This window comes from Lutjanus erythropterus, unplaced genomic scaffold (assembly GCF_056507025.1).
Source record: "Lutjanus erythropterus isolate fLutEry1 unplaced genomic scaffold, fLutEry1.hap2 Scaffold_192, whole genome shotgun sequence".
Lineage (NCBI taxonomy): Eukaryota > Metazoa > Chordata > Actinopteri > Lutjaniformes > Lutjanidae > Lutjanus > Lutjanus erythropterus.
The window spans coordinates 12,372-84,460 of record NW_028146669.1 but is presented as its reverse complement, the minus strand read 5'-3'; the positions used below and the strand labels follow the sequence as shown (position 1 = coordinate 84,460).

The 72,089-nt window shown below is 40.9% G+C and overlaps 1 protein-coding gene and 1 pseudogene across 1 annotated transcript; both read right to left on the bottom strand.

The window, feature by feature from the left end:
- Window positions 1-23,672: 23,672 nt before the first annotated feature.
- LOC146303956 (uncharacterized) lies at window positions 23,673-26,994 on the bottom strand. The gene is made up of 3 exons (XM_084714318.1): window positions 25,565-26,994; window positions 24,478-24,861; window positions 23,673-24,120 (listed from the first exon to the last, which is right to left on the bottom strand). Exons 1-3 carry the CDS (start codon window positions 26,536-26,538, stop codon window positions 23,673-23,675), a joined length of 1,806 nt encoding a protein of 601 aa, XP_084570444.1. The 5' UTR covers window positions 26,539-26,994.
- A 28,087-nt stretch (window positions 26,995-55,081) lies between these two features.
- On the bottom strand, window positions 55,082-57,832 carry LOC146303955 (E3 SUMO-protein ligase ZBED1-like; annotated as a pseudogene).
- Between the last annotated feature and the right edge of the window lie 14,257 nt (window positions 57,833-72,089).

Here is a 72,089-nt window from a genome sequence, read left to right as displayed (position 1 = left end):
TTAGATTTAGTAATTTTCTGTTGTATTAATCATTTTTCTTTGTCTTCTTTTGAGTTACCATGCTGGTGGGGGGTGGTTCCTCCTGGACGGGCAAAAGGTGTGGCACAGGAGTGGAACTTGTTAAATCCTGTGGCCAGCTCATCAGGCCATACCATCTGCAGCCGTGTCAGAGGGGGTTTTTGGGTTTAGTTGGGTTTTTCTGTGTATTAGTTTTAGTAGATACCATTTTGTTTTCCCCTTTTTGTGTTAGTTGGTTTGGCCAAGCCGGTATATATGTTCCCTCACATTTCATTTTGTTAGGTCAGTTTGTTCAGTTAACACAGTTTTGTTGCTGTCATTTTTGAGTATAGTTGTATTTTGTTGACCTCTTTTATAGACCTAATTATTAAGTTCTTGATTTATATTGTTTGGTATTATTTTTTTGGGTAAATAAAAACCCTCTTTTCAGCAAATTTCTGTTTTCCTCATTGCCTCACTGCTTGGTCCCTGACACATGGACTTGTTCGTTCTGTGAGATTACAGACAAAATCCAGCATCATTGAACGACCAGTGACAAAACTTTGCTTAGTGCATAGAGAATAGATATGTTGATCTGTGCTTGTGTGTAACAACATAATTTGACTCCTTTTGTTATATGTGTGAATTGTTATTTCTGCTGGCCATTAACAATTAGGGGCCGGTGTGTAGGAGCCAAATATGTTGGTGAAATATTTCAAGGGTTCACTTGTAGTTCACTGTTTTGAACATGGGGTGTTGCTGTACCTTTGTAATGCTCAGGTGTAAAGGTAGCTGGGTTACTGTTGTTGTCAGGTGTTTGACCCGGAAGGGCAAAGGGTTTTTGACCGCTAAGGCGCAAAATGTTTGTCACGCCGTAGCTGAATGTTTGGTCTCAGAAGTTGTTGTTCCAAAGGGAGAACAGCTGTGTGTTCAAGGACAAGTAACCAATTAGTGCCTGACAATACATGAGAAGTAACTATGAGGAACAACAGTGACCAGTTCAGCATATAATTTTCCCACTATAGCATACACCACATTTGTGACCTGCAGTGAGATTAAATCTCTAATTGGATGGAACTTTCCTGAGGCTCCATTAAAAATAAAAGGTAAATGGTTGAGCAGCCACGGATCGTCACCTGACCTCTTCTTATCCAGTGCTGTATGCACCAAAAATTATTCAGCACACCTATATGATCCAAAATCACACACACAATAAAACCCTTTATGGGGGGGGGTTATGGAAGAAAAAAACTTTATCCTCTTAAAAAAACAAATAAATCCCTAAAATATAAATGCAAAGAAAAGAAATTATTACTAAAAAAAATTAGAATAAATGTGTAAAAATTTATAAAAGAAGGGAAAAAAGAAGGAAAAGAGGATAGAAAAGCATGTCCTACTGTGTCAGGGTAGCTGTTTGATGAGAAAGAGCAAAAGTCAAATAACTGGTTACTGATAGCTTGGCTTAGGGCTGCGCGGTATACACGGTATGACGGTAGAAACGGTATAAATTTGGCCATGGTAGAGATTTGTGCTATGCCGTCATACCGTCGATGATGTCATCGCACCTGCCTCTGTGTGAAAATGGCCGCAAGCACAGTAACGGCGGAGAAGGAGGGGCTGGTAAAAAAAAAAAAAACGGTGCTACATCCATGATTTGGATGTGGTTCGGGTTTAAAAAGTCGGATGTTGAGCAGAAAAATGTCATCTGCAAGATGTGTGTCCGGGTCCTGACCCACACTGCGTCCTATACGGACCCGGACCTATAACCAATAAATTATTAATAGATTTTATTTTTTCATGGGACACTTCTATTTTAACTGGCATACCTTTTCTAGTCTTTCCGCTGCTGGTTTAGCTGATCAGGAGACGCACAGACCAACTGCAGAGAAGCCACATGTGGAGGAGACTGTTGTTAATGACGGAGTTTATTACAACAGTCAAAACTAACGTGATGACATCGACACCAACCAGATGCACCTATAAAATTAAACAACCATATAAGGAGGCCTACGTAAAACAGGAGAGTCTGTGTTTCTCTGTGAGAAACTTTCAGACCTTCTCACAGCAGAGTGAACAGGTGAGGGAGGGGAGGAGGGCAGACTGATCACTAATCAATCACTGATACCGTCGTCATCTTGGACTGATTAAAAAATAAAAATGCCAAAGTTGGTGACAAACCAAACCTGGGTGTCCACACAAATAAAGTCTTTGTGTGAAACACTGCCATTGTGCTGTTTACAGACAGTCTGCTGTCTGTAGTTTGATAGAGACAGAGAGGGTCGTGTCTAGAAGGGAACCCTAGACCCGCGAAAGATCGTGCGAGTTTGAGACACTGATCACTGACCTGCTGTAATGGAAAAAATACTCACATTCTTTACTTTGGTATTTTTTTTACAGATTTTTACAGGTTTACAGAACCTTTTCACGGTTTTTGCCATTTGTCTTATAGAAAACCTCTCTTACTTGACGTACTGTTTACAATATCCACTTTTTTTGTAAGAATTTTTGTACTTCTGAGGCACTATCCTTACTTCTATTGTTCTTCTGCACAATAAATGCTCAAAAATTACATTATATCTTTGCTGTTGTTGTTGTTTTAGAAAAACCCATTCAAAAACACTTTTACACCGCAACATTTATACCGCGATATATACCGTTACCGTGAAGGGATTCAATTTATACCGTGATATGAATTTTGGGTCATACCGCCCAGCCCTAGCTTGGCTCCATCTGCTGGACAAAAAGAGTCACTGCACGGTCTATCAAGTGAACGGTCAAACAATTCAGCAGCACATGGAGAGTCAGTTTACAGCCTCTGCAAAGCCTCTAAAGCAATAGTAAAATAAAATATCATAATTATTTTCTAAAAGAGAGTCACAAAAGATGAAATTAGTCCAGAGAAGTTGAATTTTGGAGCCATATGGCTCACAGAATAAAGAAAAAATGTCTTTATAACTTCGGCTATTGTGCTGTTTCACCTCCTTTGTGGCAGTCCTTTCACCTTGCTGGGGGATGCAGCTTGCACTGGCTCAGGTCTTCACTTACACCAGACCATTCTGAAATACAGAGAAAAGGCCTGGTGTCAATGTAATAAACCCAAATAATATCGAAAGGAAGGCATTCAGACCAAAAATTAGAGCAAAACTGTCCTCAAAATCACTATTAACAATAATAAAAATAATAACAATATTGACGGTGAAATACACCTCAAGTAATGAAACAAACCTTAACTACCAACTCTCAGGAAAGGTCAGAAGGTCACATTGCTTCAAAAACTGCTCATTCTTACAAAAGAGGATGGACCCCTGAAGGAATTTAGGGTAAAAACATTTCACAATCAGCATTACTTCCAGCTGGGGCACAGGGGGGGAGAGGATTTAGCAACTGGTCAACCGTTTTAAATAAAACTCTAGGATTGTGTTGATGTTTGGAAATAAGGTCAGAAAAATAATATGTTCTTGCATTCTTGACCATTTTGTTAAAATGTAACAATAACCCCTTCATAGTAATGAGATGTACATGGAGCTTGGATTTTTTCCATCTGCGCTCAGCTTTCCTACATTCTCTTTTGCAGCTGCGAATGTCATCATTTATCCAGGGTTGTTTTCTTGCTGAGGACTTAGACCTAACTTTAAGAGGTGCAATGGCATTGAGAGTAGACAAGCAGATTGAATTGAAGCAGTTGGCCAGATCATTGGTATTGGGATGTTCAGACAGTTGTGAACTTTGATCACCAAACAGTGTGCGGAACTCTAAGATACTGCGCTCAAGAAATCGAGTGGGCAAGGTGCTGGGTGTAGCTGGTAACCCTAACCCACACTCAACAGCTGCCTTTATAATATCACAATGTTTGAATTCTGCTTCTGCTACAAACTGCTTATTTGGTCGAGCCATTCTGAAACAACAGAAACACACACACAAATGTTTTTATAAAGCAGTGTAACATTAATTTAGTGCAATGATGAACACTCAATAGCTACCTTTATGATATAATAATGTTTGAATTATGTACAACATTTGACTGTCTGTTGCTTAAGAATTTAAAAAACAATGACTGTTATGAATGAGAAAAGTCATAGCCAGCATGTCCTAATTGATCTAGATTTTTAAATGCTTAAACAGAGTCTCTACTCCGAATTTCTTATCAACTCATTTCTAAATTTACAGGTTCCCACACACATAAAAATACTCAGTTTCACTGCTCTAACAGAACTACTACTACATTCAAACTATGATTACCAGAAGTATTGTCAGTGGTTCCTTTGATGATAAACAAGACGTATCTCGGCTGGCCGTTCAGGACTCTCAGACTCTCTCAACGCAGCGTTGGCTCTAGACAAGAAAAATCTCATTATAAATGTTATAATGAGGCAAACAGAAAAAACATGAAGAACATCATTACAAATAGATTTGGAAAACAAGTACACATTTAACTGTAAACAAGTATTAACTCTATTAAAAACCAAGCCTATATAGCAGGGGTATTCAACTAAAATTCAAAGAGGTCCAGTTAAAGAAAATTTCCTAAAGCAAAAGTCCGGAACATCATAATGTCTAACTTGTGTTATGAGAGTGATATATACTGAAGTAGTGTAGTAGTGGTATCAACATATCAGGGGGGTGTCAAACTCTTTTTAGTTCAGGGGCCACATACAGACCAATTTGATCTCAAGTGGGCTGGACCGGTAAAATTAAAGCATAATCTATCAATTATTCTGGCGATTAATTGAGTAATCAGATAAGAAATATTGCGTGGTCTGCATTTTTTTTCTATTACATTACTTTTGCTTTATTTAAGGACAATGGTAATATACAAAAGAGAAGATAAGACAGGTCTATTAAATGAACAACTATAAATTACTAAAGTAAAAATACTCAGTAAAGTAACTTTACTTTTACTGTAGATTTGCTTTTACTGTTTTTACTTTACTTTCTACTCTTTTTCCAAGTACAAAGGTAAAAGTAAAGGTAGTAATGTCTGCAGAAACCACAAACAGAAGATGCAACTAACTCTTTTAACTAAAACAGTCACCAGAATGTTTTGTTCACATGTTAAAATCACATTTTTCTTCTGGAGCAGGACGCTCCCAGACCCCCAGGTGACTTGGGACTGGTTTTCCAACATGCCACCTTTTTCTCCTCTTATGAGTTTGCAGGTCTGTATTTAGTCATCCAAAAATACCAATATGAATACCATTAAAGTTACAACAACAGCAATAAAAATGTTGATTTTTCAAAAAAGGAAACAATAACATGCAAAATTTTTAAATTGTAATTCAGTAAAAACACTAATACCACAATGTAAAAATACCTAAGTAAAGAATCTGAGTATTTTTTTCCATCACAGCAGGTCAGTGATCAGTGTTTCAGTGAATAGTGTTTTATTTATGGCAGCCTGCCACATTAAAAACATCGACACCACGATATGATTTTCTATTTTTGGAGCTGCGCACCTTTCTCAGTCGTGTCTAGAAGCTCTAACTCTTTATTTGCACAATTCTCGCAAGATTTGTGTTCGTTATTTCTACTAAAATAATCAAACTCGCACAATCTTTCGCAGGTCTAGGGTTCCCTTCTAGACACGACCCTCTCTGTCTCTCTGTCAAACTAATGACAGCAGACTGTCTGTAAACAGCATGATGTTACACTCTGCAGTGTTTCACACAAAGACTTTATTTGTGTGGACACCCAGTTTTGATTTGTCACCAATTTTGGCATTTTTATTTTTTAATCAGTCCGAGATGACGACGGTATCAGTGATTGATTAGATCAATGTGCCCTCCTCCCCTCCCTCACCTGTTCACTCTGCTGTGAGAAGATCTCAAAGTTTCTCACAGAGGAACACAGACTCTCCCGTTTTAAGTATAGGCCTCCTTATACAGTTGTTTAATTTTATAAGTGCATCTGGTTGGTGTCGATGTCATTAACCATCACATAAGTTTTGACTGTTGTAATAAACTCAGTCATTAACAACAGTCTCCTCCACACGCGGCTTCTCTGCAGTTGGTCTGTGCCCTTCTGATCAGCTAAACCAGCGCCAGAAAGACTAGAATAGTTGCGCCAGTTAAAATAGAAGCGTCCCATCAAAATTTAAAATCTATTAAGAATTTATTGGTTATAGGTCCATGTCCATATAGGACGGCGTGTGGGTCAGGACTCGGACCGCGGTCCGCCTGTTAGGGACCCCTGCTATATAGGATACTTACAGATGGTCTGGGTCCATCTGAAGATTAGCAATGAATGTTGAGTAAAAAGCACATAGCTGCACTGCCTTTTCCTGTCCCTGGGAGGAGAGGAGAGGAGAGGAGAGGAGAGGAAACTTTAGCGCCATGTCTGGAAATCAGCAGTTTTCAGAGTCATGGTGTAACACTATAGTGTTCATGACTGACAGAAAAACACAGTCACATACCAGGTACAGGTCAGGTATATTTGTCGTAACCTCTCAGTGTGGCTTAGCTGTGCAAAGCACACTCAAGTGTTGCTGTCGGTACCGCACTGCTTCGTTGACATGTGTCCTACTTCACGTTTGGTCAAGACATATAGCTGCACTACCTGTTCCTGTCCCTCGGTCTATGTGGCTCTGGTTATGTGACGAGAGGAGAGGACACTATAAGACTGATGATGTAGACGGCCAACACAAACAACCCACAGTTATTTGTTGTCTGGAAATCAACAGTTTTCAGAGTCATGCTGTAACACTACAGTGTTTATGACTCACAGAAAAACACAGTCGCATACGAGGTACAGGTCAGGCAGTTGTCAGGTGTATTCATCGTAGCCTCTCAGTGTGGCTTAGCTGTGCAAAGCACTGTCAAATGTTGCTGGAGCCCTCCTTGATTTCTGTTTGTTGTTCATGAAGGACACAAGCACACAAACATAAAAAAAGGATATGACAGTTGGCATATACCATAACAGTCTGTGGTTTTGCGCATGTACATCACAGAAATCTCTGTTTAACACTTGAGTGTCAGAGCAAAACAGAAGGAGCAGTGACTGAACCTTTAAATGTTTTCACATTATAACTATTGGTCATACTAATGGTATGCACAATCTATGAACTGTAAAGTTGACTTACAGCATGTTTGACTCCAGCTCAAGATGACTGCTGATGTTGCTTGTTGCTTCATTGACGTGTGTCCAACTTCACATCTTGTCAGAGCCTTGTGAGAGGAAGAGAAAAATGTTACACCATTGATGCATATAAAAAAAGCACAATACAGACAGTGTACATTACATGCTTATATACCACTAATACACAATAAAAAAGAGACACATATCATGCATGGGAGTAGGCTGTTCTTATTTACCTGGCACAGATCGATGGTGGTGTGGTGGTCGGAGTGGTGTGTTCCTGTGAGTTTTGTCTCTCCATCTCTGGAACATGTTTGTTTCCTGTTAAGAACAAGTGCACAAACACAGATCAACACTCATTTACATGTTTACCTCTGCAAATGAAAATAATAAAAAAAAAAAATTTCAAGATGTTGTAAGTTATGTATGTTAATTATTTCATGTTTATAGATCAGTGGAAGAGAGAGATGACATTAACCAATGATGTACGTGGTCAGAATTTACTGTGTCCATAAGTATAACTATAAGTTATTGGCAGCATTCAAAGAATCAAAGAAAACAAACATAGTTACCCACCAGGTCCAGGTCGTGCTCCAGGTCAAATAATGGTGAAGCAGTGACCTCTTGGTGTGCCGACTCCCACTCCCAGGTACACGGATGCTTTAGGTTAGCGGTGAGGACAGCAGTGACGGGTTGCTGGACTCCATCTCCTCATGCACTGTGCTAAGACCAGGGGTGTATTCTCGGTTTAGTGAAAAATCTCAGTTACTTAATCTTGACATAAGTAAAACTCTGGATTAACAGTGGGCAATTTACAATGGAAAATAATTATTTTCTGGGTGGACCTTGTTCAGGTGGCTAAAATATGTTTTATAACTGACCCTGTCCACAGTAGTACACTGCTAGCTTCCCTAATGGTGCTCCTCTCTGCTTGTCCCAATTGGTGGTGTGCTGACTCAAATTCACTGTAGTTAATACACTGACTATAGATAAGGTCCTCACATAACCCCACTTCAAATAAGCTGAATGATCCCTTTAAAAACTATTAAAATTGTTTTAAAGGCACTTGGCTTTTTTGTTTACCAACAAATAGTATATCAACATGTTTTGTGAGAAAACTTCAACAAAGCATGACATTAGACTAACTTATGCAACTTCAAGAAAGCAGACTGACATAAAAGAAACATTTACACTTTTTAAGTCTGCCTTTATTTACTTCAACTGCAGTGGGATGAATTTATTACAGTAAAACAATTAAATTTATTAAAGGGATGCTTCAGCATCATGTTCACTGTAAATGCTGTAGTGTAAGTGCCATTCAGTGTGCCTGATGTACAATTCACATAGGCATCACTAACTATAGCCAGAAAATTTTGCACAAAACTTTGAGTGTGCTTTATGCTCACTGCCAACTAGTATTTCCACCATACTGCCAGCAGTAATAATAGCACTAAATGTATCATTGAAGTTGTGCATGTGTGCTGTTGTGCTGTACAAGGATTACCAACAAAGGTCCACACTTTCTTTGGTAACTTTGGGGCCTGTATAATAATAATAATAATAATTTTATTTATATAGCACTTTTCAAGCTTACGCACAAAGTGCTTTCCATATTAAAAGATTTACAGAATAAAAGGAAAAAGGCATAAAGATCATATTGAAACATTTAAAAACGCATTTAGAGCAGATAAATACAACATATTTTCTTAAAAACAATAAAACAATAAAACAATCATAGTAGGCCATTCTATAGAAGTGAGATTTAAGAAGTCGCTTGAAAGCCTCTGTGGAGTCTGCTGATCTCACATTAAGGGGAAGACTGTTCCAGAGCCGAGGGGCCAAAGCTGAAAAGGCACGGTCACCCTTAGTTTTAAGTCTGGTCTGAGGAACAGCCAGGAGATTTTGATCAGCTGATCTCAAGGGCCTGGCTGGACTGTACAAGGTTAAAAGCTCCTTAATATATTCTGGAGCAAGACCATGAATTGCCTTGTATGTAATTAGTACAATTTTAAAATGTATTCTAAACTTAACTGGTAACCAGTGCAGGGATGCTAAAATTGGGGTGATATGACAGGACTTTCTAGATGTAGTCAGTAATCTGGCTGCTGAGTTCTGGATGAGTTGTAGTTGTGAGACCAAGTGTGAGTTTAAACAGGTAAAAAGAGAGTTACAGTAGTCCAGACGTGACGATATAAAAGCATGTATGACTTTTTCTGTGTCATTAAAACTGAGCATGTGTCTAATCTTGGAGATGTTTCTTAGCTGGTAGAAACAAGACTGTGTGATCTTCCTGGTGTGCTGTTCAAAGGATAGTTGACTGTCAAAAGTTACTCCAAGGTTCTTTGCTACAGATTTTACATTGGTGGAGAGTGGACCTAGAGAGGACTGTATCTGTAATTTGTGACGTTCTGGGCCAAAGATCAAAACCTCTGTTTTATTGCTGTTGAACTGTAGAAAATTCATTGCCATCCAGTCTTTGACACTGGATAAGCAGGATTGGAGTATGCTGAGACTGTGTAGATCTTGAGGTTTAAATGAAAGATATAACTGCGTATCATCGGCATAAGAGTGGAAGGAGACGTTGTGTTGCCGAATGATATGTCCAAGGGGTAGCATATAGAGGGAGAATAAAACTGGTCCCAGAACTGATCCTTGCGGTAGTCCATAAGAGATGTCCGCTGTTGTTGACTTAAAATCCTGAATGGAGACGAAGAACTTCCTGTTTTCCAGATATGAGGAGAACCAATTCAGTGCAACACCAGAAATTCCTGCCCATGTACTCAGTCTTTCAATAAGAATTCTGTGCTCTATAGTGTCAAAGGCTGCACTTAAGTCCAGCAGCACTAGGACAGAGCAGTGACCTGAGTCTGCAGCCAGTAACAAATCATTTGTCACACGAAGAAGAGCTGTTTCTGTGCTATGTGCCTTTCGAAAGCCACTCTGGAATTTTTCAAAGATATTGTTGTTCCTAAGTCCCTCTAAAAGTTGTGTTAAGACCACTTTTTCCAATATCTTTGAGATAAAAGGTAATTTAGAAATTGGCCTAAAGTTTCTTAGGTCTGTTGGATCCACCGTGGGCCCTTTAAGAAGTGGCTGAACGCAAGCCGTCTTGAAGAGGTCTGGCACACATCCAGAGGAAAGCGAGCTGTTTATAATATTGAGCAAATGAGGTGCTAAAGTGTCCATAGATGTTTTCAAAAGTTTAGTGGGAAAAGGGTCAAGTGGGCAGGATGACATGCTCATATATGACACAGTGTTGAGGAGGTCCTGTAATGTTATGTGTTCAAAGCAGTTCATTAGATCTAAGTGAGGGCCAGGAATATCTACAAATGATGCAGGAGGAGTTAACTGCGCTCTAATAAGTTTTATTTTTTCTATGAAAAAGGTGAGGAACTTTTCACACTCTGCAGTGGATGAGGCAGTTGCAGCTGGTTGCTGGGGCTTGACAAGATTATTAATTGTGCTAAATAGAGTACGAGGTTTATGCTGATTAACAGAAATTAGCTGTGAAAAATAATGGCCTCGAGCCTCCTTCACCTTGTTATTATAATGTTGCAATAGATCTTTTAACGTTTGATAATGCACCTGTAATTTACTTGATTTCCACTGTCTTTCTGCTTTTCTGCATGTTCTTTTAAGGGACTGGATGTCTTCATTTATCCAAGGGGTTGCTTTTATTGTTGGTTTCAGTTGAGATTTTAGGGGTGCCACCATGTCCAAGGTGGATAGGCATAATTTCTGAAAAGTATTTGTAAGGTAATTTGTATCTGAGTGATATGTCAGAGAGTGCGCTGCCTTGTTAAAAAGGGTAATGAATGCTTCCGCTGTGTGCTCATTAATGACACGAAAAGACACCTTCCTTTTGGGATTTGTCTCCACAGTCTGGACCACAGTGTCAAACAAGATGCACATATGATCAGATACAGAAAGGTCTATGATGGAGAAATTATTTACAGTCAACCCCAGAGTAAACACTAAGTCTAATGTGTGGCCTTGGTTATGAGTTGGGCCTTTAACATGTTGAACCAGGTTGTAGGATTCTGTGATATTTAGAAACGCTTTAGAGCTGTGATTTGAAACATCATCAATATGGAAGTTAAAATCACCAACAATAATTAACTTGTCATAACTGACAACAATTGATGCTAGGAGTTCTGAGAATTCTGTTAAAAACGAAGGATTCATTTTGGGTGGGCGATATACAAGAAGGCAGAGCACAGGAGAGGCACAGTTTATTTTAAACATTAGAGCCTCAAAACTGGATAAGTCACCCACAGAAATAGGGCTACACATAAATTTACTGTTGAAGATTGCAGCCAGACCTCCACCACGACCATTCACCCTAGGAGAAGTAAATGATTTAAAATTTGGGGGGCACACCTCAATCAGCTGGCTATATTCACCAGGCCGAAGCCAGGTTTCTGTCAGAAATAGAAAATCTAAGCCACTGGAGGTGATATAGTCATTTAATATGAAAGTTTTGCCTGTTAGTGACCGTGCATTAAACAAAGCACATTTAGCAGGTTCTACATGACTGACTGGTTTGATGTAACTTAGATTTTGTAAATTTACACTGTTAGTTTTTAGCTGCTTAGGTCTGTGTCTGATTAGTGCTTTTATTTTGAAAGAGCTATGTATGGGACCTAAGGGTATAGCGCTATGTGAGGCATAAGAGGCGATGGGAAATAGCTGATTCGTAGGAGAAACTTGCGGTTCTGGACTGGCAGAGTGGTCATGTTTCGCTACAAGTCATTTGCGAGTATAGTTTAAAATAGTGTGGGATATGTTGTCTGTCAGGATGCGGGCACCCAGTCTACTGGGATGGAACCCATCACGACCATAAAAGGAGGGGCGGTTCCAGAAGAGGTTAAAATTATCAATGAATATAAGATTGCGCACCCTACATGCTGACTGCAGCCAGGTGTGGAGACTTAAAATTCTGCTAAAATGTTCAGTGCCTTTTCTCAGGGCGGGGATCGGCACAGAGATTGAGACTTTTCTCCCACAGTTTTGCAGTATGCTAAAAAGACGGTTAAAATCCCGTTTAAGTGATTCAGTTGAGCGATGGCGGATATCATTTACTCCAACGTGAATAACGACGTTTCGTGCAGAGGAGTGGTTATTCACGATGCCTGGGATCTTTACTGTTAGGTCTTCAACTTGAGCGCCAGAGAAAGAGAGAGTTTTAGTGTTTTTATTCTTTACCTGCCTAACTATCGAGTCGCCAATTATGAGTGAGGATGTGGGGCGGGGCGATAGCGGGGCTCGGCCTGAGGAAGCGGCGGGGCGTGTCAAGGTGCTCCGATTCTGAGGGGAAACGGTGGGGTAACGGGATACTTTTACGCGTCCACAGGCAGGATTGGACTTGGCTGTAGCTTGGACAGGCCCTGTTACCTTTCCATCCTTAAGCGGTGATCTCAGAGGATTTCCCACCGACTGCAAGTGACCAGATAGCGGCGGAAAATCCTGTTCGTTCAGGGCATCAAACCTGTTGCTCAGCTGGATATCCTGCGATGGGGGGGACTGGGAGAAGGATTTCTTGTGCCTTTTGGGATTGCGCACTCTTGTCCACTGCTCCTGCGGGTTCGGTGTGGAGCTGACGGGTGCTTTTGGCCTTGCACCTAGCTGGATCCACGGGTCAGCGGGCTGAGTCGGGGAGGCAGCACCTGCACACGGAACAGTGGAGTCCAGTTCTGCCACGGCTGCTGCTGCAGGTCCAATGGATACGAGGGTGTCCAAGAGCCTCTCATCCTCCTGGATTTGATACAAGGTGGATATTCTTCCTTCTAGCTCCTTGATTTTAAGGCTGAGGCGGCTGCAGCTCTCGCAGTCAGCGGAGACGGTGGTGAGTGGAGGCATGTCGGGTTGCCGCAGCTGCAGGGAAACAAGACAGCTTCGGCCAGTATGGATTGTTGGGGAAGTGACAGGCAACAATTTAAATAAGAGATCAAATGGCAGACAATGGAGAATTTATGAACCGGCACGTACACGCAAGGGCTCCTAACCGGAGCCCACAGCGACTGGGTAGTACACACCGAGGCCCACTGCGCCTCGGCACTGACAGCTGTCAATCAAGTTTCAACTGAATGAAACTTACCGACCAGGGCCCAACACCTGGGCCCGCTTTGGTCCTCTGCTCTTGCAGTGCTCTTTTTGTTTCGTCCCCTAGCGAGAGGAATGGAGCTCCCTTGGATTGTCCTCAGAATAGTAGTGGAATTGTCTATGCGTTTTGACGAGCCGGTGACTGGCAGCACGCCAAAGAGACAGGAGCGATGTAACCATAAAAGCCTGAGACCACATGTTGGCTCCCAAGAGAACAAAAGAACAGAGTCAACCCCGTCTTTTTGGATGACTCAGTAGAGTCAAACCCCAGCAGAACCCCCGCTGACCAGCAGCGGTCCCCAGGGAATCCACAGCTCCCATTGGGTGAAATCCGCCATGGCCAATGATGTCACGCAGGACTATAATAACGCGAAGCGCACCCGAAGGCAGTGCTTCCGACTGTGACCCCATAGTCAATGGAAGTGACCAGTAACTGCTCCTAAAGTTAGAAACTCGCCCCACGTGGCGACGCTTTAGCAAGAGTTACTACTGTGCAATTAGACGCATTAGGCCTACGGATTTCCCTCGCTGGTCGAGCTGATTTCCTCTCCTCTCCTCCACTCTGTGCGCCGAGGAACACAGAGCCGCCCGGTACGAGACCACGGATTGACCCTCTCGACCGGATGCCCGTGGATGCGAAGCCTGGCAGATAACAAAGACTGCCCGCTTCAAGAAGAAGGACAAGGACCCCTTCTTTCCGAGTGATTCCCCGCTACGAGCCGGAATCGACTCGCCTCGCCAGAGACTTGCCCCCTCGCCGAGGACCCGTTAGCCGCTGGGAGCCGCTAACCCCGTTACCTCTGCCACAACCAGGACGCACGAGGAACGACGACACATCACTCCACTTTCTGCAACAGTAAGAGGCTTTAGCTCTGGGCAGATAGTGTGTGTTTTCTTTATACCATTTGTAAGGGCTTGTTAATACGGACCGCCACGTCCGGGTTTATGCTGCAATTTTAATGTCGTAAGATATTGCCTGTGTTGCTGTGTTTGTTATTCTCCTTCCGCTCAATTGTGTCTGCTCGTGATACATAGTGATCCGACCTCATCGGACCGCTATCGTGTCGCCTCGCACTCGGGATTGGTCAGTACTTCCGCTGTGTTGGCTCAATGTCCAGATTCACGCTGCTCACCAGCTGAGCTGAGCGCGTCTCTGCGTAACACAGACGGGTTACTGCACCTCAATACCGCCTGCGTGACAACACCCTTGAGTGCTTTCCTTTCTCTCCCTCTTCCCTACTAACCTACACTTGGAGCCGAGTAACTTGAATCTCCCTCGCTCCCGATGCCCCTTCTTTATTGTGAGTCACGTGCGTTCTTGGCGAGCCACCATTACGGGCGTGGTCAGTGGCCCTCACGTGACGCAGCCTGCAGCGTCACCGCCGCCATCTTGCCACGTCACCCCCCCACCCCACTCTCTCACACACCTCGTTCACACACACGCGCGCGCACACACACACACACACACACACACACACACACACACACACACACACACACACTCGCTCAACCACCCACTTCTTGATGCTTGTTGATTGTGTAATGTTTTGTAGTTGCTAGGGTTTATACAGCAATGTTGATGTTGGTTATGAATTAATGTCAGCAGTGAGAATAAACCCTGTCATATTGCAGAGAGAAGTTGTCCTGGTTTTTCATTCTATATTGTGATAAAGCTGGTTGACAAGGTCAGTGCCTGAGCTCCACTCCTTCTTCTGAATACTCTGAGACTGAATTACGTCTGATCATTGGTCCAGGTTTTCCCGGTGGTGCCCCGTTATAAGATAATTAGAATATTATGCTTATGTAATAATTAATTAATTATTAATTAATTAATCATGTTTTTAATAATCCATAATTAATATTATTAATTATGAATTATTGCCAATGATCTTATGTAGCTCCTTCCCTGCACAACAGTGCGTGTGTCCATGCATGTGTGTGTGCGTGCATGCACTATTGTGCATGTTTGTATGTGTATGGGTGAGTGTGTGCGTGTCTGTGTGTCTTGCTTACACATTGGATGCATGTTCACTCATAGCTGCTGGCCATAGCAGCCATTGAATGTCTGGCTCTAAGGCTAATATCCATCACTGCCTACTGTCATTTTTATTGTCAGCCATTTTGTTCTTCTCTCACTTACACCCCTTCTCAGATTCAGACTTCAGTGTTCTCTCAACATACACAAATTGCACATCAGATTGTAGGAAAAGCTGTGCCGGTAGCAACATGTGACCACAGAAACAAAAGGACTTATAGTTTTGGCTCAGCAAGGTCAAAAAGGACAAGTTTTCCAACCAACTGCCCCATTCACTCCCATATTAACTCAGATTAAGACCTTCAGGAGAAAAGCAGATGACCCAAGTTCTTTAAATCGTTGGTGTGACCACATATTTGGCACCACAAGAATAAAATTTACATGGCTGTGTTCGCAGTCTTCTCTTCTCACTCAACATGTGTTTGGTTTGGCTGTGGGACTTAGTGTCTGTCACTCAGAGGCAGTAGTTCGAGAGGCAGATTTTCATCAAATGCATGTCTTGCCTACACAGTGGATACATGTCCACCCACAGTTGCTGGGCAGAAATTGTCAAAGCTGATTGTGATTGGTTTAACTGAATGTCTGGCTCTAAGTCTAATATACATGGCTGCCTACTACCATTGTTCTTCTGTCCCATTTAAGGCAGCTAAACACAGTCCACAGTCAAATAATGTACTCTGTTGTTACTTTGAGTTCAGATTTTACTTCACTCACCACTCAAGCGCAGCCTCCAAACGTATTTCTCTTTGCCTAGAAACAATATATTAGTCTCATCTTATGTATCTCACTTTATCTGTGTGTATGTCTGCTCAAACTATGCAGCACCAGTTATGACTGTTTTTATCCATAGGTTCGCAAGAAAGTACATTCATAATAAATATTCAAATTCTAGGCACTTCTACACACACTACATTAAGCAAAAGTTCACACATAACCAACAATCTTTACGTAATAAAGCTATCAGCTAATAATTGTCAAATAAAAACACAATCACATGAGACATAATTAAACATAAACACAACAATTAGCCTATATATACCTTAGCTGAATTAATGCTTAAGTATACTGAATATAAGATTCAGTCTTTCCCTCAAGATGCCCTTTGCTTTATTTATTTATTTTATTCAATATTTACTGTCACACTGTCTCTCCTCCTCTCTCTCACCTGTGGTTTGTGCTTTACTGAAGCTAGGGCTACATTCGTACATACAGAGGAACGGGGGGAGACAGGCGCTTGTTACTGCAGATATATTACTGCAGCTAACAGGCAGCACCAAGTTAGCTAGCTCAACTGTCATGACAAGAAATTTGCTCTTCGCTCACCGCCTGGTAGGGCGCAGAGGCGCCGAGCTGACGCGGAGGAGCTCAGGTATACGTCATCGAGAAGTGCGAGCTATTCACCGTTGCTAGGCAACACCAAACGCTACTTGTCACTCCGGAAAGAAAAGGATGAGGAGGAAAAAGCAGACTCCCCTTCTACTACTAACCACAGCTCTATGTAACAACATGATAGGATTTACTGTTGCTGAGCTAAAGGACAGTTTATATAGCTACGAAGCACTGATCCTGTCACTGTGTCTGCCTGGAATAGCGAACGTACACAAACAGCTAAACTAATGTTAGCATTGTATTTAGCTTAACGGTAGCTCGTAAACTCTGCCTAATCACAAGCCTGGTAGCCCGATCTGACTACTGACATTTCGCCAAGCAATACTCTTCCTGCCGAGATCGTGGTATCATGTATTATACAGTTCGGGGAACTCGGAAACACTGAGAATGACCTTTTCTTCCGTTTCCTCTCCCTCCTCTATTTGTATGTGTCACTTTTGGCTACGTCACATTCAGCTGTTATCTCATTGGTTGGCTTGGAAAGGTCAGCGGCAAACGAGTTCAAAGTTGAACTTTGGGCGCAGCGCTGAGCGGCACATCCCAGCGGTGCGCCATGCCAAGGGTAGCGGTGCCGCTAGGTCGGGCGCCACCGCTTTCTCCATAGGAAAATATGAGACAGCCAGCGCAAAGCGTTTTTACCGTTGATCATGTGTAGGGGTGTTTAAACCGCCGGATTTCGACGCACCTCCCTCTCCCGCCCCTCCCCCTGACCGCCTATCGTGCGAGGCTTCATTTCCTGTTCGTATTTATCGATTATCATGCCAATTTACTGTCAGTTTACATATTTCTGACTATTTAACTGCTGTTTTTAGACATTAAAGAGACAGGAACGGAGACACACAGCCACTCACCTCAACAGACGCGGGAGAAGTTAATGGTCCGACGACGTCACACAGCCAAGTCAAGTCGAGGTGCCTTCATGGACACTCGGAAATTCCACCGTTAGACACTGAAAACTTACAAAATGCCACTAAAATGTGTGTGGGTTTATTTTATTTTTTTTTTCGAATGTATTGCATTATGCACATTATACAGCTACATTATTAGTACCATTTGTATGATGTAGTTTATATGGCAAAGTTCAAATTTAATCTTGCAAATGTTTTGATATAACTGGTTTGAGAAATTGTCTGCCAATTCCCTTTCATACATCCTAATTTTAGTTTCCAATTCCTTTATCTTACTCATGTTCTTCCTTTTCTTTTTAGATGCATATGCTATAATTTTCCCTCGAATATAAGCTTTAGATGCTTCCCACTCTGTTGATCTCCTGTCTGAGCTGCCTGTATTTAATTCAAAAAAAGACTGTAATTCTTCTTTTAATAATAAGTTAAAAGCCTCATTAGATAATAGTGACGCATTCAATCTCCATCTACCTCTTCTCTCTGTGTCATTATTTATATCAATTCCCAGCTCTACAGCTGCATGGTCAGATAGAGCCATTGGATTAATTTTACAATATGCAACTTGCTTGGTTATATTGTTTGATATTAAAAACATATCAATTCTCGAGTATGATTTGTGACATTGAGAGAAAAAAAGTATATTCTCTTTTTCGTGGGTTTGTCAACTGCCAAATATCCACTAGAGTATTATCCTCACTCAACATGTGTATAGCTGCTCTATCTTTAGGTATCCAAGATGGGCCTGTAAAAGTACTTCGATCTATAAATGGATCCCAGACTTGATTAAAATCTCCTGCTAGAATTACATCACCCTCCATTTCTCCCAAAATTTTATTTACTTGATGAAAAAGTTTGGGTTACATTGGTGGTTGGTGCATAAATATTGCACAAAATAATATTTTTGCCATCTATATTAGCCTGTAAACAAATCATTCTACCCTCATTATCCTTTATCTGTCTAACCAATTTAAAGCCATATTTTTATGTATAAGTATAACCACCCCATTGCGTTTACTGGAAAATGAACTATGAAAAACATGTCCTACCCATCCAAATTTTGGTTTCAGAGCTTCCTCTGACTTAAAATGTGACTCTTGAATAAATGCAACATCGGCCTTATTGTGTTTAAGATAAGATATTTTCCCTCTTTTTGCAGGACTTCCACAACCTTTCATATTCCAGCTGATAATTGTAACATAATTTCTAGCCATTTAATATGACAATAAACAAAAACACAATGCCCTGAGAGAAAAAAAACAAACAAACAAGGTCCGTGGGGTCCTCCCAACTGCTCGTTGCTAATGACAGCCTGTGTAAGCCGACCCACCCGCATCACATTCTCTCATGATCTACCTGTCCCTTGATCCTCAGTCCAGTTGAAAATAAATATGTATCCCGTACATGTTTCAAGCGTTGTTGCAATTCTGGTTGATAAAGTGTTCAGCCTCCTCCACGCTTGTAAAATGATGGCTCTTGCCCTTCCATGTGAATCTCAGCGTGGCGGGGAAGGCCAGTGTGTATCTCACATTGCGTTGCTGTAGTGCCTTCTTCGTGGTCAGGAACTCCTTCCTCTTCTCCGCTAACTCCTTGGTTAGATCAAGAAATATCGACAGCCTTTGTCCATCCCATTTCACTCCTCATGTCTTGGCTGCAGCTCTCAATACCTTCTTGCAGGCGGACTGCCCCAGAAAGCGGATCAGTATGGGTCTGGGCAGCTGGTCCTCATTCGGCATCGGGGCTAGCATTCAGTGCATTTGTTCAATTTGCCTCAGGGTTTATCCCTAGCCCTTCGGTCAGAACTTTTTTGACACATTCCTCCAAAGTGCCATTTGTCCTGTATGTCTCCACCAGTCTCACCAATCTTTATGTTGTTTCTTTTGCAGTGATTCTCCAGGATTTGCACACGGTCCCATAGCATATCCACCTTTTTCCCCATGGTAGTAGTGTTTGTCACAAGGCCCTCAGTCGTGTCCTCCAGCTGGGAGATTCGCTCCTCCGCCTTCTCCACTCGTACCTGTAGCCCGCTGACAGAGTTTTTCAGCTCAGTGGTGGTTTCTTTAATGGTCACTACATCAGCAGCTACTTCTGTCAGTTTAGTACTCAGTTTGGTTATTTCAGCAAAAAAAAATTTTTATGCTTATTTTCTGTTCTGCAGCTTCGTCGGGAGACTTGTCCTCATTAGCAGCTAGCTTGTTCCAAGTAGCTATGTGGCCCATATCCTTAAAATATTTCGACGTTGTCGCCATTTCTCACCGCCAAAAATGTAGTCAAAGTACTAAGAACTTTTTTGGGATAAAGTCTATCAATATTTAGCTCAACGTAGGCAGATAAATATGGATTAAACAATTAAATTAGTAGCGAGTGGTCTGAGCCCTCCTACAGTGCTGCCATCCTGCTCGGCGTACCCACGTGACTCCTCATTTTCATTTAGTTCTAGGGATAACCTAATCAGCATTTCTGTAAATGTGCCAGTGTTAGACAGTTAGCTGGCTAAATTTTAACTGCAGGTGAGAAGTTTTGAAACCTATGAAGTGTATTTTTTGGCCACTTGGGCTGTGTTGATTATATATATGACAGCCACCCCAAACTAGAGCTGTAACATGTAATTGGTTAATAGATAATTAATCAACTATCAAATTAATCACCAATAATTCTGATGATTGATTAATCACTTTGAGTCATTTTTTAAAGAAAAAAAGTCTCAATAGTCTGCTTTTAGTGTGAATATATTCAAATGTGAATATTTTCTGTTTTTTTTAGTCCTCTGTGACAGTAAACTGAATATATCTAGTTTGTGGACAAAAGAAGACATTTGAGGACGTCATCTTGGGCTTCAAGAAACGCTGATCAAGTGATTTTCTTTCTTCTTTCTTTTTTTTTGACATTTTATAGTCCAACCAACTGATTGATTAATCAATACATTCATTCTGAAATAATAAATTATGAAATATTAAAAAGAATTGTTAGTAGCAGCACCACCCCAAACAAATCAAATAAATGTCATAAGTCCAGGAGTGGCACAATTACTTTCTCTGCAATCAAGAGCACTAAACAGTAGAATGAAAACAGATCTATCAGACTTGTGTATACAGCATTTTTATGACAATCAACCATGATCAAAATTCTTTGCTCACCTTAGTTTCCATTGTTTTCACTGGATGCGATTAGTGCATTGTCTTTCTGAGCCACAGCCAGATCTTGGGGTGCATCACTGGGACTCTGGTTCACTACCAGCCTATAAGGATCTGTCACTGTAGAAGGTGATGTGGTGATCAACCTCACCAGATTGTTGATGCATCCCAAAAGACTGACCAACACTTTTAAATTCACTTGGAGCTGCAAATTAGAGCTGCAAACCACAGCTGCAGACTCAAGAATGACTTGATGACACAATTTCAGAACTCAAGATCTAAACAAGATTAGTGGATTCCGAAAAGGAATAGTGAACTTTAGTGGCTCACTCAGTTAGAGCATGGTCTGCGACATGAATATGCCATGTTGACAACTGTTTAGCTCATCTTGTTCAGATTGCTAATGTAGTCTACCGGCTTTCAGTACACATTGAACTTGTTTATGTAATAAATTTACACTGAACCATTGTTAAAAAGATACGTAGTGTTCATAAGCTGTTATGTGACAATTTTAAAGATCTTGTTTTTAAAGGTACACTTGTAGTTTTGGGAAAGAATTTTGAATCAAAAAAGAATATTCACGGATACATACATGACTGACTGAATGAATAATTAATTACAGAATAAACAAATTGTCCTTAAAGAGCATAATTTTCATATTGTTTCTTTTTTTTTGCAGGGACCCAACTTTCTGGCTTCAGACAGTGTTTTAGGGACCTCATTTCCCTCTTAGGATCCCTTATTTATTCAGTTATGAAAATATATCAATATTTGCGTTTGTATTATTACTTTTCTGAGTTTGAATTTCTTTTCCAAAACTGCATAATGTGCCTTTATAATTGCTAGGTTTACACTAAATGGTCAGAAGTATGCCACACAGTACCTTCATAACTGTTAAGAGGATTGTTCATTCGGAGTGTGTTTGTATAAGGTACTTATCCATAGTCAGTGTATTGCCCACAGTAGATGTTAGTTGGCTGCTTCTGGTTTGGAGAAGCAGGAGGAGTACCGATGTAGATGAGCTAAACAGTGTACTGCTTTAGACAGGGTTAGCAGCAAAACATTTTAACCACTTGAAAGTGTTCTTCCCAACAAAAAAGTATTTAACTTTATGCAATATTTCAAATATTTTCACTGCTTTACCTTCCTGTCAGCCAGCCTTTCCAACAGGATCTCGCCTTCATACAAGCCAAATATCATATCTCCAAAGCCACCCGAGTCTTAGCAGAAGCACTAATTACTTAATACATGGTTGGTTTGGAGAGAGCGATATTTAGCTTATATAACAGCAGTATACCATGAGAAAGGGCTGCCTGGTAGCAAGGTGAAGCTGAGAAAATATTCAAAATATAATATACATTTAAACTGATACAAATTTTTGTAAGTGGTTAAAATATGTTATATGTTGTTGCTGACCCTTTCCTCAACAGTGCATTGCTACGCTTCTGTGCTGGTACGCATCTTTGCTTCTACAAAATTGGAGGCGTGTCAACATCCATCGACTGCAGGTAAGTAAGTGTCTCATACAACCTAGGTTCTTTATAAACACCTGAAAAATGTTAGAAATTAGTTTTTATACAAATATGAAATATTGTAGTTAAAGGTATAGTTTTTGCACACTTTCCTGATATTGTTAGTTACATGACGTTGATAGATACTTTATTTTAAACCAGATTTCCAGAGGCTTTTTAGTTGCTGCACGGTTTACAGACGGCCAAATGTGTTTCTCTGCAATTATAATTTTCTTTTAGGATAAAAAAAAAAATTATTTGAGTAATTATTTGAGTACATTTCCCAGCACTCTTCCTTTATACATAAATAATATTGTATGACAGAGAAAAACATATATTTTTTTAAAGTTTTAAGTTAGTGTTTTTGAGTTACGGATAATAAGAGGGCTTACTGAACATGAAATGATGGGTTTTCATTACGCCTGTCACAGTACGTAACAGCCAATGAAATACAAGTAATTTTTCCAACAACCAATCAAAGCACAGATGTTTTTTATGACAGCCAATCAGAATATAGGGGGATTTTGCAACAGTCAATCACAATACAGGGGGATTTTCCAGCAACCAATCAGAATAAAGGGGGATTTTACAACAGCCAATCACATTACAGTGGGATTTTACAACAGCCAATCACATTACAGTGGGATTTTACAACAGCCAATCACATTACAGTGGGATTTTACAACAGCCAATCACATTACAGTGGGATTTTACAACAGCCAATCAGAATGCAGTGTGATTTTACAACAGCCAATCAGAATACAGGGGGATTTTCAAACAGCCAATCAGCATACAGGGGGATTTTACAACATCCAATCAGAATATAGGGGGATTTTACAACAGCCAATCACAATACATGGGGATTTTCCAACAACCATTCAGAATAAAGAGATACTTCTCAACACCCAATCACATCACAGTGGGATTTTCCAACAGCAAATTACCATACAGGGGAATTTTACAACAGCCAATCACAGTGCAGGGGGATTTTACAACAGCCAATCACATTACAGTGGGATTTTCCAACAACCAATCAGAATACAGGGGGATTTTACAACATCCAATCAGAATAAAGGGGGATTTTACAACAACCAATCAGAATGTAGGGTTTTTTTTGCAACAGCCAATCAAAATATAAGGGAGTTTTTACAACAGCCAATCACAGTACAGGGGGATTGTCCAGCAACCAATCAGAATAAAGAGGTATTTTCCATCAGCCAATCACAATGCAAGGGGATTTTACAACAGCCAATCTCAAAACAGGGGGATGTTCCAGCAACCAATCAGAATAAAGAGGTATTTCTCAACAGCCAATCACATTACAGTGGGATTTTACAACAGCCAATCACAATGTAAAGGGATTTTACAACAGCCAATCACAGCACATGTTACGGCTGACAAAGTGGAGGACCCAAACGCAGGCAATGCAGGAGGCAGAGGAGAGCAGTTCAAAAAGGTATATTTAATCCACACAAGGGTCAACAAAACAAAAATCAGTCACGATCTCAGGCACCCAGCCTGGCAACAAAGATCAGAAGTCCGAGTTCATAGGCCCCGGGGACTGGACAGGGGCCAGACATGAAGGCCTGAGGGCCAGGCCGAAGCGAAGGCGAGAAGCAGAAGACCTAAGGCGGACGGCCAGAGTGAGGGGCAGAGGCGAAGCAGGAGACCTCAGGCGGACGGCCTGAGTGCGGGGCAGAGGCGAAGCAGGAGACCTCAGGCGGACGGCCTGAGGGCGGGGCAGAGGTAGGGACCTCAGGCGGATGGCCCGGGTGCAGGGCAGAGCAGGAGCAGAGCCCTTCTTGAGGCCGGCGACGAAGGCGAAGGCAGAGCCCCTCTGGAGACGGGCGATGAGCAGGAGGCCGACGGCGAGGGCTAGACCACTCTGGAGACGGGCGACGAGCAGGAGGCCGACGGCGAGGGCTAGACCACCCTGGAGACGGGCGACGAGCAGGAGGCCGACGGCGAAAGCGGGACCCCTCTGGCGGACGAGCAGGAGGCCGGCGGCGAAGGCGGGACCCCTCTGGCGGACGAGCAGGAGGCCGGCGGCGAAGGCGGGACCCCTCTGGCGGACGAGCAGGAGGCCGGCGGCGAAGGCGGGACCCCTCTGGCGGACGAGCAGGAGGCCGGCGGCAAAGGCGGGACCCCTCTAGCGGACGAGCAGGCGGCCGGCTGTGCTGGCGAAGACGGAGGTGGTACTCCTGTGGCAGTTGTGGCGACAACTCCAACGGCAGCCCAGCCACAGCAGGAACTGGAGGCTGTGGCGATGGCTGTGGCGATGGCTGTGGCGATGGCTGTGGCGATGGCTGTGGCGATGGCTGTGGCGATGGCTCAGCCGGAGCAGGAGGAGGTGAAGATGGAGGTGGCGGCTGCGGCAGTGGCAGCGGCCCAGCCGCAGCAGGAGCAGGGACTGGCGAAAACTGCAGTGGAGGCTGCGGCGGCAGCCCAGCCGGAGCAGGAACTGGAGACGGCGGCTGCGGCGGTGGCCCAGCCGGAGCAGGAACTGGAGACGGCTGCGGCAGCAGCGGTGGCTGCGGCCCAGCCGGAGCAGGAACTGGAGATGGCTGCGGCTGCAGCGGCGGCGGCCCAGCCGGAGCAGGAACCGGAGACGGCGGCTGCGGCGGTGGCCCAGCCGGAGCAAGAATCGGAGACGGCTGCGGTTGCCGCGGCAGCGGCCCAGCCGGAGCAGGAACTGGAGACGGCTGCGGCAGCAGCGGTGGCTGCGGCCCAGCCGGAGCAGGAACTGGAGATGGCTGCGACCCAGCCGGAGCAGGAACTGGAGACGGCTGCGGCAGCAGCGGTGGCTGCGGCCCAGCCGGAGCAGGAACTGGAGACGGCTGCGGCGACCCCACCGGAACACGAGGAGATGATGGCGGCGACCCCATCGGAACACGAGGAGATGATGGCGGCGACCCAGCCGGAACAGGGGAAGGCTGCGGCGACCCCATCGGAACACGAGGAGATGATGGCGGCGACCCCATCGGAACACGAGGAGATGATGGCGGCGACCCAGCCGGAACAGGGGAAGGCTGCGGCGACCCCATCGGAACACGAGGAGATGATGGCGGCGACCCAGCCGGAACAGGGGAAGGCTGCGGAGACCCCATCGGAACACGAGGAGATGATGGCGGCGACCCAGCCGGAAGAGGAGAAGGCTGCGGCGGCCCCACCGGGACACGAGGAGATGGTGGCGGCGGCCCCACCGGGACACGAGGAGATGGTGGCGGCGGCCCCACCGGGACACGAGGAGATGATGGCGGCGACCCAGCCGGAACAGGGGAAGGCTGCGGAGACCCCATCGGAACACGAGGAGATGATGGCGGCGACCCAGCCGGAAGAGAAGAAGGCTGCGGCGGCCCCACCGGGACACGAGGAGATGGTGGCGGCGGCCCCACCGGGACACGAGGAGATGATGGCGGCGACCCAGCCGGAAGAGAAGGCTGCGGCAGCCCCACCGGGACACGAGGAGATGGTGGTGACGGCCCCACCGGGACACGAGGAGATGGTGGCGGCGACCCAGCCGGAACAGGGGATGGCTGCGGAGGCCCCACCGGGACAGGAGGTGATGATGGCGACGGCCCCACCGGAACAGGAGATGGTGGCGGCGGCCCCACCGGGACAGGGGGGGATGATGGCGACGGCCCCACCGGAACAGGAGATGGTGGCGGCGGCCCCACCGGGACAGGAGGGGACGGCGGGGGCGACCCAGCCGGAACAGGAGATGGTGGCGGCAGCCCCACCAGGACAGGGAAGATGAAGGCTGGGTTGCAGGGCAGCGAAACCTCCGTGGCGCTGGGCAGCTGAGGCTCAGGAACGCTGGGCAGCTGAGGCTCGGGAACGCTGGGCAGCAGAGGCTCGGGGACGCTGGGCAGCAGAGGCTCGGGGACGCTGGGCAACTGAGGCTCGGGGACGCTGAGCAGCTGAGAGGCACGACGCCGGCGACCGCCACGCCCGCGTCTGGGAGGCCTCCCAGGCAGTAACTCAGGGGCTGGATCAGGCAGGTCACTGACTGGCTGAGGTGCAGGCCCCAAACTTACAGGCTCGAGGCCTGTGGGTTGACAGCCGGCCAACTCAGGTGCTGGAGTGGGGGGAGAGCTAGCAGGCTGAGCAGGTGGTTCTTGGCTAGCAGAGTCCAATAGATCAAGGTAGATCTGTAATTCCCTCTTCATGTTACCCAGTCCAATTAGGAGCTGAGCAACTGGGGGGAAAATCCAAAGTCTGGGTCTAGACGACACGGTCTTTTCAATTAATGAATAAAGAAAAAGCTTACGCCTGGGATCCGTGCATCCCTGAATGGCTGAGAGGAGCTGGCCACTTTCCTCAACAGTCTTCTTAAGCTCCTCTGCCAGTTCCACTGACACAAAAGAATCTGCTGGGTCCATGTCTGGTCGGTTCATTCTGTTACGGCTGACAAAGTGGAGGACCCAAACGCAGGCAATGCAGGAGGCAGAGGAGAGCAGTTCAAAAAGGTATATTTAATCCACACAAGGGTCAACAAAACTTACATGAAACGAGGCAGGTGAATCCCAAAAAACAGGCTAGGAGAAAAAACCCAAAAAATCCATAAACAAGACAACACTAGGGAACACTGGAAAGCACGGAGACCAGGACAAGCGAGCAAGTGAGAGAAACAATGAACCGACAAAGGAAGAGGACAAGACACAGGATTAAATACACTAGGAAGGGGAAGGAAAACAAGACACAGGTGAGGGCAATCAGGAACAGGTGAAAACAATCAGAGATCACAAAGGGAGGGAACACAGACAAAGACAGGAAGTAAAACCAAAACACATGAGGGAGGAACAGAAACTATCAAAATAAAACAGGAAACAACCAACCAGAATCCCAAACCATGACAGCACAGACGTTTTTCATGACAGCCAATCACAATACAAACAACTAATCAATCAATAGAGGGGTATTTTCAAACAAACACTCACAACACAGGGAGATTTTACAATATATACAATTTTACAATATATGATTATCAAAGTTCATAGATTGTTTAATGTGTATGTTATTTAGGAGGTGTGTCAAAAAGTAACAGGACTTGGTGTGCTGTGTGAGCTATGAGTCGGGTAGGGATTAGCGGGTTGTGTCAGTTTGTGACAGATTTTTCCTCAACCGGAGCAGACACTTCAGGTTGGTTCATTGCTCTGTGCCCATCACTTGACGGCCTGAAATTAAAGAAAAAAGGTCATTTATTTGTATACAATGTAATTGATATGAGTATGCAGTTATCAGTATGATAAGGTTTCCAAAGTGTGTGAGGTGTAAACAATAATTTATGATTTCCTATATTTAGCTATTGTAACTATTTTTATGTCTACATTTGCATTTACTACACACAATTACAGTTACAAAAGCATTAAGTTCTGTGGCTATAGAGGCAATGGAGCTTCGGGGGGCGGGGGGTTGAAACACCTACTCTAAATGGGCGTGGATTTAGGTGTCATGACTACTGACAGATCACCATCAATCTGAAAGATAATGAGAGAGACGTACACCAACCTCCACCACGAATTTGACTCCTAGCATGTCAACAAGATTAAGTAAAATGTGTTTAGTTCATTTGTTTTATGTATAAGGGTAGATACTTGTTCATATTTTCTTTTTTCTTTCATGATAATTTGGATCTGTTACTTTTGTTTTTCTCAGGTGTAAAGAAAAAGCTTGTTGCTGCATCAAATAAGAGGGACAACAAAGATCTCCAACCATGGCTGAAAGCAATTAACTGCCACCTGTACTGGTCATGTAAAAGTGATGAGGAGGTAATAAAGAGATTATCTAGGAAGCGTAATACACAATAATTGACCTGAGACAATGTTGCAAATTTTAAAAGAATAATAATTTTTAGGTAACACGATAAGAATGGTCTTCACCAGTTTTCACTCTGGTATAATCCAAAAGGTTAAACCTAATTTCTATTAAGCTGTCCCCAATGTATACTCTACATTTAAGATGTCTTTCAATTAATGTTTGTTCTTGAAGCATAAATGTTTCACTTATAAATGTTTTTGTGTTCTCATTTCTGCAGGAATGTGTGTGTCAGTGGAAGTCTCTGCTACATCATATTTGCGACATGCATCAATGGGAGGCGAATAGTGTGTAGTGTGAGTAAACATGTTATCACCCGCCTTTGACAGAGGAACAGCAGAAAAGAAAGAGGTGGCTCAAAACAGATTCACCTGCTTTTTGGGCTCTCAAGGCCATTGTCATGGACAAGGCCCTCCTTCAGAACTTGAAGCAGACGCTTCGTTTCAAGCACACTGGTATGCATTTTTTAGACTCATGTTTTTCATTCAATAACACCTGTTTTGTACAACGCCAAGTAAAAAAATGTCCATTGCAGTGAGGAGTAAAAATACTACAGTACAGTAATATTACTAACACTGCCACAAGTTTTACACCCACCGAGCAAAATCACACTCTCTGTATTTATAGTTTTACCATTTGTTTTGAACAACTTGAACATATCATTTTTTTGATCTGGGTGTAGCAACAACTGGGGTTTTTAAACTTGCATCAACACAGGATCTCTGTAGGTGTTCCATTCTTCTATGCTGAAGTATGCTGAGAAGAGGCTGCATTTCATATAAATTTGAAAATCGACTGTATCATGAACAAGAACGTCTACCACAGCATCTTGGTGCATCATGGAATCCCTTCTGGACTGAATCTGATTGGTCTTGGGTTCATGTTACCAACAAGACAATGACCACAAGCATACTTCAAAGCTTTGCAGAGACTATTTGACCAAGAAAAAGGAATCTGAAGTACTGGAACTGATGGACTGGCCAAGTCACAGTCCGGATTTCAATCCTATTGAATAAATTTGGGATTTAGTAGGATTAGTATGGATTGATTGCACAAAATTTTCTTCTGAAGCAAGACTGTGGGAACAGCTAGAAACGAGGATTGGGCGATTGGACGACTATATCGTCTATCGACGATGGGCTGAATCCATCGCAGATTGCTTTTTCTGCCAGATTTTTAGGGTGATATTTGTCATTTTATTTTGCTAATGTAATAGTCTACAGAGTGACAGCCTCTGCTCTACACCGCGCTCTCATCCAGCAGCACAGTACACATCCACTCAGCTGACCATGAGTGCGCTGAGCTGGGTGACGAGTGAGAAGAAAACAGCCTGCAGAGTCAGACTCTTTAAACTCTTTCCCCACGGTAAAGTGAGGATTTATTTTGACCAAACCCAAGTTGGTAATTGTTGGAAGAGTGGCTAGACTAACAAAGACGGTTTTGGTGAGTTTTACATGTTTTTCTGCAAGTTTGAACAAAGTGTGTTTTCCGAGGCGTTAACAAGCCAATTAAGCTTGTATTAGTTCGGTAAAAGACAGAAACTTCAGAAATTACATAAATTCAGAAGGTGAATGGTTGTATTTCTCTATTTAAAATGGAAAATAAGTGTGAAAACATGTCATTTGTAGACACTTTGTAAGTTTAATTTGTCCACCGGACGTAGTGAACGTACGCAGCATGCGTAACATTGTGAATTTGCCGCTTGCGCACATCTCCCAGCTGAGACCCGAAAGGACGGGAGAAAGTGGGTGGGGGGACAATGGTATCGCCAATCGCTGATGGATGAGCTGATGATGATCGTTTGGAAAATTTAAGCATATCACCCAACTCTACTAGAAACTATTTGGAACTCAATAACAAAAGAGACTGTTGAAAACTATATAAAAACAATGCCAGCAAGAATGCAAGCTGTTATCAAGGCCAAAGGAGGCCATACAAAATATGACATTTTTTGATTATTATGTGTGGAAAAGGGACTATTTAGTTGTTTCAGTTTGATATTTGCCAAATAAAAAAACAATAACATTTTTAATTTTAAACAAGTTTTTGAAAGACTTCTAAAATATTTATGTTTTCTTGTTTTTATAACAGGTGGTCTAATAAATTTGTTTAGCACTGTATATGCAGTGGTGGACAAAGTACTCAACCGCAGTACATGAGTCAAAGCATAGATACTCCTGGTCAAATATTACTCAACTACAAGTGAAAGTTGCTCAGTCAAAATTTTACTCGAGTTAAAGTACTAGAGTACTTGTTTTTAAAAATATTTAAGTATTCAGAAGAACACGCTTTTAAAAATACTCAACTATTCAAAAGTACAGATTACAAAGTACATTTCTAATAAACACATTGTTGTATTGTTTTCACTGTGAATTTACAGAAATCTTGTATGTGTTTTTTTCACCCCAATAAAACAATCCAACATTAAAAGCCTACCTGAAATTATTTCTCTTTTTCTAATAATAATAACATCTTGGGATTTTATTTTGCCGTCGCCATTACTGAGTTTGTTTGAATGAAAGAGGGAGAGTTTGCTTGTGCTTGTTACAGAGCATGCCTGGATGACGTGCTTCTGCTTTTACATCAATCCCAGTTGAGAGCGGGTACTGTAATTGGTTTCCTTCTGTAAGGATCACAGCATGTGGCCAGTCGCATTTTAGAAAAGAAGAAACAGCAACAGCTGACTTCAAAGCTATGCTTAGACTAAAACTAACGGGTAATGACAACCTTCCTAGAAATGTAGTGGTGTCAAGACTACAATATTTGTCTTTGAAATGTAAATGGAGTGTAAGTCGTAAGTTTCTGAGAAAACAAATACTCAAGTGAAATACAGATACTCAAAAAATGTACTTAAGTGCAATACTCAAGTACTGTAAATATTTACACTGTGCAGGATTTATGTAGGCTCTGCTAGTGTCTCTAAAGCATGGAACAGTTTGTAGACTGCTCAGCAGTGCAGGCATGAGTACAATTCATCGGTAGGTGTGTTCTGAACATGTCATCTGCCTCCTTGAACCTGCTGTAAGTGCCAGTGGGTAATGGGTCCTTGCTTCTGATAGCTGTGATGATCCAGCTTGGCAGCACTCTTCTGTTACCACAACCAAGACGTTCTCCTCTGACAGCCCACTCCAGCACTGCATGATGGGTCGCAAGTCTGTGCTGGCTGGATGAAAGGAAAGGGTTAAGATGATTTTGAAATGTCTGAGGGCAAACTAATATATGCAACAGTAAATGCGCATCTGTCAGACAATTCTAGATACAGATATCACATGCATGAAGACATTTATACTTACTCAATGGATAGTTGACCATTTGGTCCCTGTGGTTTTGGTTACCTCCTCCAATTTATTTTGGGCACATGAAAGAAGGTATCCAGCACTGTCCTGCTGGTCAGAGGGTGGGAATACTGTAAGATGGTGTGGTGGAAAATCTGAAAATTAAGACCATGACCCCATGACCAAGATTGTCTTTGTGGTGTTTTAATAGAGCTTTGCGAAGGATCAGTGCACAGTCACACACAAAGTGTAAAAGGAACTGATAACGAGACAAGAATGTAAATCTGTCTTACAGGGTCAGGAGATGAAGGAGGTTGGGTCAGGATGGACTTGAACTGCTTATCGGGAGAGTCGGGATGTGATTGTGTTATCAGAAGCTCTTCTTCCAAAGAGAGAACAACTGTGTGTTGGACGAGTAACCAGTTAGTGCCTGACAGAACATGAGAAATAACTATGAGGAACAACAGTGACCAGTTCAGCGTATTATTTTCCCACTACAATCCCCCCTTTTGATCATATGTGATCACATGTAAAAGAAAATTATAAAAGACTATAAAAGATCACACCTTCACTGCAAATAATAATCCTTACATATGGTAACATAATAGGAACGTATAAGAGAGTGATTTTAAAACATTACTCCATAAAATACTACCCCTAGAAAAAGCAAGATGCTGTTGTTGCAGATGGGAGAATTCAATATAACAAATGCAAGCAACTGAGGTAGGAAAGTTACATATATATGTTAACTAGGGGTGCAATGGATCACAGTTGACCCGTGTCCCGTACGGATCGCCATCTACGGTTCGGCACGCATGTGATCCGCGGACTACATGTGAGCATCATAGTTTTACTGTCACTGTTACCTTTGTATAAGTTATAATAACCGAAATCTCTATGCAGAGTTGCAGTGAAAAGACGGGACAGATGCTGCTGTGTGCAGCGCATCTCTGCCAAGAGTGACTGATTTAAGTGCCGTCACATTGCCTTGAGTGAAATCCAGACCGTAACTTTTTTTCACTGATGTAACTATGCTATCACCAAAGAAACGGATCATAAAACTGTGATGTTCATTGAAACTTTGGTGATATCAGCTGTCTTCTAACTTCTACACAGCTCCTCTCTACTCACTGGTGATGACTGATTGATCATGACTTCTAACCAGTCAGATGTGCTGTAGGTGGGACATTGAGCCAGACTACAGAGCGTAGTTGTGTATTATACTGTACAGTATATAATGATCTAACATATGTATAGTATATACATAGTACAGCACTGTATAAGTTTGAAGTTTTTAATATTATTATCATTATCATTAGTATTATCATTATTATTACACTGGATAACTATGGTGATAATTACAGACAGACAAAGATCAAAGGTAAGTGCATTTTTAAAATAATTTAACCCTAATCCCACACTTTTTTCTTTTTTGCTGATCCGAAAAATGATCCGATCTGTGACTCAAAACCATGATCCGAACCGAACCGTGAGTTTTTTGATGCGTTGCACCCCAATATGAACACATAAATGTCAAAATCCAGATTGTCAACAGGGTCAGGAATGTTTTTCAGCATTGCATGGTGGGAGCCAATCAGGAGTTCTTAACTGTGTCATCTGATGGAAAACAGTTTTTTTTTTCAACTGTAGGGAATGAACTCACAAAAAGAAAGCACACACTGAACCTCGCAGGCCACACCATCCAGGGTGTCTGAATGCATGCCATGGCTGTTGTTGGAGTTCCATCTCTGATCCCATTATGGTGACACTGAGGTTCACTCAGCACGCCACTTAGTTGGAGCTGTGGAAGTTCTCGTTGGACAGTATGCCAATACTGTTACCTCGTCTTCTCGTCCTCGCGATGTGATGACCTATTCTGTCATAGGTGTCTCTGGTGGAAGCAGGACCCTTTTGCAGTGGCTGGCATGGATTCAGGTGACTCTTTCGGCAAACTTTACTGCCGTCTGTGTGATCAGCAGCACCTGGAATGGACCCGTCCACCGCTTAGAGCATCAAGTCTTCCACCTCAGGTCTCTCAGCACTACCCAGTCACCAGGCTGCAGGTCATGAAGAGGTCCTGTGGCTGGAGCTGGTAGCGCTTCCTTTACCTGGTGGTGAATGTTAGATAAAACAGCTGTAGGAGTGGAGGGTGTTTGAGGGTCATCATATAGAAAGAATTCAGACATAGTTAATTCTGGGCTTGCTGCGGCCTTGGCTGCTGCTGGTGTTCTCCTGTGAAACTTGGTCATTGTTAGTGTGAGCATGACATTTACACACAGCAACCTGTTTTGGGAGCAGAACAGCATCCAGCATTTGTAAAACAAAAGTGTGATGTGCTATAGGTTTGCCAGATGATGTGAAGCAGGAAGTGATTTGGCATTGACTGTATCATGTGGAAAGGGTACTAGAAATCTGTATTCAAGTACAAGTACTGTTACATTGCTAAAACATTACTCAATTACAAGTAAAAGTACTGGCGTTAGAAAAATACTTCAGTAAAAGTACAAAGTATTTGTCTAAAAAACTACTAGAGTATTAGTTACTTTCAACCGTTGATGTCATTGTCACCTCTCCAAACTAGGGTTGCAAATTTTGTGTATTTTCTGGAACCAATCGTTGAAAATGTTAACAACTGATTAATCATTAATAATATAAGATTATTAGTAAAGATACATAACACAATTTATTTCCTTTTTTTTTCTTATTTTCTTTTTTTTTCTCTTTTTAAGTCAAAGTTTAAGTTTCCTTATTCAACAAATGGCTCTGCAGACAAAACAATATAAAATGAGGTTCAGTTACTACCAAAACTATTGATTAAACATCAATGAATACATTTCTAATTGGGTAAATTCTAAATGGCAATTAATTGACTAATGATTAATCATTAACACACTTAACAGTTGCTGCCACAGCATTCTGTTTTGTTTTTCAATTGCATGTCTTTTCACTGGCTCGTCCGTGATCAGATCACCTGATTGGCCTCAAAAATGCAGATGAAAGCTTTGGATATTAATTCAAATTGTACTCAGTACTCAACTGTGATTTTGAAAGTAACTAAGTAGATTACATGGTGAAATGAACACTTAAGTACATGTAAAAGTACAGACTTGAAAATCTACTCATAAAATTACAATTACCCCCCCAAAAAACTACTTAATTGCAGTAATTTGAGTATTTGTAATTAGTTACTTCTACCCCTGGTTACCACAGCAAAACCAACTTGATTTATTTTTTCCTGTGTCAGGGTTGCGTGATACTGAGCCATCAACAAACAGTTCATAATCTGGATTTTGCAATGGTGTTTCTTGCAAATCTGGTCTTGGGGAACAATCTTCAGTTATTTTAACAACATAGTTGTGTTCTCCTCCATCACCTTCTGTGGGGAAAAGAGTTGCAGGCTTATGGACATTGTATCTATTCACAGTGATATCAGGGATTTCAAATAGAACAGTGTTATAAAGGAGCAATCTTGCTGCTGAAAGATGTTTTCTGCTAAAGCAAAATCAATGAAACATGTGGAATGAGCAGAGTTAGTTTACAGTCACTGTAGAAATTAGTTCTTCTGTATGTGTGTGAGAGAGTCATTAACCACTCCGGCGTATGACAGAACTGCAGGATTTATTGTTAGCTGCCACATAGCTAACCAGGTGGACACCATGAACAAAACCGCGTCTTCCTGACTCCCAAACTGCTAGTATAACAAGCATTCTGATTGGCTGACTGTAAAACAGAACTACAAGTACGGTAGCTCGCAAGGGACAAACAGAACAAACACTTGGCCAGACGATCTACATCCTTTCCCTCTAGCTTGCACTTCCCATACAAGAAAAATAACACTGAATGAAAAACAATTTTAAGAACATTCCTTGTTAGCATATTGTTTCTCTAAGGTCATAAAACAACCAAGTAGTTATGTTCTTCGTAAGACTTAAACCTGACATTGAATAAAGGTATAAGTGCATAAATTTAGAACACAGTGCACATATCAAGTAAACATCACATTTTAAACATAAACCATGTTATAAACAGTTTTTTTTTTTTTTAAACAGTCCATAATCTCTCTCCCTTCGTCTTTTTTTTTTTTTTTTCATTGCATATATCTTGGATTCGGTCGGCAGATGCGACCTGAACGTGTGATGTACTGTGTGGTGCCGTCTTCAGTGAGAGGGTGAGCCGTGGACATTGGCCGTAGAGGGGATGTCTGTGGTGATTGCATGGCATTCGGCTGGGGTGTTTGTGGAGAAAGGGGAACACTAGTCATAGTGGAGGGGCTAGTATCATGGGGGTCTGGGTGTTCCACATGGGGCTGTTGTGGTCGTGGCTCTGAAACAGGCAAGATGTGGCGTCGATTCCTTCTGAGCGTTCTCCCATTTGACTGGATGATGTAGGAGCGTGGCTCTTTGCTTGTCTCCTTCACAGATCCAAGCTGGTCATAGCCTGTGGGAGTCTGCAGGCGTACCATTTGTCCCTCTGCTAGAGGTTGTAGGGGGCGACTGGACTTGTCGTAGTGGTGTTTTAAAGTGAGTCTTTTATGGAGGAGCTGGGCACTGATTTGTTGAGCATCCCGTGGGGCTGGTTCCAGTAGTTTGGTACTTACTGGGATGGCAGCGCGCGTTTGTCGTGACATCAAACGTTCAGCAGGGGAGCCCAATGTTAGATCACGGGGAATGTTTCTGACATTTAGGAGATTTAGGAAGACATCTGTCCCATCCCTGTGTGATTTTTCCATTAGCTGCTTGGCACTGCAGACCGCTCTCTCTGCAAGACCATTCGATTGGGGGAATTCAGGGCTGCTGGTAGTATGGACAAAGTCCCATTGCTTGGCAAAATTTTTGAAATGCTGGCTACTATATTGCCTAGCATTGTCAGAGATGAGGGTGTGTGGGGTGCCATGAACTGAGAAGTGTCTCTTTAATTTGGAGATCACAGCTGATGATGTTAGGTCATGGAGAAGGTCAATTTCGAACCATCCAGAGTATGAATCCACTAGTACTTGGTAGTGTTTGCCACGCCACTCAAAAATGTCTGTGGCCACTGTGGACCATGGAAGGTCTGGGACTGGGTGGAGATGGAGAGGTTCTTTTTGCTGATGACACTTGGTGCTGTTGCATACTGCGCATGACAGCAACACTTCTGTGATGTCGTGTGACATTGTTGGCCAGAAAATGATGCTTCTAGCTCTGCGCTTGGTTGCTTCAACACCTGGGTGGCCTTTGTGAACAATGTTAATGTATTCTTGGTGTAGAGAATGAGGGATGACTGTTTTATGACCTTTCATAACAATCCCATCCTCTATTGTCAGCTCATCTCTGTAAGGAAAGAAGGGCCTAACAGCAGGCTGGAGCTGATTTTCTCTGGTGGGCCAACCTTTTTGAATAACTGTGCTGAGGGTTTGCAGTACTTCATCTACTGCTGTGTGCTTTCTTAGTTCTTCTAGGCGAGCAGTGGAGATATAACTCACCGACATGACTTCAAAAGCGTCGTTTTCAGCAGGGCTTTGTGAGATTTGTGTGTTCGGAGCTCTTGACAGAGTGTCCGCCAGGTACATGTGTTTGCCTCTTTTGTACACTAAACTGATGTCATAGCTTTGCAGGCGAAGCAACATCCTCTGGAGACGGGCAGGGGCGGTGTGAATGGGTTTTTTCAGGATAGTTACCAGAGGCTGGTGGTCAGTTTCCACGACTGTGGGCTTTCCATATACGTAGTCTTTGAACTTTGTGCAGGCAAACACGACAGCCAGAAGCTCCTTCTCTATTTGGGCATATCGCGTCTCTGTGTCTGTGAGGGTGCGTGATGCGAATGCTACAGGTCTGCCATTCTGCACGCATGCAGCTCCTAGTCCATAGCATGATGCGTCGCAGGTGAGTGTGACTGGCTCCTTGACATTGTAGTATGCCAACACAGGTGGGCTTGCCAGGCATGACTTGAGGCAGTCGAATGCCTCCTGATGTTGCTGAAACCAGCACCATGCAGTCTCTTTATGTGTTAGTTTCCTCAGTGGTGCTGCGATGTCACTGAAGTTCGGAATATACTTGCCAAGATAGTTCACCATGCCGAGGAAACGCTGTAGTGAAGTAACATCTGTGGGGGCTGGCATTTCAGTGATCGCTGTAGTCTTAGCAGGATCAGCTTTTAGGCCTTGGCTTGTGAAGATGTGGCCCACATAGCTTACTTGGTCCAGGCGAAATTTGCACTTGTCTGGATTTAATTTGAGGTTGACTTCTCTCACCCGCTCAAGCACTCTCTTTAAATTGGCATCATGTTCGGCTGCTCCACGGCCCCCAACAATGATGTCATCAACAATGACTGAGCATGGATAGCCGGCAAACAGCTGTTCCATTGAGCGCTGAAACACCTCACTGGCGGAGTTGATGCCGAAAGGCATCCGTAGGAATCTGTAAAGCCCAAATGGAGTGCTGAATGTTGTCAACATGGAGGATTTCTCATCTAGACGTATCTGCCAGAATGAGTTTTTTGCATCCATTACGGAAAACACTGTTGCCCCTGACATCTGTGCTGCTACCTCCTCAACACTGCGCATAGGATGGTGGGGTCTTTTCAATGCCTTGTTGAGGTCTTTCGGGTTAATACACAGTCTTATTTCTGGCTTGTCTTTCTTATGTGCAGCCACCATGGAAGAAACCCAGTCTGTGGGCTCAGCGACTGGTGTTATGACACCTATTGTCTGCATTCGTTCAAGTTCAGCTTTGACTTTATCTTGCATCGCAACTGGGATGCGGTGAGCTGGCCGTACCACAGGCTCTACGCTGGGATCCACTGTCATGGAGTACGTAATTGGGAGTTGGCCAAGCTCATCATCGAACAGGTCGCTGTATTGTGTGAGAATCCGTGTGCTGAAGTTTGTGTCACTCTCCATTGTGACCTGATGGACGTCGGGACTTGTTTTGATGATTCCCATGTTTACACAAGCACGAAATCCTAGTAGTGGTTGCACTTCTCTGTCCACTATGAAGAAGGATAACTGGTGGTATTGCTCCTTTAAAAAACAGGGTAGTGTAACTGTGCCTTTGGTGTCAATCCTGGTGCCACCGTAAGCAACAAGGTTTGTGGCTTTCTTTGGCTTTGTGAGTTGCTCACCATTAGTCACTCGTTTGAAAGTCTCTTGTGACATCACGTTGCATTTTGCTCCAGTGTCGACTTTCATTTCAGTGGGCTTGCCGTTTATGTGGATTGTTACAAATCCTTCATCCTGCTCATTGGTTTGGGACTTGACACAGTCAACACAACTGTCGGCCTCAATACCATCCACATAAAATGTTTCATCTTCACCTGTTATAGGCTGATCCACAGTCACTTCATGCACAGACTGTCTGTAATTTTTTCGGTGTGAACTACTTTGGCTTTGTGGTTTAGATCTGCAGCATTTTTTGTAGTGATTTAGCTTTTTGCAGTTATGGCATTGTTGTCCATATGCTGGACACTTCTCCCACTTAGCTGCGTGGCTGTTTCCACATTTACTGCACTTTGTAATGGTTTGGGAGAATGTTTGGGGTTTTGACTGGTGCTTTCTGCTTGGAACTGGCTTTACTACATCAATATTGGTAGCTTGTGTGGCTAGCGTTTTGCTACTTTCCTCTGTCATCTCATGGATACGGCAGATTGAAATTGCTTTGGCGAGTGTTAACTCACTATCTCTCAACAGAGATTTTCTTAAAGAGTCATTGGTAATGCCACACACTATGCGGTCACAGATAAGCTCGTCAGTCAAGTCTCCAAAGTGGCAACTTTTAGCTCTGATTCTCAAATCACTGATGAATGACTCAATGCTCTCACCTTGTTTCTGGTTTCTTGAATGAAACTTGTGTCTTTCCATTGTTTTGTTGTTTTGTGGATTACAGATTTCGCTAAACTTCTTCTTCAGGCAGTCCGGATCCTCCCTCGACTCAGCTGGGGTGATTATAGCTCCGTCTGCCCCAGGTCCGCGCACCTCAGCTGCATAGACAAACGAGCGCTCCCGTTCAATGGCTTCTGGCCCAGCAAGGTTGAGGAGAATGTAGGCTCTCGTCTTTGCAGGCTTGTCGGAGTGTGCTGCGGCGATAAAAATATCGTATTCCCGCTCAAAAATTCGCCAATTCTCAGCGACATTTTCATCAAAAACAACGGGGTCGGGTCTGCGAAATCCATCTGCCATTATGTCGGCTAGCGTGTCTCTCAATAGGCGCCAGTACAGTCCAGGAAAAAAAACTGCAACAGGTTGACCGGCGAGGCTGAGTACTCACAGGCGAGGAGTTTGTGGCGTATTCTGACACCATGTAGAAATTAGTTCTTCTGTATGTGTGTGAGAGAGTCATTAACCACTCCGGCGTATGACAGAACTGCAGGATTTATTGTTAGCTGCCACATAGCTAACCAGGTGGACACCATGAACAAAACCGCGTCTTCCTGACTCCCGAACTGCTAGTATAACAAGCATTCTGATTGGCTGACTGTAAAACAGAACTACAAGTACGGTAGCTCGCAAGGGACAAACAGAACAAACACTTGGCCAGACAATCTACAGTCACCTTAGTCAGAGTCTTCCGAAGGACAAGTTTTAAGTCAACAAATGTTTATCCTGCATCAGCAGTCCATGTCACTTTACTATGTGCTTCTAGGCCTCATCCAGGTGCGATTGCACTCAGGGGTGCCTCGAGGACAGCATAATTGGGAATGAAGGGCCTGCAACAAGAACACAAAAGGCATAACTTGTTTCTTTATGATTGGGTTTGAAAATGTTTTAAAATGCTTTTGCTCTTTTTTGGGAGAGCCATTTGCCCTCACATGTCATCACATGACCCAAAAATGTCACTTCTTGTTGGACAAACTGCAGTTTTGACAAGCTAGCTTTGTGACCTTTCAAAACTTTGTTTTGAATTTCATACCTGATTTTTTGTTTTGTTTTGTGGGAATGATTATACCTGCCTTTAATCAAGTGATAAAGACTGGTGTAATACCGTCAGCGTGGATATTATGGTTGACAGGGCTTTTAATTAGATTTTGGTGTGATCACAATTGGTTGCATGCCTCTGATTAGACCAATATCATGTTTGCCTTGGGCCCACAGAGTTTTAGGGATCTTCTGAAAGGCCGGCGTGACGTCACATGTTTTACACAAATAGGCAAATGTGTGTTGTGTGTCTGGTATCGGTTGAACAGATCTGAATGTGTGGACAACACAGGTAAATTTTTGTCGATAAACCTTCAAAACAGGATTATATTGAACATTAGGGTCAGATGTTGGTTTCCATGATTCTGCACTGACACATTTTCTTGTTTGTTCCAAAACATTCAACTAAACGTTAGCTTTTCTCTCAGGCAACCTTCTCTGAACCATCACTTTTCAAACTCTGCATCCTTTCCTTTGTGTGTGTGCAGTGCAGTATAAGTCATGTGATTTCATGTAATCTGTCTCTGTGTTGTGTGTGAGTGTGTGTGCGTTGTCAGCGATAGCAGTAGTTACAGGAGTCACAGCTGATGTGCAGAGCTTCCATTCATACACATAAGGCAATGTGTCAGGGCTATATGTCACAAATATGTAATTGTCAGAGAGACCCAGTTCACTTGTTTGAGTAACAATAATCCCTTCTGGTGTGAAAATAAGACAAATACCCAAAATACACAGTATATCAACAACAACAACATTTCAAATGCAAAAACAAATGTTTAAATTCGCCTGTGACATTATCAGTACATGATAATAGAGTTGTGTATTTCTCCAGATGTGTGTCACCTGATGCCCTTATAAATTTCCTGTATCTTCTGCTGACCTTTGGAGATGTTGGAAAAGTGTCGGATTAAATAACAGTGTGTTGAGTGTGTTGTATTAGAATCAACAAGGAATGTTACATCTTTGCCATGTACAAGGGATGTGTGTGAGTTGGCATGTTTGCATCAGCTAAATATTTAGTGCATGCCTATTGTTTGTGTATTTGCTGTTTCCTCCTTCTCTTCTAATTGAGCTATCACATCATTTATCTGTGTGTGTGTGTGTGTGTGTGTGTGTGTGTGTGTGTGTGTGTGATCACCAGTCTGATGTGTAGGTTGTCTCTCATTGTGCGTCAGTGAGGTCAAAGTTAAAGATGCTGATTCCTCCCCTCCTGAGCTGCCGCCCCGAGTCAATCATCTTTTGAGTTGGATCAGTCTTTGGGTAGTTTTTGGCTCAATGTCCTCTTTTGCCACAATGGAAACAAACATCTGGATCAGCTGTACGCAGACCTCCACAGAACATCCTTGGAACATAGTCAATGCTGCCATGTTTAGATCTTTCTCTCTTTTTCTCTCTCTCTCTTTGAGGAGTCTTCAGCATGCACAGTGTGTCCTTTTATCAGGCTTAATTTGCCTGAGTCCCATGTTACATATGTCTGTTTCACCATTTGTGAAATGTCAAAACACAGTCAGTTCAGTGACAACCTTTACACCTCAATCTGATGGTGATGGGAGGTGGGTTTAATGTCTGTTTAATGTCCTCCATAGTCCATGGTCTGCAGATCAAGATGAGATGTCCACCAGCCTCTGCTTTCTCCATCACAGGGAGATTCAGGGCTTTGTGTACGTTTCCCCCTGTGTCGGATCTCACTGGTGATAGGGAGATGAATGATTTGAAGATTTTCTGAACTTCAGACCAGACGTGGTGTGCTAAAAAGGAAAAGAAAACCACACTACCCGGGTAGATGAACATTGGTTTTATTTTATTTAGTTTGTTATTTTATCAGAGCTCTGATCTTCTGTTTCTATTTTAATTTCCTCCTCAACCTGAACTGGTTGAAAGGTAAAGGAAAAAAACTGAGTTTCCCAAACTTAAAGGACTGTATAAGGAAAAAGACAATTCAAACTGAGGTGACTAACAAACTGAACCCCAGCTCAAATTTATTGGGACTAAGGGAGGTTTTGGCGGTTAACTTAAGACTGAGACTGAGGCTAAGAGTGACCTGGAGCACTTTTGGAGAAAATGTAAAAGTTTTCATTGCCAGTGATTTATTATGAATGTACAATTTAATTTTCCAAAAATGTTTTTTGTATACTGCTGATTACAGGTCTTACAAAGAAAGAAAATTTGAATTAGCAAAGGTCAGACTTTAAATAGAATGGAATTGGACATGGACACTGCAATCTATACAATTTTAATCATACAGTTGGTCTAATCATTTTGGTTGGTTAATGGTTTAATAATTTGTGTATCAATTACTTTGTGGCTGATCAGGTTAATTATCAGCTAATTATTGTCAGTTTCTAACTGCAGTATGCAATAAATGGTTGTCCTTTGTGTGTGTTTACCTGTCACTCACTACTGAAAGTACACAACACAATAAAAACCTGATATTTTTATAATAGTGAAATATAAAATGAGCTTTTACGTTGTCTGATTGACTGCATTTATTTAGTGGTTTGATTAATGGTTTACAGTCTAATGATGTGTGTTTGTATTGATTACTTACAGTAGCTCATCTGGCTAATTATCAGCTAAAACTGTTTCTGTTTCCTTTCTTCATACAGTGTAATTATCACCTATTGTTTGTGCACTTTTGTGCCCTACAGTTTGTCCAGAAAGCCAAAATAAATGTGAATTCATCATAGGCCAAAGTGATTTCTCCTAAAAATGACATCATTCCAGGCCTGAGCATACGTTGCCAATAGCCAGGTCTGACAAAGAAAGAACCAATACTTTTATAGTTATACTCCTATTACGCTATACCACATGGAAGCAGATTACCTTAATAGTGATAATGCACTTGCCACTCTGTATTTTACACCCAGCAGCAAAGTCCTGTAACACAAGTATACACACTGAGTGTTAAAGTGAAAAACATGGTGACACAAAATACTGCATGCCAAAAACATAATATAGGACAAGCAATTTTATAATTCCTCTGGAATAATAATAAAAAAAAACATTCAAAAAACACAGACAAATAACCACTGGCAAAGGACAAACCCATTGTTACTTTGTGATCATCTCATGAAATCTTTGGATTGATACAACAAAGTACGTAGTAATTTCTGTGGTACTGGATCTTTTGTTTGTTCTGTTTTGTTATATGATTTTGTCTTTTATGTGATGCAGAACAGGAATTAGCTGTAAACCAGTTTTAAGTGAGTCAGAGCTGTTTAATTCTAATTGATCTTATTACGTTATTTTTAATCTTTTCCTGCAAAATAATAAATGAAATAAAAGTGAAAAATGTTGTGTGTTATTGTAAGTTTTAATGCTTTCACAAAGTAATAAAACTATTTGTGCAGCATCATGCATAATGTACATAAGATAAGTACAACATTGACTTTGATGCATTATTAGTTTTTGTGCACCATCAGATTTGAACTTTTTCTCCCTTTCATACTGTTGGTGTCTGAAATTTCCCCATCGACTTCCATTATAACCATATTTTTTGATCGCACAGCCATTACAGTATAAAAAGATGCATTCTGGTCTGTAGGAAAGAGGTCAAATTAGTCATTTTTAATGTTGACCACCTCATGACACCATTTAACCACTATAGGCCTATGAATGAAATGCTGGTCATAAAGCAAGTATGAAAAAAATTCTAAATGCTTCAGTAATACTAGTTTTCATTTTCCCTGAAAAAACAAAACTCAGAAAACCAAATGCATATTGAGGGTGCATGGTTGGTTTTCTGTTTCATTTTGTTGGTGTCGGTGACACCGCTTATAAAATTGGCATTTAAAATATTAAAATTCTAATAATATTTAAATATTTAGTAGTTTTGACCAGAACTGAGGTTAATTAACATATTTATGCAAAAAAAGTTGAAAAAATATTTATCTGATATATTTTTACAGGAGTTTTTGTTAGTGGCTGTTTTCAGTTCCAACGGTACTGAAACGATTTTTCACAATTTGTAGGTCTTTTCTCATCGGCAACCTCCTCTCTCCACATTAATGAGGCATGGATTAAGGACACTGGTGTAGAGATTTCAAACAAGTTATGGGCAAAAGGGCTGGGCAGGATTAAAGCATGTTCTATCAATGTTAGACTTCAACTTATTCAGTTTAAAGTCATTCATTCTGTCTCTTCTACTTGTGATAAGCATAAGTCAGGTGATGGTACTCTAGGCCATCTTTTCTGGTCTTGTCCAAAACTCACATCTTTCTGGTATGACTATATAGTAGACAAGATGAGGTTTTGCTCTTGAGGAGAGGAATACTATATTAGGAAGTGTTGAGTATAGAGAAAAAGATCCTTTTTTTTATTAATCTAATATTACTACCGTGTAAATTCCATATTCATCAATCTAAACTTACAAAACTGTCTTGTTTTTATTTCTGCCAGCAAAAAATAAAAACTACTCTCTTTACCCATTTTTCTTTTTTGGTTTAAACCACAAAAAAAACAAAACAAAACAAAAAAAAACACTCACTTAAAGGCATACTCCCTCTTGTGGCATGGATTGGCAATAACTCAGGGTTTCATGAGTGCAATGTCTGAGTATACCTATGAATTACTGGTAGAAAATTAATTATTGATTTTTCAGGGAGTAAAGCAATAAGTTTTTGAGTTAACGGGATATTACAACCTTAAAATATTAATTCTGTATTTGCTTTTGACTAAAATCCAATGAATACTATGTCCTTTATTTTTTAATATACAGTTACTTTCACGTTTTGCATAAATGATTTGCAGCAGCATTTCTCATCTTTCTTATAAAACCCAAACTTATTCTACACTTGAGTCTTATGAAAGTTTGGTGATGCGACGCGGTACAATGTCAATTCTGTCAGTTTTCAGCACCGTCTGTTATGAGCAAATGAAGAGGAGACACAGGAGAGGGAGGAGGGAGCGCTTGTTGTTGTGAGTGAAAAAGCACAGAGCCACGAGTCTGACCAACAGAGACGTCATGTCACTGTGAGAACAGGTAACACAGAGCATCACTGTTCCTCCACACTAATCAAAACCACACCACTCTTCAAAAGGAAACAGAGCAGCAGATCATCTTACTGCAAAATACTGATATTTTAAACAGTTCTAAAGTTTCTCATTTATCTCATTTACACATGAGACTCATAATAAGATATAAACATCACTGTAAAGTCTCCCTCTCTGTCTCTACTGTTACTATATTTAGTAAAACTATCAGGATTTTTTGGCAACTAACAGCACTCTACAAACATAGCATTAATTGAATCAAAATGTAAAGACTGACACATTGCATTGTCTTGTATTGCGTCGTATCGTATTGTATCGTATCGTATCGTATCAGAATTGAATCATATCGAACCGAATCGTTGGCCGCTTAAAGATTTATAAAATATATTGTATTGTTGAACATGTATCGAGATACGTATCGAATCGTCTCAGTCAGTGAGATACACACCCCTAGGCCTGATGCTGTCAGCTAGTGTCTGTGAATTGTACTCCTTACAGCAGTGGTTCCCAGGCTTCTTTGGCTTGTGATCAAATATAGGCTGTATCTGGTTAAAACATATATTATAATGCTCTCTCTTAACCCACCATATTTAATTGGGTGGCTGAGGTTGTGTTTTTAACATTATAAAGATTATTTTAATTTAAATTTAGCAATTATTTATTTAAGTATCTGTCAAACCCATTTTGAGGTCCTGACCCAAGGTTGGGAACCACTGCTGTAAGGAGTACATACCAAATTCTGAAACTGAAAAGAAAAGATCTGAAACTGAAACAGAAAGATCCGAAAGTGAAAAAAAGATTTGAAACTATAAAAAATAAGATTTGAATTTGAAAAGATAAAATTTGTAACTGAAAGAAATAGGATCTCAAATATCTAAATATATGAAAGTGAAAAATGAAAATAATTTATTCAAAATAATTACCAGAGTGAATCATAATTATATTTAACCTGAAAACACTTTTTGAACACTTATTTTTATTTTGAATACACTGATGTATTTTTCAAAATTCAAGATCAAAACAGTTTAAAATTTTATTTTTCAAGTTCAAAACATTTGGCCCCAATATAGCTCCATAGGTTTAAAGCTAAAACCCAAAAAGGGCACACTTTGAAGCATATATTCCCTCCTGTAGTATTGAGGGGCAACACTCTTCTCTTCATAAGCTCAATTCTCCTGGCTCTTATTTTGATAGAGCTAATTTAACTTCCAGGTCAGGTGTCTGCCTTTCAATGGTTTTCAAGTCAACAACTGAGAAATAAGATAACACCAGTATAATTTACAATAATTATTTGGATTTCTCTCGTTTTTATTTCTGCCAGTAAAAATAGACAATTAGCTCCCTTTACCAATTTTTCTTTGTTGGCTTAAAAGCACTAACTTGAGGGTATACTCCCTCTTGTGGCAGAAATAGGCAACAATTTGGGGTTTCATCTGTACATTGTGTGAGTATACCTATGAATTACTGGTTAAAAATTACAAATTTATTTTTCAAGGAGGAAACTGGTGTCCAATGACTGTTCAGTTATCTCTGTGCAAGCAGCTACAATCTAAGAGGCTACAGTTGACATTTAGGCTAAAAACATGGTGTAAATGGCGTCTTTTTGGGTCAAATTTTAATGTCGCGACTTACGGACACTTGGATTACACCACATGAGCAATATGAGACATTTTGTGGGGTTTTTTGTGTGTATTCTTCTAACATTTTGAAATTGGTCACTGTTCACTTCAATTGTACTGGATTTGGCTGCAACACTGTTTTCCACAGAAATCCCGGGAATGTTTTGTGAACTGGAGATCTTCACTCAGTGAATTTTCATTTTTGGGGGAACTACTGCTTTAGGACATTACAACCTTCAAATATTAATTTTGTATTTGCCTTTAAACAATATCCAATGAATATTTATTATATTTATATATATATATATTATTTTCATTAAGTTTCTTTAACTTCTGTGTCAAGTCTTCCTGTCAGTCATATCACAATGGAAAACAATACATGTATGTTTTAGCAAACTGGACATTGCAACCTTCAAACATTAATTCTGTGTTTGCCTTCAACTACAATGAAATTACATTAAATAAACAATATATCAATATATATAATATATATATGGTTTGTGTCAGTTAGGCAATGAGGGAAAGCATCACTAAAGGCACAAATATTATAAGTTAAAGGCAAGATATTAGTTAAAAGCAAATACAGAAATAGTATTTGAAGGTTGTGTTGTCCCATTTACTCAGGCAAGGCAAGGCAATTTTATTTATATAGCACCATTCATACACAAGGCAATTCAAGGTGCTTACAGAACTTGAAAATGCATTAAAATAGAAACAATAAAAGAACATTAAAATTGCATTTGAGATAATTAAAAACAAAAGCTGAAAGCAGGACAATAAATAGTTTAAAACATTACAGAAATGCATATAAAGAAAGAAGCAAACATAAAACAAAAGCGGCAGTAGACAAATATAAAAACAATAGCTACAGATTATCCTAAAAATATGTAACGTATCCACTTCACTGGTAGGCTGCAGTAAACAGAAAATGTTTTAAGACCTGATTTAAATAAGCCGACAGTTTCAACTGACCTCAGGTGTTCTGGAAGTTTGTTCCACAGGTGGGGAGCACAGAAACTAAAGGCTGCTTCACCTTGTTTGGTTCTAATCCTGGGAACACTGAGTAAACCTGTTCCAGATGATCTGAAGGGTCTTGGTGCTTCATAACTTATAAGCAAATCAGAGATATATTTAGGCCAGAGACCATTTAGTGCTTTGTAGACAAGTAACAAAATTTTAAAATCTATCCTTTGACACACGGGAAGCCAGTGCAGTGATTTAAGCACTGGTGTAATGTGCTCCACTCTCTTGGTGTTGGTGAGGATTCTGGCAGCAGCGTTCTGGACGAGCTGCAGTTGTCTGATTGATTTTTTACTCAGACCTGTGAAGACACCGTTACAATAGTCCAGCCTGCTGAAAATGAAAGCATGAACAAGTTTTTCTGTATCTTCCCCAGACAGAAGTCCTTTAATTCTTGCTATGTTTTTAAGGTGGTAGTAGGCTGATTTAGTAATTGTCTTTATGTGACTGTTGAAATTTAGGTCTGAGTCCAGAATGACACCAAGATTTCTGGCTTGATCTTTAGGTTTTAGTGTCATGGATTCAAGGTGAGCACTGACTTTTTATCTTTGTTCTTTAGGGCCAAAAAAAAAACTATCTCCGGGACTTATTGTTTTATGTTCAGATGTAACAGAGATAAACAGTAGAGAGCTAAACAGTCACTGGGCATCAGTTTCCTCTCTGAAAAATAAATGTGTAATTTTTAGCCAGCAATTCATAGGTATACTCACACATTGTACAGATGAAACCCTGAGTTATTGCCTGTTTTTGCCACAAGAGGGAGTATACCCTCAAGTTAGTGCTTTGAACCAGAAAACAAAAATGGGTAAAGAGAGCTAATTGTCTTTTTTTGCCAGCAGACATAAAAAAAAAAGGGATCAGTTTTGGTGTAATTTTATTTCTTACTTGTTGACTTGAAAACAGCAGAAAGGCAGACAGTTGACCCGGAAGTTAAATAAGTTATATCAAAATAAGAGCCAGGAGAATCAAACTCAGGCATAACATATATGAAGACATGAGTGTTGCCCCTTGATACCATAGTAGGGAATATATCCTATAAATAATAAGCCAAAATGTGAAATTGCTCATCTTTAAATCCAAAATAATTTTATAGATTACATCCTACTTAAGCAATCTATGAACTTTGATAAATATAAAGGCAAAGGGCTGGGTTTCCTCAGTTTTCAGGACACATTATAAGAGACAAAATATTATTTTTTGAACTATGAAGGTAAACACAGAGTTAATGTTTGGAGATTACAAACACATGTATTAAAGATATTTACATCATATCCAAACAAAATACTCGCTTATGCTGGTTTATACTGATTTATGCGTGTTGGACTAGTAGTAAGAATTTTCATATAAATTATTTCAGATTCATCTATTCTTTAATTAGAATGTAATCTTTCAAGTATTTAAGATGTAAAAATGACCTGTTTTCAATTTTGATTTCATAAACGGACAACAACTCTGTGCTTAATTTATGTGCTATGAGTTATATTTTCCTGGCTCAGACAAATAGACAGTATATAGAATGTTGCATATATATAAGTTCTTGCTGCTCACACAAATTAAACAGGATTTTGAGCGGTGCTCCCTACAAAATCTTTCTGTAGCTGCCAGAATCAATGCAGTTTTCCCGCACTTTTTATAGTTATTCCACTGTATTCCGATATTTCTTCCTCTTTCATTTTTCCATAAAGTGGACAGTCTTATTCTCGGTTTTGTTTGGAATAAGAAGTCTCCAAGGTTACGTCGACAAAAGCTCTGGGCGGAATGGTGTTACCAAACTTCCTGTACTATTATTGGGCAACAAACATAAGAAATTTGAACAATTGGGTCAAATATGGGGATACTGAGGGCCCTCCGTCATGGTTGATTTTGGAGTCAAATTCTGTTCACCCGGTATCATTGAAAGCCTTCCTGCACTCACCCTTGTATTCTTCTATTTCTTGTTATACTAATATGATAGTGTCCTCAAGTATTAAAATATGGATTCAATTTAGACATCATTTTGGCCAGCAAACACTTTCTACTGGGGCTCCACTAGAAATATACATATATATATATATATATATACACATATATATATATATATATATATATATATATATATATATATATATATATGTGTATATATATATATATGTATGTATGTATATGTATATGACGGCATTCTTCTTTTCCTGCTTTCGTTGCAGCAACAATGTTGCTTTTTGCCGTAATGTATTTTGTATATTTTCCACAGCTCATAATTATAACAACTTGATGATTTGACTTAAGTAAGGCTCGCGATCGCTTAATTTCATGTGGAAGAAGAGTCAAATGATGCAACAAATGCCCCTTTTATATGAACGCGCACAAAGTCTGAAGACGAAAGCCTGGATTAACAAAGTGAGTTGATAACCACCATCATGATACCCGTTATCTCTGATTGCAGTTTTAGGCTTTGTCATGCAAAGAAAGCCTGGCTGTGTTGAGCTTCCTTCATAGTACAGCTCCCTGTGTTAGTACATTGAGCAATGGCTTCCAAAAATGATTGTTCGGGTGTGAGGGAAAGTTAACTTTGTTTAGCTTTCCTAAAGAGGCGAGCACCAGGCAGAAGTGGATAGAGTTGCTTTTTCCCGGCCAGCAATGGAAAAATACCTCCGTGTTTGTCTGTCTATGGCACTTCACAGGGGACTGTTTTGTCAACACGGGCCAATACGAAGCTGGGTTAGCTGGTAGCTGAGCTCAGCAGCGCTTGTCAGCCCTTCGGAAGTCCTCGGGAGTGTGACCAATCACAGCGGAGTGGGCTCGGCGGGAGGCATACATGGAGGATGGCCGGGGGGTGGAGTAAATTACACAGACCGTTTTCGCGGGATGCAGAAAATACAAGGAAGAGATGCAGTGAGAGGCACTGCGTCCTGAAGATCTACAAAGCTTTCTGTGCGGGCGATCGTGTGTAGCTGCTCTATAGGAGTCCAGAAATCAAATACAAAGGCCCGAAAATGAGTATAATAGGTCCCCTTTACAGTCGACCTTGGCAAATTCTGCTTTTCTGTCTTTGTAAGACGTGTAATTGACAGTATATAGACATGTTTTTGTAACTTTTCTTTAATGGAAAATTAAATTGTACATTCCTTCATACAGTCATAATAAAACACTAGCTATGAAATAACTTTTACATTTTCTCCAAAAGTGCTCTGGGTCACTCTTAGCCTTAGTCTTATTAAGTTTATGTACCAGAGGAAGCACAAGCTCTTGTGAAGTCATGGGTAGGCAGATGTAAACAAAACAGAGGCTGACTTGGTGCAACAGTTTGCTGTAGTACTGCTTAGCAGTGAGGAAAAAACAAAAGAAGAGACCTAAATGAGTCTGGATGATGTTTGGGGAGACATGGTCAGCACAGATTGTTATTATTCTTAAGTCAGAACAGGAAATGAGTTTTTAACTGCCACTGTGTGAACAGTAATATGCTGCCAGCTACACCGCAAAATCTGTATACTCAGATTAACACTGTTGGAATTGATTTTGAACACTTTTGAAATGTCTATATGGGTCCACACCACAGATAGTTAATTTTATTGTTTTTGGAGAGTTGGTACCTTAACACTAATTTAGTGTAATTATTGACACTTTTTGAGTTAAAATTCAACACTTCTTGCATTGCATGTATGCAGTGTTGGTATTAATTCTCTCACATAGTAACTTGTAACTCTACAAGTGTTACCACTAACACTGTAAGGTGTTGGCTAATATAGCTTCTCTTAATTACTGAAAATGAACTTGAAAAGTACAATTTTCCACACTTTTTACACTTTTCAACAATATTGAAGAGTATATGCTTTCGTGCTTATTTATGGTCTCAAATGAGTGAGCTGGTTAAAAGCACAACATGTTGACTATTTTTCTCCCATATACACTATACAGCCCACAGCTAAAAGCACTACAGGGCTGTACAGTGCGATGATTTTCGTCGCTTTTGCTACTAAAAATCATTCTGTACGAAGAGAAATACGTGTCCACTCGCACAAGTGCGAAGGAGTTGCGCTGGTATCATGTCTAAAAAAAAATAGTAGGGAAAACAAGGCTATAGGCCACATACGGCCCGCGAGATAATTTCACGTGTCTGTTATGAATGGCCCGTCGGTAAATAGCACTCCCACCACTCATACTACAAGTCCCACAATGCACTGCGTCAGCTGCCGCGCAACTCGAGAAATAAATCAGCTTGCAGTCGCGAAGACGCGAGCTTCTGTCAAACGACAATGTAAACAGGTTTGTCTGTTTAGGCAACTGACTCAGTGCAAAGAAACACAAGTATATGAGGAGGGAGATGAACTGCAGCTCCACCTGAAACCAGGTAAAAATAAAAATAAGACTGACCCACAGCAGAGAGAGAGAGAGAGAGAGAGAGAGAGAGAGAGAGAGAGAGAGAGAGTCAATATGGACAGATGTGTCGACTTGATATAAAAAACTTTTTATGATCATGAATCATAATATTAATGTACACTTACGTGGTGCGCGATTTTTTTTTTACTCCAAGTCTGATTTGTGTACTTTTAAATACTTAATTGCTGCGTTATTGTAAGTCATGATGAAGAGTCCAGACTCTGTCTCTCCTCTTCATCTCCTCAGTGTGTGTCAGTGTGCAGTTTAACCTTTTCCTAAAATACTGCTGGTTCTGTGGTGTTACATTTTAAATCTGAAGCCTGCAGTGCACCATAAGAAGCTACAGATGACTTTTCTGTTGAAGTTCTCAGTGCGTTCTGGCCTTAATGTTAAATTGAGCAGGTCAATATGTTCATCTGTACCTGATGGGCTGATGGGTTTGTAATATTATTATATGAGCATATTTTTATGCCAAATGCAGTGCCATTGAGGGTTTGCATGATTAAAATGTGCGATATCTTGTGTGCAGACAAAAAGCAAGCATTTTCAAATGTAACCCCCACCTGGATATGTGGGCTGAAATATTCTGAGCTGAAATATTCTCGTTTTCTTTTGTTATTGTTGAAGAAAAAAAATATTTTAAATATTATTTATTTCATTGAGGAAAAAGTTGTTGCAGTCTGGCTGTTCAAATTCATATTTCTGAATAAAACATAGTCAGTTTTAGTTTAATAAATGTTAATCCTGTTTGGCCCGCTACTTAGACTGTGTTTTAAATTTTGGCCCTTTCTGTGTTTGAGTTTGACACCCCTGCTATAGGCTGTCTCTTGTCCTATACGTCAGTTGTTGTAGCAATGCTTCACGGGAGTTGTAGTTCTAAGTGTGTACCGTCCTTCTCAATCCGAATACAAAAGAACTACATTTCCGGGTAAACAAACCAAAAAAGCGCCTTTTTGTAAATATTGTGTGGCGGCAGGTGAACTGATGGCAGGGAATATGCCATACATCACAGGGAGTACAATCTTTAAACGTGACAACGTTTATAAACACAGTATTACAAAGCGACACATCGCCTGTAGAGATGCTCTCCTCGCCTCAAGTCAAGTTTTTTTGTAACATATTGTTCAGTTTTGAGTGTTCAATTTGAATGTTCAAGTACGTAAAATAAATAAGAATTGAAAGATCTGCTGCTGATTTAAAAATAATTTCAGTGGAAACGTGGGAAAAATAGTGGAAATAGTGTTAGTGCAGTATTTTATCACTAAGAAATAACAAGATTTGTATGCATAGGCCTATGGTGAGTAAATGGCAGATTTTAGTGTTGAACAGTAAAAATGACTAATTTTACTATTTTTCTCAAAGATGAAACCCTAACATTACAGAATGCATGATTATTATCAGCAACTTTGAGATAAAAAAATGTGGTTTGAATGGGAGTTAATTGTCCTTAACGTCTAAATCTGATGCTACACAAAAAGTAATATAGCATTAAAGTCAACATTTTGGTTAATCCTTGACATATCCAAGACTGATAAAAAAAAAATGCCCCAGCCACCCAACATTTGTTGTATGGAAAATATCTAAATTTCTTTGCTTTTTTTCATAAATAATAACAGTGATATTGAGTAATGAAACAGGCATTTAAAGGGTTAAACTTCTCAAAATGATTGAATATTTAGTTTCGGGGGCAGGACTGAAGTTGTTTGAGAGATTTATGCAGAAAAAAGTAGAAAAAATATGAATCTGTACTTTTTTAATGTAGTTTTTATGGAGGTGGACATTTTTGTCCTTAACAACCAATTAGGATGGAAATTAAGACGAAGCCAGGGGGTTAACATTGTTAGAATTTCTGATCAGTATCGAATTTAGCCAATAAACACGTTAACTAACTGTCCAACTGTGTGTGCTACTGAATTTTTCTTTGTGCTACTAAAATTTTTAACTTGCTAGCACCAGTGCTACCACCTAAAAAAGTAAGCGTACAGCCCTGCACTATGTAAAAGGATAGTCCATCCAGAAATGAAAATTTAGTTATTATCTACTCAAATTTAAGTCAATTGAGGGTCAGGCATATTTTGTTAGTCTGCAAAACACTGCTGGAGTTTGACATGAAAACAGAGTTGCTGAATCTCCCAAACAATGTAAATGAATGGTGACCAGTTTTCAAACATTAAAAACAACTGGGGAGAGAAAAAACATAAAATTCCTCCATACTGGTGTAATCCAGGTCCCCTTGCACACCGTCACAACAAACACACCTAGTTAAGACAGTGTGCATGTGATCGAGGCTCAAACCTAAGGATCTAGAGTGAAGATTCAGGCTAAAACATGGTGTAAATAACATTCTTTTAGTCAACCTTGTGTGCTGGGTCTTTAGGAGACTTGGATTACACCAGACGAGCAATATGTAGTCTTTTTTTTTCTCTTGTTTTTCCATGTTTGAAAACTAGCCATGATTCACTTCCATTGTTTGGAGGATTCTATAATGCTGTTTTCCTTTGAAAGTCAGCAGTGTTTTGTGGACTAAAAAACTAAACCTGATCTTCAGTTGGCATGAGGGCGAGTAGATAACAACTAAATTTTCATATAAAAAAAAACCCCAATAATTTTGCACACAAATGTTACACAAACAATATAGAAAAAACACAACCCTTTTTAGCGGGGTAACCGCCCAGTCATCTTGCTAGCTGGCGAGGTATGCTGGCCATCTCATTAGCAGGACGACACATCTTAGGAGCAAATTTTAAACTATGCGCTATCCTGATGAATTGGCCACAGATTTTAAGTTTTAACTTCTACATTCTCACATAAAAGAATCTTAAAATTACATTCCGTAATGTGAGATGTACGAGGCACTAGACAATTAAAAAAAATAATAAAAAATTCTCCTTGAGCCTATAAAGAATGATGATTTATACCTGGGTCATGTCCTTGTTGCGCATGAGGAAAACCAGCATATTCACCTTATGTGGTTTCAGAGAGGATTGGAGAGGGGTAACAATATTTCCAGCTGCACTGAAAACTCCTCCGATGGTGCACTTGTTGCGCAAATGCACATGTACTTGCAGGCGACTTTAGAGAGGAGAGGATATCTACCCTGGTTGTCACTCCACCATGCGAGTGGGTCTGCATTGGAGTCGATGGGGTCCTCCTGGAGGTAGCATGTGAGTTCAGTGTCGGCTCAAACTCTCTTGGGTATGGTTGCAGAGGTGGTTGTCCATGGCTTCAGCAGGTCTCTAAGGGTTTTCTTTTTAGCCACTGGTGGCACCGCTGTTTGCGCCGAGGACTCCTGTTGTGCAGCAGCTGACGCACTGACACCGCTCCCTCCGTCCTCCACGTCTAGTATTTCCTCAATCAGCGCGTACTTTGTCTCCTCTGTGTCATCATCAAAATTGTTGCCCTAACATGTAGGGTCCAGCAAGCAGGCCTTTGCCAAAGTTTTTTGTAGGGCAGCTGGTCTGTACTTTTCCTCGAGAACACTGCACATCTTCTGCTTGATGTCCGCGGTCAGAGTGGTGTCCTCGTCCGATGGTTTTAAAACATCTTCAGTGAGGAGTTTCAGGATGGGTTTAATGGATGAGACTGTGACATAGGTCTCGCCAGACAGCAGATGCGTAAATTCAGCCGCTGGCTTTAATGCCGTGTTCACCGACTCCAAAACCGCAATGTCCTGCCAGCTAGGCATGGGATGCTGATGCCACCGATCATCCAGAACTCTTTTTATAGCTGGAGTTTGCTCCAAGACTCGGTCCACCATTTTCTGTTTAGAGTTCCATCTTGTAGGACAGTCCTGCATGGACAGAGTGATGGCCGTTTAATTATGGAAGTGAAATTAGCCTGGCTACACCTACTTAGTAATTCTTTAAATGAATAGGCTGTATTTTAAATTATTTTTCATTTCAGTGTAATTTTTTCTAAACGAAAAATATTTTTTTAACCATCTCAGAAAGCCAGCAACTGGTTGTATGAGCAATTTTAGGCTGCATCGATGTTTCATTGAATGAATGAATTGTGGGCAACATTTTAAAAGATTATTCATATTCACAGTATTCAGATTTTTAGTAAACCTATTGGGCCTATGTAATGATTTAAAATAGGCCTACATATAAATAATCCCAGCAAGACTGGGCTGGAATGAGCGTGGTCCGTCATTGGGGTCCTTGCAGAACCCTCTCGCCAAAGGACCCCATTACCATGATTACAGAGCACTTGGACCTGAATAAACAGTTAACACTGATTTGTGTTCATATTTTTTTATTTTAGCAACGGAACACTGTTTGTATTCATTTATTTATTTATGCATCTATCCATCCCTCCATCAGGCACGGCTTTATGGGTGGGCCTAACAGGCCTGGGCCCACCCACTTATACAATGGCCCACCTTAAATGACTGGGAGAACATATATTTTCTTAACTTTTATTTTTAATTATTAAAATCAGGATTTTAATACACCCTTAAGACAAAAAAGTTTCCATCTGACAAAAAGACAACATTTATTCAGCTAGTATCACATGTGAGGTCTGGACCAATCACAGTGGGCCATAATTCGTCACACCAGATATGTTCCCCTTGCACATGCACATCACACTATGGCGGTTGTTCGGCAGAAATGATGACCGGTGTACTGAGGAAAGCTTATCATTGTCTTATTTTATACATGCAAATGCCTTTTTCATCAAAACTAGAATGTCTATAAAATGTAGATAATACAGGAGGTAGAGCTGAATATTGCTGCCTGACTTGATGTCTTCAGATTACCTTCACAGCACAGATAAGTTTATGTATGAACAGTGCATTGCAGCGCGTTCTCTCTCCTGTTAAAAGTCATTGTAGCTCACCCATCATTCTGATCGCTTTCTTTCTCTCTCTCCTTACAATGAATTGGAAGAGTAATCCAGCCAGATCATATGAAAATGCATTAAAAGGAATAAAATGACAGTTCTTATTGAACTGAAATACTGATCTACTTGATCTATAGTGAAAACATAGATAAGGAGATATCCTGTGCCATTTGAAATAAATATAAACTGCAGACCGGTGTATGGGTGTGTGAGAGAGGAGCGAGGGGGGAGACCCGCCCGTCACGGAGGAGAGGAGAAATGCATTGTAATGAATGTAATGAAACGATAGCAATGCAAACTAGCTCATTTGTGCATCACTGTCAACTACTGGGCTGAAGTGTGGAGCAGAAGTTTGTCATGCAAGAGTAGATGAAAAATTTACTCGCACTGTCGCAAATGTTAGTCGCAAAATGCGACCATTTAGTCGCAGTCTGGAGCCCTGCGTGATGCACGCCAGCTGCTTCTCATCCAGGGGCCACTCATCAAATGCCCTGCGGCGAGCCTCTGCGATGTTGTCGGATGTGTGATTCTGGGGCATAAACACTGTTTTGAGGTAGCATGATTTTAGAGTCCAGTCTGTGGTCAGGTAATGTACAGTTAAACTCATGTAAGGAGTCATATATATGCTTGACCACATGTCAGTGGTGGCAGTGAAATAGTCCACTTGTCAAATTTTTGAAGCAGCGGCTTGAATGCCGGTTTCTCCACCATAGTAAACGGCACCATCTCCTCGACCAGGTACCGTGTAACAGCATCTGTTAGGCGTTTATGCCTGTCACTTTCAATGCTGTACTTGGCAACTCAAGGAGACTCCAAGCTGTTGGCTGGCACTGACATGAGCTGCTATGCGACTTGGTGTGGGAGGAGGCAGCCTCGCCTCCATAGTTGGATGGTAACTTGCTAGGTGAGACCTTAAAATAAAGTGTTTCCTCGTTTTACTTTGATCTTTTTGCCACAGATTTTAGAAACGGCCTCATCTAAATTAGCTGGTTCCCCCTTTTCATTTGGCTGAAAGCTGAAATGCTCCCAAAGGGGTGAAGTAACATTTGGTTTCGGTACAAGCGCAACTGCCATTGTCTCCTGTTCAACGTAAGGTGTGGTGAGGTCAGCTCATGTGCGGTGGTGATGGTGGCTCACCATGCAGTGCGGTGGGTCCCGATTTGATTACCCACCGATTTTCGATTATTTAAGTATAAAAGTAAAGTATTTGATTATTAACGATTCTCGATTAGCGATTATTGATTTTCCATTTGACAACAGTAACCCAAAAATACACTACAAAGTTATTGCACAATTTAAAAAAACAGTCAGTTGCTGAATTACCTAATTCTTTTATTGAGTAACAACTCAAAGCACTTCCTGTGTAGTGTAGGTATAACTTCAGAATTATTTGTTTTAACTTGGCAAAACATATTGTAGCTTTACTAGCTTATATACTGTAGAACACAGAAATGAACACAGCACATTGTGTTGTGATCAAGTTGTACTAAAGGAAGGCTTATAATTGTTCAGATCAGCAAAAAAGAAAAATGTGGTGGGATTAGGGTTAAATTATTTTAAAAATGCACTTGTCTTTGATCTTTGTCTGTCTGTAATTATCACCATAGTTGTGTAATGTAATAATAATGACAATAGTAATGATAATGGAAATTATGTTAAAAACTTCAAACGTATACAGTGCTGTACTATGTATATACTATACATATATTAGATCATTATACACTGTACATTATAATACACAACTACGCTCTATAGTCTGGTTCAGTGTCCCGCCTACAGCACAGCACATCTGATTGGTTAGAAGTCATGATCAATCAGTCATCACCAGTGAGTAGAGGGGAGCTGTGTAGAAGTTAAGACAGCTGATATCACCAAAGTTTCAATGAACATCACAGTTTTATGATCCGTTTCTTTGGTGATAGCATAGTTACATCAGTGAAAAAAAGTTATGGTCTGGATTTCACTCAAGGCGATGTGACAGCATTTAAATCAGTCGCTCTTCACAGAGATGCGCTGCACACAGCAGCATCTGTCCTGTCTTTTCACTGCAGCTCTGCACTGAGATTTTGGGTATTATATCTTATACAAAAGTAACAGTGACAGTAAAACTATGATGCTCACATGTGGTCTGCGGATCACATGCGTGCCGAACCGTAGATGGCGATCCGTTGCACCCCTAGTTGGTTGCTCGTTGCTGGTTGTTTCTCGTCCATTTTACACACCTGCTTGTATGGCTCACTCGCTCTGGCCGCTGTACGCACTTGCCAATTGGAAGTGGGCGCGCTCGCATGACGTTCAACTTCTGTTGACCGCGGGATAACATTTTTTCAAAATAAAACAATGCAAAAAATAATAGATTTTTGAAAATTAATAACATAATTGTGATTAATTAATAATAAATTTTTTTCACCACCTCTGCTTCTTAGTATCGCGGTAATTCATTTTTGCGGTTACCGTGACAGCCCTGCCTGTAAAATCTGTCTATTCTCTTATTTACTCATGTAAAGAAAATCCAGTGTTCGGATTGACTGTTAAAAATCACTTATGATGTGATTGGCTGTTGTAAAAAAAAAAAAAAAAGAAAAAAAAAGAAAAAAATGTTCTTTTATTTGTTCTTGTGCTGTGATTGGCTATCATCATTGGCTGATGTAAAACCCACCTGTCTCGTGGTTGGCAGCTGTAAAGGGTCTGACTGTTGTAACAAGGGTTAGGGTTAGCAAAAGGGTTAACAAAAAAACAAAAACAACCCTTGTGCTCATAGAAAATTCCCTGTGTTTTGCTATGCTGTTGTAAAATCCCCCTCTTCTTTTATCTGAGGGGTGTACTATGAAGCGAGATTAATGAGTTAACGAGCTATGTTGAGTCTAAAGCCAGGATTTTCAGTGTCACGAAGGTGGCTCTCTTTTAACCTGGCTAGATAACCATGGTAACTTATGCTAAACTCATAACCTGGTCGGGAGCAGCTTATGTTCAGAGTTTCAGATTAAATCGTCTGTAAAACGCGCTGTTCTTTAACTAATTATTGTCCTAACAAGGTTGTTTATGACAGTGTCAGACAGACTTCCTCATGTTTAAATCTGCTGTATGGAGTTTTATTGTTTAATGTGCAGTTTTCATGTTAGAATAAACAGCAGCATTAAGACCGCATTTAGTCGATCAGTAATTTTCTGACAGCATTCTTCTTTTCCTGCTTTATTTGCAGCAATAATGTTGCTTTTTGCCGTAATGTATTTTTGTATATTTTCCACAGCTCATAATTATAACAACTTGATCATTTTGACTTAAGTGGCTTGCGATCGCTTCATTTAATGTGGAAGAAGAGTCAAATGATGCAACAATTGCCACTTTTATGTGAGCGCGCACAAATCCTTAAAATGAGAGCCTGGATTAACAAAGCAAGTTGATAACCACCATCGTGATACCCGTTATCTCTGATTGACGTTTTAGGCTTTGTCGATCCAGATCATGCAAAGAAAGCCTGGCTGTGTTTAGCTTGCTTTGTAGTATACCCCTCTGATCTTGTAAAATCCCTGTGCTACGATTGGCAGTTGTTAAAAAAACAACACGTGTTCTAATTGGCAGTTGTTAAAACAACAAACCAAAATCAAACAAAACCTGTGCTGTCGACTATTGGTCAGCTCTAGGGCTGGGACGATCACCGATTAAATCATATATTGGCGATTGGAAGGTTGCCAGGCGATTTGCTGTTTATCAAGGCGATTTTGAAAAAAAAAAAATGGCGCTCTACTGTGCATTAAGAGATGTTTCTGGAGGAAATACATGACTGTTAGAGAAGCCCCGTTTACAAACAGACCTACAATCCACATTCTCTCTCCTCTCCTCTCCTCTCCTCTCCTCTCCTCTCCTCTCCTCGCATCGCTTTGATTCGAACTGACACAGCCCGTTTGCTCATGCTTCAGGGTCGTTCAACAGAGTAGGCTAAGTGCAAATAAATATAGTTTTAATGTGTAACTACTGAAATGTTCACACAAGGGCTTTCATAAATTCCTACAGTGTTGCGGCACTGCCGCCTTTGCAGGTTAAAAGTTAATGACAGCGACTTGAAGTGAGGAGGAGCAACACGTCTCCGGCTTGTCAGCGCAGCGGTGTCGCTCACTTTTGCATGTGATGCAAAACATTAAAAATAACGTCATTATAACAAAAAGAATAAACCTGCAGGGCTTGAAGTGCTTGCTTGGGGGATCGGGAGTTTTGTGGCTTCAGCAGCTGATGAAGACGAAGGTGCGCAAATAAATTGGTTGTCTGAACATTTTTCACGGACACACATTTGTTGCATATTTTGCAGATAGGCTTTGTTGTGTCCGTCGGCTCACCTCTGGCATAAACCCAAAAAACTCCCAAATTGGAGATGTGGTGTTTTTCTTTGCCACCAAAGTGGCCAAAGGGTCAGTGTTGGCACTGTTGCTGACTGGTAGCGATCAACATAAGACACGTGCCAAGGACACGTGCCGCCCCTGCCCCCTTGCCAATTTAATCGTGTATTGGCAATCTAGAGCAATGACAATCTACAATTTGAAATTTAGAGGCAATCGAACAGCCCTAGTCAGCTCTGTTCAAAATGATGTCAGATTGGTTTACAAATACGCAAGAAACTTTTATGGATTGGTCTCCAGTCTCTAGCATGTTATCCCTGCCCTTTTATCAAAAATTTTGACACAAATAACTTCCCTTGATCATAACACAATCATTTACAACACACTGTTGATGTGGATGTGAGAAAACACCTAGATAACCTGTCTGTCGTTTATGTTGGATCTCCCCTAACGCTTAACCCTGATCTTCCTGTACAGATCAGGAGTTTTGGTCTGAGGGAGTGGCCTATTTGATTTTGCAGGCCTGATGATCTTTGGCTTTGAAGTTTGAGCAAATTAGAACAGATTTTAATATCCCTCACAGAGATTCTTTTAAGTATCTCCAAAATTGTGACTTTACAGAATCTCTTTTAAGGAAGAATGGGATTTGCTTGAAACTGTCAGTTAAGAGATATATTGATCTCAGCCAGGTCTCCCAAGGATGCAAGGGGATCTTTCCGAAATGCACTTCAATTCCTATATGTCAGCAAAATTTTTACATTTTTTCACAGGATTTATTGTACACCTGCCTGCCTCCAGAAAATGTTCACCAACAGCTCAAACCTCTGTTTTAAATGTAAAACACACAAAGGTACATTTGCTTCATGTGTCCCGGTCATGCCAGTGTATGCACATATTTTGGAAAGAGCTTCACTCTGTAATTCAGGAGGTTACTGGCAGACAGTTCTTATTGACTTCTTTGTTCTCCTTGCTGCATCATACTTCAGACAATTTCTTTAATAATGATGTCAAATCTGTGTTAACGGCTCTTTTATATTTGGCTAAAAAGCGCAACTTGTTGGGATGGTCTGTCCCACAGGTCCCCACAGTTGACATGTGGTTATCACAGATATCAGCTGTGCTTCCTCTGGAGAAACTGAGTTATGATCTCAATAACAAGTCATCCAAGGAGCGATGCCTGTAGCTCAGCTGGTAGAGCGCACGCCCCATGTACTGTTGTTATCAGTCCTCCACAGTGGCCGCTGGTTCAACTCCCACCTGTGGCCCATTTGCTGCGTGTCATCCTGTCTCTTGACCCCCTTTTCCTGTCATATCTTCTGCTGCCACTGTCAAATAATGGCAAAAAAGCCAGAAAAAATTATCCTGGAGGAAAAAAAACAAAACAAATCGGGCAGGTTCTGTCACCTTTGGGAACCCTTACACCTTTTCCTCCAGAAACTCTGACTTGCTAACTGATGACATTTGTTGATGTCATTATCACATTGTTGGACAATGTCTTTTTTTATTTGCTTAATTTTTTTAGTCGTAATATTGTGCAGCATTTGTTAATTTTGCGTGTTTTTTTTTTGAATGGATAATATATTATGTTTGTGTTGTTTATGTTGGTTGATCTTGGTTGTTTATACATGTATATGTTTTAGTTATAAAATCTCATAAAAAAGAAAAGAAAAAATAGGGTGGAAATTAGACATATTTTAAAAATATGACACTATTATCATTATTCCAATATGCTTTATTTGTCTGTTTTGCAGGATTATGATTGAATAAAATATTGAAATATTAATAAGACAAGTTTTTATCTGTAATTTTTGGTAAGTTAATTGTTATATAATTGAATAATAAAAAAAATTTCAGATTAATCAGTAAATTAATCAATACATTACTAATTTAAAGGAGCAGTGTATGATTTCCAGTAGCATCTAGCGTTCAAACCTTAGATTGCAACTAAGAGGATTTACCCGACACTGCCCCTCTCTCACCAAGAGTATGGTGGCCGTCAGCGGACAAAATGGCGAGCGAAAGCTATCTCACAACAAACTACAATTATGTGTGTAGGATGAATTACCTGTCCAGCAGAAAACAGGCAACCTCGGCATCACTGTGAAAACGTTTGTCCTCCATCAGCGATTTCCATCGTGTGAACGCTATGCCGATGTTGACTTGTGTTTTTGCCGTTTCCTGTCATGTTTGCGTTTACTTTCTTCGCGTCTCCGCTTCTTGGATGACGGGGATTCACTGTCCGCTGCTTTTTGTTCTGGTACAGTGTATGTATGATCCTCCATTTGTCAAAACTGTGCCAGTCAAGGTTCACAACACTAAATGGTCTGCCAGCAATCACCTGCGTCTATCCTCCCCATCTACTTCCGTCTTTACGCTGCGGCGTCTACGTAAGGTCACCATGGGCTTCCCAAGACTCACTGTTAGTGCAGTTTGTCCGCTCTGCGCTGCCGTAGACGGCGCAGGATGATGACCTCCATAAGTCGACCCGACAGTATGTAACTATAAATGGCTATTTCTAAAGTAATGGGAACATACAGATTATGAGTTTACGTTGATTGCTAATAATAAATTACGTACTTATATATAATATATCTCATTTATGTACATAAATTCCTGTAATTATTACACACTGGTCCTTTACATAATAATCATTAGGTGCAGCCCCTTATGGGAATGCATTTACTGCTACACTGCACTTTTATATTAAGATAAAAACATGACATAGTAGAGCTTCACTACTTACAGTGTTGACCATATGCTTGGAATAATAATGTTTTCTTTACAGTTTTTGTAAATGTTCTGTGCATCAGCCAAGTCACAATATCTGTCAGTCAGTGGCCAGTGGACTCCAGGGACACATAATTACAGATTCACTCTTTACAGTAAACTGTCTGTTATCCCTAAAAATAACACAAATTGTTTTGGCATGTAGTTTTGACATTTTTGAAGACCGCTCCCACTCCTTTTGGAGCTCAATATTTATTGTCTTTATTGTCTTTTGGCCTCAATGTATATTGATTTCTATATTCTGATATATATAGAATTTCAATTTCAAGGTCGCACATGCTTACTCAGACCAACAAACAGCATGTTCATGTCTTTACTTTCAGAAGTTGGGGGTGCAGTTATTGTTGCAACAGATATTATGTTTATTTCTCTCTTCATGTTTGCGTTAAATACACTTGAGGTGCACCTGTAATTGCAGGTCCTCACCAAAACATCTCACTGAAAGCCATGTATTTCTCCTCTGAATATTATTCACAAACATTCTAAAAAATGAAAAAAAAAGGGACAGAAACTTTTATCTTGGTGAGGAGTTGTGGTTGACCCTGTTGCTAGGTATGATTTATTCTTTTAAAAGGTGTGGTTGGTTGATCCAAAAAATAGGACAGATAGAACTTAGCCTCTATTAGGGATGAACAATTAATCAAAATTTTGTCACAGTTGCAATAAATTCTGCCGCAATTGCAGGATGCGCAACATTTTTGAAAGGCAAAGTGAAGGTCAAAACAGAACAAACAAAAGATAAAGTAACACACAAATTACTACATACTTTGCTGTATCAATTCAAAGATTTCATGAGATGATCACAAAGTAACGATGGGTTTGTCCTTTGCCACAACTCGTTGCATTCATGCCAAATTTGCCAGTGAGGCTAAACTTTGAATGTTTCTTTTTTTTTCAACCCAGAGAAATTATACATTTGCTTGTCCTATATAATGTTTTTGCCACACAATATTTTGTGTCACCATGTTCTTGACTTTAACACTTTGTGTGCATACTTATGTTCCAGGAGTTTGCTGCTGCGTGTAAAATGCAGAGTGGCAAGTGGAGGTCATTTTTAGGAGAAGTCACTTTGGCCTATGATGAATTCAAATTTATTGGGGCTTTCTGGCCAAATTGTAGGGCACAAAAGTGCACAAACAATAGGTGATAATTACACTGTTTGAAGATGAAACAGTTTTAGCTGATAATTAGCTAGATGAGCTACTGTAAGTAACCAACACAAACACACATTATTAGACTGTAAACCATTAATCAAACCACTAAATAAATGCAGTCAATCAGACAATTTAAAAGCTAATTTTATATTTCACTATTATAAAAATATCGGGTATTTATTGTGTTGTGTACTTTCAGTAGTGAGTGACAGGTAAAGACACACAAAGGGCAACCATTTATTGCATACTGCAGTTAGAAACTGACAGTAATTAGCTGATAATTAACCTGATCAGCCACAAAGTACTTGATACACAAATTATTAAACCATCAACCAACCAACATGACCCAAAAAATGGGACAGACAGAATTTAGTCTGTATTGGGGCTGAACAATTAATCAAAATTTTGTCACATTTGCAATATGTTCTGCTGCAATTTTCAAATCACAGGATGCGCAACATTTTTGAAAGACAAAGTGAAGGTCAAAATACCATTTTAAATTAAGTATTGTGGCGCTGCAGAGGTGTACTGGCCAACACATCATTCTCTAGTTTAGTGCAGATCCCTGAAATTAACAGATCATAATCATTTTAATTTTTTTTTTCAACTGAGAATAAAGATGTAAAAAATATCCTTTCCTCCAATATTGCAAATCCTATTGCAATAGCAAAATCTGTCAAGATAATTACAACTAGATATTTCTTAAAATTAAAAAAAGCCCCTATTAAGACATGGTGTAATGAAAACGGGTAGAAGTCGACGCTGAAGCGTCGATTCTGATGCCTTCGCCTGCAACAGTTTCATACAACTGTGACTTTTTGTGTTCCCTACACCTGATTGAAACCATTGATTCATTATAAATCCTATTTGCAAGTGTCCCAGGAGTTTGAGAATTATGGCTCTATTGATTCAGTATACAGTTAATGAGAAAAGATTGCAAGGAAAGAGCTATTACCTTTATTATCTAATAGTATCCAACATAGTTATTCAAAAATATATCAAAGTCAAATATAAAAAAGCTTTAAAATTGACCAAGTCATTGGCATAAGTGTGTTTTCAGAGACAGGTCTGTCAGGCGGCCATTTTGCAGCTCTGGAAAGCGTTGGCAAAATTTAATCAGTTCATGTACCTATTATAGAGTTTTAGCACACAAGATTTGGTTCAAATCCGTCCACCCGTTCAAAAGTTATTGTGCAAACAAAAATCTTTGATGGACGGACGGACGCACGGACTCACGTACGGCCGGACAACCGGAGAACCCGGCACCTTCGGCGGGCGGAGGCATAATTATGAACACTATTTAACCCTCAATAACACCCGTGGACATTTTTGTCCTTTTGGATTTTATTTTTTCAATCATTTTGGCTGTGTTAATGCATATTGCATATGCTTTGGTCAGGTTGTGTATTTTTGTGTTAATTTAGACACTTTAACTTCATATCCTATAATATGTCTAAAATAAACTGTGTAATGAAAATGCTCCCCAGTTTACACCCAGAAGATATTTTTGTCCCGTTGACTACTAGCAAAACTGCGATTTTTGATCCCATTGCCATTGGAGCATAAAAGCATGTTTTGGTTTTTTTCGGCTCTCATCCTGCAGTCTTCAAAGTTGTTTTTGTATGCCTGCTGTAAACTATACTTCATGTGGATGTGGACTTAGAGAAATTAAATGTGAGCTTTGAGCTTTATTTGTAGTAAAGTTCAAAGTCCCTCAAAAATCCACAGTCAAACATTCACTCATTCATCTCATTCATGTAAACAGACAGCTGCATGAAGGACACAGGTGCAGGAAAAACAGAACAAAAGTCAGAAGGGGGCAAGAAGGGAAAGTCTGAGAGTCCATGAGTTTACACACACACAAAGTCTCTCTCTCTCTCTCTCTCTCTCTCTCTCTCTCTCTCTCTCTCTCTCTCTCACTCTCTCTCGCTCTCTCTCTCTGACTCTCTCTGTGTGTGTAGCTGTTATCAGCAGTGATATCAGTTTGTCTGCTGCGCACATGACGTGACCATCGTGCAGAACTCGTGTGTGACAATGACGGGCACAGAATCGGATATGTGACGCTGACCGGCTGGTCACCGGTCAGGGCAGGTCATGCTGAAAACCGGCTGGTTCCGGTCCATCAGTGCATCCCTAGTATGCGCTGTACTTATTCAGGAATGCACAAGGGTTAAGATAATCTCTTTTGAATAAATTGTAAGCCATACTGTAAAAGTAGCCTACAAAATATAGCAGTAGCTATTAGGGATGGGCATCAAGACCCGGTTTTACTTTAGAACCAGTTCCAAAATTACAATTACTCCAGAATCATTAAGAATTGAGATTTCCAATACCACTATTGATTCCCTTGTGCAAATTTAATGCGTCTGAACTCACAGACTCAAACTTTTCCCGACTTGGTTTTCTCTGCACCTGGGTCCTTGATACACATGTATGCATTACACGGAGTGCACGTGTGATTGATGTTATCGAGTGGCTTTGAACTTAACCTACATCAGCATTAAGCTCACATTGTATTTCTGTGGTTCACATCCACATGAAGCAGAGTGAATGCAAACATGCAATGAGAACCACTAACTCATATAGTTTTACCCCTACAAAGATGCACACATGTACACACACACACACACCACATAGGGGGTGAGGGAGGTACCCATCACCTGTTCAGGCCCAGATTCTTTAACTTGCTAATGAGGGCCTAAGGGCCCTATGGTGTTACACCCTGAACTGTAGTCCACAAACATCTCTCGCACATATGTAATATGATAATTTTTTTTTTTTTTTTTTTAATAACAGGACAAGCTGTGGCATGTAGCAATAACAAAACATAGAAGAGGGTTGTGTTAACCCACTTAAGAACCAATTCCGAAAGTACAATTCCATCAATGGCTTTACACATATGTGTGTATTTTTGGCCCAAACCTACTGCTACATAGCCTTTTTCTACAATGTTGAACACAAATTGAAGCATTGCCATTACTTCTTAAGCGAATATGAAGAAATGGTCAAATAAAGCAGTGACCTAAAAGTATAAACAGCATCACAGGAGAGAACCTAAACATTAATCCACAGTCATTCATTTAGAGGTTAGAAAGTACTGAGAGCCTAAGGTGATAGTTTACCCACAAATTAAATTTCTCTCGATATCTACTCATCCCTGTGCTGATGTGAGGATGGGTGAAGATCTCCAGTTCACAAAACACTCCTAGAGCTTCAGTGGAAAACAGCGTTGCGGCCAATTGTAATGAATGGTGACCAGTTTTAAAATGTAAAAAAAGAACACAAAAAACCCCACAAAATGTCTCCATACTCTTTGTGTGTCCGTAAGCTGCGACCTTAAAATTTGACCCAAAGAGACGCCATATTTTTAGACTAAATGTCAACTGTAACCTCTGAGACCGGAGTTGCTTGCACACACCTGAAGTGGGTACACAAGCTCTTGCCCAAGCGGCGCAACATGAGATATACAAGGTCTTGCGATACTTTCACACCTGTGTTTACATGCTACCTGGAAGCAACTCAGACAGAGCGAGATCTTCTCAGAAATAGTGACTTGTTATGCGTACAGTTGACTTTGCAAACTTTCAATCAAGAAGAAAATGTCTGAGGACTGATATAGAAGAGGAACATCATTTCTTTGCTGCAGCTACACCACTTGGGCGAGAGCTTGTGTACCTGCTTCAGGCATGTGCACACAGATCCGGTCTGAGAGGCAACAGATAATATTTAGGCTAAAAACATGGTGTAAACGGCATGAGTGGCTCTAACTGGTTACTCGTCCTTGAACACACAGTTATTCTCTCTTTGGAAGAACAACTTCTGATAACACAATCACATCCCAACAGGTCCATCCTGACCCAACCTCCTTCATCTCCTAACCCTGTAAAACAGATTTACATTCTTGACTCATTATCAGTTCCTTTTACACTTTGTGTGTAACTGTGTACTGATCCTTTGCAAAGCTCGATTAAAACACCACAAAGACAATCTTGGTCATGGGGTCTGTCTTAATTTTCATATTTTCCACCACGCCACCTTACAGGATTTCCGCCCTCTGACCAGCAGGGTAGTGCTGGATACCTTCTTTCATGTGGCCAAAATAAATTGGAGGAGGCAACAAAAGCCACAGGGACCAAATGGTCAAATATCCATTGAGTAAGTATAAATAATATGTCTTCATGCATGTAATATCTGTACCTAGAATTTTTTGACAGATGCACCTTTTCTGTTGCATGCATTAGTTTGCCCTCAGACATTTCTAAATCATCTTAACCCTTTCTTTTCGTCCAGCCAGTACAGACTTGCAGCCTATCATGTGGTGCTGGAGTGGGCTGTCAGAGGAGAACATCTTGTTTGTGGTAACCGAAGAGTGCTGCCAAGCTGCATCATCACTGCTATCAGAAGCAAGTACCTGTCCCCCCCGGCACTTACAGCAGGTTCAAGGAGGCACATGTTCAGAACACATCTACCGATGAATGACTTTTCAATAATTGTACTCTTGACTGCACTGCTGAGCAGTCTACAAAGTGTTCCAGTCTTTAGAGACACTAGCAGAGCCTGCATAAATCTTGCACACTGTAAGTATTTACAGTACAAAATCATCCACCTCATATATACAGGGGTGGACAGTAAGAAAGTACATTTACTTGAGTACTGTACTTTACTTGAGTATTTGTTTTTCTGGAAACAAATATTGTACTCTTGTACAATTGTACCACATTTCTAGAAAGGTTGTCATTACTTTGAAGTCAGCTGTTGTTGTTTCTTCTTTTCTAAAATGCGACTGGCCACATGCTGTGTTCCTCACAGAAGGAAACCAAGTACAGTACCCACTCTTAACTGGGATCGATGCAAAAGCAGAAATGCGTCATCCAGGCACTCTGTAACAAGCCCAAGCAAGCACTCCCTCTTTCATTCCAACAAAACTCAGTAATGATGACGGCAGGAGAAAGACAAAATTAAATCTCAAGATGTTGTTAGAATTAGAAAAAGAGAAATAATTTCAGGTAGGCTTTTAATCTTGGATTGTTTTTATTTGGGTGAAAAATACCACACAATTATACTGCCCCTGAAGCCAGAAAGAAATCTCAGTTATTTAACAGACTTGGAGAACTTCCTTGTCTTCAATCTAATTTTAATAGTTACATCAGAAAAAATGACAATAGCTGTCCTTTTTGTTTTTGATTGCATTTCTATGCTGAAGTTTTTATAGGCTTTGTGTTTCATCATGGTCCTACAAGTAAGTCACAGCACCATTGTGGTGGTTTCAGAGAGTTTCAAGGTTCAAACAATAAGCAGTGTATTGATAAAAGAAATGTACTTTGTAATGTGTACTTTTGGATACTTAAGTTTTTTTTATCATTCATTTTTACTGGAACAATAACAAATAGGCTAAAAGCCAGTCCAGCAAATTGCCATTTTACATTTTAGGTTTATGTACCCCCAGCCCTCAACCTCTTTCCCTGTCCCTTCTTGCCCCCTACCCCAACTCCCCTCTAGCAACCAACAGGATAGATGATCAGAGCAGTCCTATTTAGACAGAAAGTCTTTCAAGTCAGATATCAGATTTATCCACATTAAAATTGTGTTTGGTCCTGCATTATTAATCCTTGCTGATGGTAGTTCAGGTAAGGAATGTCCAAAAAGCTCCAGAGCCAATTAATATTTGAGATATTGTGAGGAAGTTTCCAGCACTGGACTACAATCTTCTTGGCTGCAGTTAGGCCCGCCAGCCAGATTTTGCGTGCTTTATCCGTGAGGGAGAGACAGGAATGGTCATTTAGAAGATGTACAGCAGGATGTACAGCATTGGTAATACCACCCCAATTAGTCCTGCCAGGGTATTAACAACTTTTGCCCAGAAATCTAGAATGCCTGGACATTTTCATACAACATGAATAAAGGAGCCAACAGTTCTGTGGGAACAGAAAGAACAGTATGGGTCAGGGGCTAGTCCTATTTGATGCCTAATTCTCGGTTTAAAGGGGAACTATTATGCTTTTCCTCTTTTCTGACCTATAAATTCTGACCTCACAATGTCGGATACTCGTGTTAAACGATTCCAAAGCGTCAAATAATGAGGTTCATGCATTTGGAAGTGAGCCCTGCAAGCTGTTTTGGATGGCTCTGCACGCTGTGTTTTACTGTCTTTTTTAACGATCTAGTAACATTGATGTTAATGCATGCCAGACTTACTTATATGGTCATACCCCGGCATATGCTCTAGGCCTGCCCACTCTCCCACTCTGCTTCGGAAGTTACATCACTGTGCGCTACTCTGCTGTCTACAACGATTTCACAGTGTTAGCACGTTGAGCAATGGTTCCCAGAAAATGTTTGTTCGGGTGTGAGGGAAAATTACCTTGGTTTAGCTTTCCTAAGGAGGCAAGCACCAGGCAGAAGTGGATAGAGTTGCTTTTTCCCGGCCAGCAAAAGAAAAATACCTCCGTGTTTGTCTGTCTACGGTACGTCACAGGGGACTGTTTTGTCAACATGGGCCAGTACGAAGCTGGATTAGCCGGTAGCCGGGCTTGGTAGCGCTCGCCAGCCTTTTTGAAGTCCTTGGGAGTGCGACCAATCACAGCAGCCCAAAAATCAAATACAAAGGCCCGAAAATGAGTATAATAGGTCCCCTTTAAGGTATGCTCTACGACAAAATTTCAAATGTATATATACTGATGGTTTGGGTTTTAGGAGGCATCAGCAACGTCATTCCAAATTACAACCAATTTCAGTTTTTGTTCCACCTCAGCTATGTCTCTCCCCCAAGCCAAATGGAAATGAAATCAACTGTATCACCATGTAAGACTGTGAAAGCACTGTAATTGTGTGATCACTCTGCTGATGGAAAGTTGTAACGGACCAA

Excerpts from the sequence above, each read along its gene's own strand:
- LOC146303956 (XM_084714318.1), bottom strand. The coding sequence starts at position 26,538 with ATGAACCGACCAGACATGGACCCAGCAGATTCTTTTGTGTCAGTGGAA. Across the intron at positions 24,862-25,564 it reads CAGCCTTCTCTTCCGGCTGG|CCACCGCTGCTGCCGCAGCC; the intron begins GTCGCCGCCATC and ends GCTGGGCCGCAG. Across the intron at positions 24,121-24,477 it reads CTTCACCTCCTCCTGCTCCG|GGGTCCCGCTTTCGCCGTCG; the intron begins GCTGAGCCATCG and ends CGTCCGCCAGAG.